A 72089-nucleotide genomic window follows, 5' to 3' on the forward strand; every position below is an offset into this window, starting at 1 on the left:
ACATGAGATAATCTTAGAACTTGAGGTTTAAAGTCAGCGAGCTTGAGGAGTTCCTGTTGTGGCTCAGCAGGTGAAGGACCTGACTTGGTTCTGTGAGGATGTGGGTTTGATCCCTGGCCTCGCTCAGTGGATTAAGGATCTAGCTTTGCCTTAAGCTGTGGTGTAGGAATTAAAAATAAATTTAAAAAATAAATAAAGTCAGGCTGCTTTAATGAGGTCCTACTGCATTGCACAGGGATGGACCATGATGGATGATAACATGAGAAAAATAATGTATATTGAAAAATAATGTATATTGATGTATGGCTGAATCTCTTTGATGTACAGCAGAAACTGGCATACCACTGTAAATCAACTATAATTTAAAAAAAAAAAAAAGTCAGGCAGCTTTAGTTGGCCTCCTGGATTGGTTATTTACTAGCTGTTTGATTTGAGGTTAATCTCCTAAACTTTATGAACTTGACTTTTCTCAACATTAAAATGGGAGCAAAAGTTTCTACTGTATAGCTCCTTTCAAATAAAATCACAGTCAGGTAATTCACATGGTATCTGGAACATTAATGTCTGAACATTGTAAATAGCAACAATAGTAATAAGATGTGCTAGATTACAACTGGAATACACTATTTTGTACGAGCAGGCCACTTCCTATCCTACCTAAGAAAAACAGTGAGAAATCTTTCAGATGTTTATTTTGCATCTGAAACATTTATCTGTTAGTAAAAAGGCGGTGTGTTTGCATGTGTGTCCTACTTGGGCCAACACACATCAACAGAGATGAGTTTCACTCTTGAATCTGCTCAGTCTTGTAATTTTCTTCTCACAAAAAAGATCTGACCTGACCACAGGGTTTCCAGTAAACCATTCACAATTAGGACCTTTTTGGACATCGTCTGTGGCTTCGTCTCCTCTCTGCTGAAGTTGAGCCTCCAGTCCTTTGGTGTGGCCCCTCGAGTGCTTTTCTCCTATGAACATCCTGCAATGAATTTACATCACAAATGGGAAAGATCACCTCTTCAAATCCAACAGCCAGAGAGGAAGGGAAATGACATCAATGGATTATTAACGTAAACAAATCAGGTTATAAAACAAGAGGTACAATATAATTTCACACTCCCTCCCCTTTTTAAAAGGATGTTCTTACATGGTTAAAACCCCTGGCAAAAACCCCTTTAGATCTTTCTTGGACACAGGCGTTTAAATAATAAATGAGTTAATGTGATATTGAGGGTTCACATATTGACAGAGCTAAAGATCGAGAACTGAGGCGGTACTCAATCCTCTCCTCCCCAGGCATCAGCTCTCGGGCTGGGAAAGGCTTGGGAAGGACCGTAAGAATACTGGCATCCCTCGATCCCCCACTGGCTGCACCTCATTTTCTCCCCTGTGGGCACTGACTGACCCTACTGTCTGGGAGACAACGCTATACCTTAACTGTAGGAAAACTTTTATTCCCTGGAAGCCAACTCATCATAAGCATGAGTTGATTGAAATTTGAGTTTTAATCTTCCTTTTGTTAGCAAGTGATAACATTAATAAGTACCATTATGTGTTTTATAAACAAATTTCAAACATTTATATTGCCTCAAACAGTAGAAATATTCATACATGTGAAAGCCAAAATGGGTGATGTTGATCAGCCATAGCTGTCTTCCCGATTCCAAGAAACAAGCGCCTCCATCACATGGCTCTGTCATCATCAACATGGAGCTGCCAAGGTGAATGGCTCATCTGTATCTGCACCAAGCTGATGGAGAGGGAAGAGCATGGAAGGGACCTTGAGAGATCCTTGTGTGCTGGACCAGAAAGTGGGACACATCTCTTTTGATCATATTCCATTGGCTAGAGGTCAGTCACATGACCACACCTAGCACAAGAGAGGCTGGGAAATGTAGGCTGTGTGTCCAGGAAAAAGAAGAAACAGATGTGTTGTGTTGCTAGTCAGTCTCCATCACAATGGGGAAGCAAGTTAACAGCAACACAATGACTACAAAACTGGAGTGTCCAGAGAACGCCCTGGAGGCTGCGGAAGTGAGGCTCAGTCTCTAATAACTACATCTCCAGTTCTGCACAAAATCCCTGTATTGAATGAAGCTCTTGGAAGGTTTTTGTCTAAGAATATTTCATCGCCACAATAGGAAAACTCTTAATAAGTAAAAACAGAGGTGTATTTGGGGGTGGGGGGAGAGTTTCAGCAAGAGTTGACAGAGAAAAAAATCATCAAAATATCCCTAATTAGTTTGAAATTCTTTTTTTTTTTTTTTTTTTTTGTCTTTTTGCCTTTTCTGGGGCCGCTCCTGTGGCGTATGGGGGTTAGGGGTCTAATTGGAGCTGTAGCCACCAGCCTATGCCAGAGCCACTGCCACACGGGATCTGAGCCGCGTCTGCAACCTACACCACAGCTCAGGGCAACGCCGGATCCTTAACCCACTGAGCAAGGTCAGGGATCAAACCCGCAACCTCATGGTTCTTAGTTGGATTCATTAACCACTGAGCCACAATGGGAACTCCTGAAATTCTAATTTACCAAAAGTTACATTCCCCATTCAATCTAGTTAATTTGAGGTTTACTCTAACCAGTTAATAAGCCAAGGCTATTCATAGTGATATTGTAGTATGAGTTATCCTAATGAATTCCTATTTACCATATAGTCCACACCAGGCTAAATAAAAGCTGAAGTAAAGAGAGGTGTTTTCTCCACCATTTGTTCACTGGACAACTACACTTGACTTTGAAAACCAGTCTCCCATGCTCTAAATGCAATGACAAAAAAATCACTCTGAGTGAAGAAACCCTAAATTCTTTGAAATGAGGTTACAACTCCCTTCAGTAATTTGGTTTATAAGAAAATACACATACTGACAAATTATCGTTAACCCCTGCAAAAAGACATCTAGTCCTTAGGGGAATTGGGGTTTATTTCAAGGGTGGGATAGAAAAGAAAGCATTCATTTTAACCAGTTTTTAAAATGGATTTCATGACTGTAAGGCTGAAAAAACTCTCTGGCAAAAAAAGCGCCTTAACCCTAATCAAAACTGAACTGAGTTTCTCGATGTGGGGTGTGCAGAGTGAAAGAAAAAGGATCATGCTCCAGTGTCATGAGTGTGCCTGGTGCCAAATACCCATACACCCTTGTCCTCTTTGGTCTCAGCCATCGTCCGAGAAATGCAAATCCTGAGGTGCAGTCTCCCTACCAGTATCACCTGATGCAGATAAAAGCAAATGACACAAATGCACTCAAACATCACTAATGGAAGTACAATCTGGAAGTAGTTTCTTGAGTTTTTATCAAGATTCAATGCATTCATATTTTGAGAACCAGTGATTGCATGTCTGACCTCATTTCAAAGGAAATACTCTTAATTTCAGGGGAAAAAAAAAAAGTCCTACACATAAGCTGTTAAAAAGCTATCTGTGACAGCAAGTGCCGACAATAGGATTGTTTCAATCAGTCTGGCATATAGGCTATTAGGAAGGCATTTGAAATTACATTTAAGCTTTGGCCCAGTGTGACTTATTACGTATTGTGGATTAGTAAGCTCGTAATTACTGATTTTTTAGCACTCTAGTGTCAAAGAAATTGTGAGCTCAGTCTCTAAGTTTAAGTAAACACATTAGTTTGTGCTCTTTGAGCAGATAGAATATTGTATTTCTATTTCTAAGTTTGGAGCATTTTAATGGCTTCACATTTGGGAATAAATTGAAATCGAATGTAGGGACCACTTTGAAAATTATGCCATTTTGCAAAACCTTGGAGACAGGCTTAAAAGATAAAGTTAAGTGAGAAAGCAGGAAAGAAAATTGCTGGTAGAGTCTGGTAACAAGACCTACTGTATAGCACAGGGAACTCTTTACCCACCATATTCTGTGATAACTTATATGGGAAAAGACTCTGAAAAAGAATGGATGTGTGTATATGTGTAACTGAATCACGACATTGTAAATCAATTATAAGTCCATAAAAGTTTTTTAAAAATGAAACAAAGGAATATTTTGAAATAGAAAAAAATTCTATTCTTTTCCTGTTTTCTTCCTCTTCCTCTCAAAGTTTCTTCAAGAAAAATTAAAATTTTCTTTGAGAAAAAAAATATGTATAAGATATACATACACATACCTGGAAAGTATTACCTCTTAGGTCTATACCATCTCATACCTCAGTTGCAACTCTCGAATTGTAACAGCTGGAGTTCCCACTGTTGCAGAGGGTTAAGAATCTGACTGCAGGGGCTGAGGTTGCTGCAGAGGCACAGGTTCCATGCCCAGCCTGAGCGCAGCAGATTAAAGGATGTGGTGTTGCCACCACTGCAGCATCGGTCACAGCTGTGATTCAGATTCAATCCCTGTCAATTTCCATATACTGTAGCTGTGGCCATTTAAAAAAATATATATTGTCATGATCTTTACATGAAGCCTCATGTTACCCAGGTGACTGCAATGCTTCCTGTGAAACTGGGTGAGCCCCATTTCCAGGAGCAGTGTGAGCGCCGGGAAGAACAGAGGTCCAAGTAGCCAATCCAGTGTCCCACGTCCATGACCACTTCCTACGGAGCTAGGATGAGAACACATCAGTGCTAAAAAGGGACCTAAGCAAGAATTCCATTCTCCCTCAACTCCCCAGCTCTCCTTCCCCCTGGAACCTAGAGATGAAGGCAGGCTGAGGAAGTATAAGGCAGCAGAAGGACTGGAAGCTGCTTTTCCCCTCCTCTTTCATTTGACAGTTCCACTGGCAAAAAGTCAAGCTATTAGAAGGCAAGCTGAGTCAGGTCTCATAGCCAGAAACCTCTTTATTGCTGAGGGCAGAATGCGGTTTTGTTTCTCTTTCGGTGATAGTGGCACTGAGCCTATCTCAGTCAGGGCCTTCTGCATCATCCTAAAATGACTTCTTTTTCTTTCTCCTGCATTTCATCATATTCTCTGCTACTAAACTTTTTAAAAAGTAGATCCTGTTAAGCTGGACGTGAAAGATCCCTTTTGCTTCCAGGCTTTTGATGGAAGAGACTTGCCTCCAAACTGTCGAGAATCTCAAGGATGCCAGGATCCCACATTAGCTTCCAAGTCCTGTCTCCTCCCCAAAATGCAGATATCGGGTTGGGCTTGAGAAGCTAGGGTGCAAACTCCCCACATCACTTAGTACAATGCTACTTCCTGAGAACCGACTAGGTGCACAGCAATTCATTAGCTGCTGGAAATATGACACTGGATACATTCCTTAAACAAATTATTCCAATAAGCTATTAATTCATCTCAACTGTCCAGGATGCTATAGGAGTGTCCACAGAGAGACATATTTCAGTCTAAGGCAGTGATTTTTCAACTACTGCCCCCTTCCCCAAGGGGATATCTTTGGTTGTCACAACTTGGAGGGAGGTGAGGACATGAATGAGAGTATTACTGACCTTGAATAGGTAAAACCTAGCCTGCTGCTAAACACTCTGCAAGGTCAATAGCTTCTAGGTTGAGAACTCCTGCTTTCAAACATGCTCCATTTCTGATTCAGGAAGTCTTGGGGAGGCCTGAAACTTTGCATTTCTCTTAAGTTCCCAGGTGATGCTGCTCTTTGCTGGACCAGGGGCCAGACTTGGAGAACTCCCGGTTCATCCTTTCAGAGGAGGCATTGCCGAGAAAGCGACAGATCAAGGTTTAGCAAGAGCTAGCTAGAGGAAAAGGGAAAGACGAGCTTTGGCAGGCAGTTTGTGCAAAAGCACAGAGGTGGGAAGTTTGGGCACGTTCAGGCAACTGAAATAAACAGTCATGGGGTTGAAAGAAGCTGGAGACGGATCCAGAGGGAAATCACGCAGGGCTACATTAGAAGTGTGGTCTTTATTCCACCTAAAGCGATGAAAAGGCATTGAAGAGATTATCTTGTTGGGGGTTAGGGAAACTTGACCAGGCAGTTGGGGTGGAGAGTAGAGGGCACAAGCTTGCAGTTTAATATAATAAAACAGACAGTCTTGAATTTCAATTCTAGTTGAGCCTCTTTACTAGCTATATGACCAAGGGCAAATTATTTAATGTCTATGAGCCTCAGTTTTCCTCATCTGTAAAATGGGACCATTCAGACCTCCTTCACTAGATTGTTGTGAGAGTGAATGAGATCATGTTCATAAAAGTGTCTGGCACACAGAAAGCCTCAATGAATGTTAATTCTCTTCCATTAAGTGTCAATGATGAAAGGACCCAGGGCTCCTCCAGAATCTAATTTGCATCTCAAAGAGCACACAGCAAAGCATGATGTCAGCAACCCCCGTCTATCCAAAGAGTGCTTGCATCACCTGTGTGTGCCAAACATATGTCAGGGCCTGGTACTGGCATGTTTAAGGGCAAATTAGGCAACTACCAACCCACACAAAAATGCTGCAAAGCTAATGCTAGGCTTGCAGATACCATCACAGAACGCAGGCCAAGGTTACCTAATTTATTGACGTTTGGGTACTTCAGAGGCTCTTTTACCATGTCCCTTATTGTTTGGTAGCCTGACAATGGGAAGGGGAATCAGTGCTTAAAACCACAATAAGTAATAATAATACTTAGCACTTAAATAACTTTTGCCATCTTCAAAGCCAATTGCAAACACTCACAAATTAAGCCTTACCCAGCCCCAGCCTTGGGAAAGAGTCAACATCTTTGTTTCTTCAACACAGCTCAGAAGATGAGACAATAGAGTTGCCCAAACTCTGGCCAGTTGGCTTCAGAATAAGCTGCTCTAGTTCAATTCAGGCATGTCTAGTGGGTCCATTCTAGAAGAAGCTGGGCATTTCTTTGGATCATGGGCAGCACAATGTTTGATGGGAAGAGCAAGTTCCACTTGACAAGAACCTTTTAAAATGATAATAGGTAAAGAAGGTAGAAGGAAATTTTTGGAGATGTGTCGTTTTATAGAATAGATTGTGATATAGTTTCACGGATTTGCCTACTTATGGTCAACCTCATGTGTACAGCTCTTTGTATGTCAATCACACTTCAGTAAAGTGACTTTGAGAAAAAAATAAGAGTCCCTTACGAATCTTTTTTTTTTTTTTTTGTCTTTTTGCCTTTTATAGGGCTGCTCCCACAGCATGTGGAGGTTCCCAGGCTAGAGGTCTAATCAGAGCTGCAGCCACCAGCCTACGCCACAGCCACAGCAACACAGGATCGGAGCCACGTCTGTGACCTACACCACAGCTCACAGCAACGCCGGATCCTTGACCCACTGAGCAAGGCCAGGGATTGAACCTACAACCTCATGGTTCCTAGTCAGATTCGTTAACCACTGAGCCACAATGGGAACTCCCGAGTCCCTTGTGAATCTAATTTTGCACAGAAGTTCCCGCCACAATCTGAATTAGACTTAATTGAAAGGTTGGCTTTTTGGCCAACAAAGGGCTGTCTTTGAATCTTCTACCATCTAACTCTGCCATCTCCCAGAAAACTGAGTGAATGTTAGGATTTTTGCATGGGTTTGATAATTATACCATTAATAATGATAATATCTCAAACTTAAGATAATGGCCCGGAAGGTCGTGTGAGGACAACGTATCAAGAGGGCCAGGAGGGTAATCAGCGCAAGCAAGTGTACTTTCATTATTGGGGTTGACGGCTCTGCCATTATACCTCTACTATTTTATTATTCTCCATAGATTTCACTTACACTCTGTCTTACAGTGTTCAAACCCGTAGTCTTGCAAAGATAAGCAGATAACATCACCTGCTGTGGAAAGGCGGACTGAGAGAGCGAAAATGGATGCATCTGAAACCACACAGCCAATCACGGGCAGAGCAGACAAGGGCCTGCCAATTGTCTTTATCACCCTCTCTTCATTTATGGTTCCTCTCCTCCCACCCCGAAGACTTCTTCGTGTTCATGAAGTTTAGCATGTTTGCCTTCTCTCCCGCTCCACAATCTAGATGCATAGTTACTGCTCTTATGTCTTTTTCCATAACTCCACAGCAACTCAAGACATTTATTAAGCTCCAAGGTCTATGGACTATTTTCAAGGCTCTTGTCCTCCAAGAAGCTTCATGCCCAGTGGAAAAGGTCAGCACCAGCTCTTAACACTGCTTCTTAGAACCAGGATTCAGGAAGGACCATTCAGAATGGCCATCGCTAGAATTCTTGTTCTGAGAAATGCCCAAACAGCCCCACTTGCACCCCTACTCTTGTCTCACCAAGGGTACGATGCTTTAGAAACAGCATCAAACAACTGCCCAAGGGTGCTCCATTGTCTCAGAGTATACGCTTCTCCTGTTAAGGTGCCTGGAAATTCCATATGCTTCTTTCAAAGTGGATGATGTTTTTTTTTTATTGTATTGCACTGATTAAGAGGGCAGGCTTTAGGGCCAGATAGACTTGGATCTAAATCCTAAAGCCTACATCAGCTCTACCTCGCACATTTACTTAACTTTGCAGACAGTGAGGCGTCTTAGAAAACAGAGATTAAATATTGTGGGGGGAGGATCTGAAGGAGAAAACATAATGGAGTGCTTGGCACAAAGCCGGGTACGTGGTGGCTCTCCACAGACAGCAGCTGTTGTCATTACTCTTACATTATGACATTATTGTTTCTACTATCACACCTCAATGTTATTTACACGAAATTGTATTAAAGCTGAATGCAAAGTTTGGGTGATGCTAATGTCTCACCTATACATAATCTGAGTGCACACTAACTGGTTATGTATGGGAGGAAAAAAAATGTAGTCCTTGAAAATAACACAACTATCCATGATATGGGTGCATAGATTAATTTTTTTTATTTTTTTATTTTTTTGCTTTTTAGGGCCACACTCACAGCATGTAGAAGTTCCCAGGCTAAGGTTCGAATCAAGCTGCAGCTGCCAGCCACAGCAATGGGGGAATCCAAGCCATATCTGCAACCTACACCATAGCTCATGGCAACGCCGGATCCCTGACCACTGAGCAAGGCCAGGGATCGAATCCGCATCCTCATGGATACCAGCCAGATTCATTTCAGCTGCACCACAGTGGGAACTTCCAATATTTTTAATCTTTGTGTTTTTTGGCAAGAATTGCAAAGCTCAGAAATAAAAAGCCAACTCGAAGGAATAGAAGTGTTGGAATCAGAGAGTGTCAATCACAGATGTGTCCCCTGTGTGATGTGGGGAAGTCAGTTCTTCAGAGACTCTATTTCCTCATTTATAAAACGGGGAAAATAAGATCAACTTCCCTGGGTTATTAAGAAGTTAATGAAATAATAGGTGGAAATTTACAAATGCTAATAAAATACCAGGAATTGGAATTTTCCTTTTCTTAAAATAGGCTTAGCTTTAGGTAAAGAGACAATGGAAAATAAGTTAATAACTATTGTATGAATACAGTTATTTGGTAGATAAACTCCTTAAAAATAGAAAATTCATGATGGGAAAAATCATGGAAGGGATGCTTGTGGGGAAAAGGTGGAAAGGAATGCATCATAATCATTTAATGCCTTTTGTGTGCCATTGAAACAGCATATTAATTATGTAGTTCTAGATCTATACAGACCTGGGTAAATCCTAGTTCTACTGTTTCTTAGCTGTGCAGTTTTAAACAGCTACTTAACCTCTCTGAGCCTCAGCTTCCTGATCTGTAAATGAGATAACCCAAATCATCTACCTCAAGGTGTTTTGGTGAAAACTTAGTGTATGAAAAGCACTTATCACTGTACCTAGCAAGAGCAGGCACTAAATACATGTTCCCTTTATTTTCACTTTTTTTTTTTTTTTTGTCTTTTTGCCATTTCTTGGGCCGCTCCTGCGGCATATGGAGGTTCCCGGGCTAGGGGTCGAATCAGAGCTGTAGCTGCCAGCCTACGCCAGAGCCACAGCAACGCAGGATCCGAGCCGCATCTGTGACCTACACCACAGCTCACGGCAACGCCGGAACCTTGACCCACTGAGCAAGGGCAGGGATCGAACCCGCAACCTCATGGTTCCTAGTCGGATTCATTAACCACTGCGCCACGACGGGAACTCCTATTTTCACTATTAGACGAAAAAGAGAAAAGTCGACCTAGTCAAAGTTCTCTATATCAATGTTTTAGGGAGGAGAATACACCTGTCTCAGGAAGAGCAGCAGTTCCAAGAGTAACATCTGAAGGTGTGAAGTTAGGTGAGAGAAGCAAGGGTATGGAATTGGAATCTTCAGTGCCTTTAGGTCAGAGAACTTCAACAAAGAAAGGAGAATCAAGGCTGGGTGCAAAATATGAGGTTAGCAGGGTGTTTTACTGTCTGAAATGTCGCTGTAGGTAGGCTAATCATATATCCCAGTCTGCGCAAGCATTACAGGTATCTTTTGATACATAACCAACCACGTAAAATTTATGGCTTAAAAGAGCATCATTTTGTTCATGCATCTGCAATCTCAGCAGGGCTCTGCAGAAAGAGAGGAAAGAAGAGGAAGGAGGGAAGGGGGAAAGATGGAAGGATGGAAGGGAGGGAGGGAGGAAGGAAGGAAAGGAAGGAAGAAAAAGGGAAGAAGGCAGAGAGGAAAGAGATGGATGACTGGTAGATGATAGATAGATAGACAGACAGACAGACATGAAATTAAAAGTTACAGAAGAGCAGAGCTGACTGGAACACAAGAAGAAATTTGGGGGAATATCCCAACCTTGGTGGCTCAAAGCAAAGAGAATTCCTCTAGGGAGCAGAGGTTGAAAAGTGACAAAGTGACCTCTGACGTCCCTTCCAGCTCTCAGATTCTGTGACCAAAGAGCAGACGCGGTGGCGATTTAACGTTCCCTTTTTCCCAAGATGGGTGGTGCATGCTTTCATCTTTTAATGTTTATGAATGCCTTTGAAAATGGAATGTGCAAGATACATACTAAGAGCTATTAATACGGTGCCCAAACAGCTCTCGCCACATGATAGTTAAGGAACAAAGCATTAGGGGTACGAGAAAGCTTGTGCGTGAGACCACACCCCAATTAAGGAAAGTTCTTTATTCTCACCCTGCCTTGAGAGAGGCAGAGTATTTCACAGAGGCCAGAGATGGAGCAGAATCAGAGACTTGTATGAGTCGAAACAAAGAACCAGGTAGCAGATTGGAGTATCATCAAGGCAGTTGTTATTTCTCCTGTTTGCTCTAAGATGTGAGCTAAGCACTATGGAAACTGTAAAAATGTCATGGATACACAGCACTATGCTGGAGGACAGCTATGCAAAGACATGGACCTGGTATCTTCTGAAGTCCATTCTCAGGAGACAGGCTTAAAGGCCAGCAGACCAGGCCCCAAAGGCAGACAACCCACCGGGACTGAGCAAGGAGAGATCTCGCTTGTAGAACACCAGGGGTAGGTCACCGTAAATTTTTGCTCAAGTGCAGAGACCATGTTTATAAAACATGTCTGTTCATGAACCCCTTAATCCCATCAAAGTCATGAAGCTTCTTCCCAGAAAAATGCACATGCAAATAAAATCTCGCATGAACTAGCTCATGAAATTCACAAATTTCCTAAAGTTCTGTCTTCCCTGGGCCCTTTTCTGTAGCTCTCATGTAGCTATAACCGTTAAGTCGTGAAATGAGCTAACTCTGAACAGACTCAAAGCAGAGGACAGATCTCCAACTCCATATTCTGGGCATCTAGCCCAGTGCCCGGCAGGCCATGCACTTAAAATAAGTGCTCGTTTAATAGATAAACATGGAATTAAAGTATTTAAAAGAACAATGAATCCTCCTCCAGCTGTACCTCTAAAGGTCTTTTTAAAATGGGCGTGCTTTGGGGGGAGGGGTGTTGTTTAATACTTCTCAGACTTTTGACCACCGTAGGCTAGCAACCCAAGAGCACATGAGCAAACAAAGGGGTCATCCACAATCATTTCAAAAACAGGGGAAGGTTGAAACATTTGCTGTCTTACCCCCAATACAGGATGCAAACTGTGTCTTGAAAAGCTCTAAGGGATTGCATGTAAATTGCATAACCCATACCTAATATGGCATCTTCTCTTCAGAAATCCCAGAAAAAAAATAGCAAAGCAGCGTGTAATTCAAGCCTTCCATCGACCTGAGCGGAACCAACCTCGGGACACTTCTTAAACTTCCGAATGTTCCTCCATCGTGAAAGAAATGGAAGTAGGTCACACTTAAACGCACCCTAGCTGTGAATGTTGCTGGGATAAAGCCCTCAACCAGACAAAAGCCTCCTGGCAACCGTTCACTGGAGGAAACAGATCCTACCCGGTCCCAATGATAAAAGTCAAGACGGCAGGAGAGAGGGAGACATAGATGAGGGGAGTCAAAGATTGAGGGTGGGCGGTCAGGAGGGATGAGGGAAGGCTTCAGAAAGTCAAGGCTTCTGCCTTCCGGCTTCCTCTCTTTGCAAAGTAGTCATTCCCCTTGAAGAGGTAAATAAAACCACACCATATGGGGATGGCATTATGCAAATGAGGAGCCGGAGAGAAGACACCTTAATAGCTACTGAGAGCCAGATACCCAGATGGCAAGCTGTGTGGTGCATCACCCCCGGGTGTCCCCACCCCCTACCCAGCACCTTTGCATGCTGCTCCAGGGCTTCAGACCTTGAGGGCTTCCAACTTCCGGCCACCTTGAAGGGGCTTTTTAGTAAAGTGCCACGAAGATAAAATTAGAAACCAGGCTTCCTTTTTTCCCCCCTCACTTTGTTAGTCACACAGAAATCAGCATCAGCTGAGAAACACCCTCCCAGTTTTCAATGACAAACACAAGAGTGGTCTAGGTTTTAGCAGCTACCTCCACTAAGCCTCTCCCACCGTGTCCACCTGCCACCCCCAAACCAAGGAAAACCAGGCCCCTCACCTCCAAAGGCTCACCAATTTTTCTGTTCCCTCTTCTTCCTAAATGAGGGACCTTGGGAAAATAACTTCAGTTCTTTGACCCACACACGTGAAATAAGAAGGAAAAGGTCTGTTCGCCACAGGCACAAGAAAAAGATGCTCAACATCTCTCATCATCAGGGAAATGCAAATCAAAACCATAATGAAATAGCACCTCACACCTGTCAGGATGTCCATCAACAAAAAGAACATAAATAAAAAATGTTGACAAGGATGTGGAGAAAACGGAACCCTCCCACACTGTTGGTGAGAATGTAAATTGGGATGGCCGCTGTGAAAAACAGTATGGAAGTGTCTCAAAAAAACTAAAAATAAACCACCATATGACCCAGCAATTCCACTCCTAGGTATGTATCTGAAAAATACTCAAAAACACTAATTGAAAAGAGACAGGCACCCCAGCATTCATGGTAGCCTCATGTACCATTGGCAAGATATGGAAGCAACTTAAGTGTCCATCAACAGAGGAAGGGATAAAGAAGGTGTGGTGTATACATGCAATGAGACACGATTCTGCCACACAAAAAAATTACATTTTGCTATTTGCAGCAACATGGATGAACTTGGAGGGTATTCATCTAAATGAAATAAGTCAGAGAAAGACAAATACTGTATGACATCATTTATATGAGGCATCTAAAAAACACAACAAACTAGTGAATATGACAAAAAAAGAAGTGGACTCACAGATAGAGAGTTACCAGTGGAGAGAGGGAAGGGGGAGGGCAAGACAGGGGGAGGGGATTCAGAGGTACAAACTATTAGGTGTAAAATAAGCTGCCAGGATATGTTGTACCACACAGGGAATCTAGCCGATAATTTGTAATAGCTACACATTGACTATAACCTTTAAAAACCATAAATCATTATATGGTACAGCTGTAACCTATGTTACTGTATAGCAACTAGACATCAACCAAAGAAAAACAATTTTTACAAAAGGTGGTCCACACCACAACATATGTGGAGTCTAAAATATGGCACAAATGATCCACCTACAATACAGAGACAAATCATGGACATGGAGGACAGACTGGGGATTGCCAGCGGGGAGAGGGGATGAGGTGGACTGACCAGGAGTTTGGGGTTGGTAGATGCAGACTATGACATTGAGAACAGATCGGGGGTGGGGTCCTGCTGTGCAGCACCGGGAACTCTGTCCAATCTCTTGGGTTAGAACACGATGAAAGATGGAAAAAAAAAATGTGTGTCTGTGGGTGTCTGGGTCACTTTGCTGTACAGCAGAAATTGAAGGAACATTGTAAATCAACTATACTTTAATAAAAAATTGTTTTAAATAAAATAAAATAAATAGAAAACATTGTCCACCTGTAAAGCACCCCTTACACCCAGGTAAGATTCGGCAGCAAGCTGGTCACCCACAACTCAGTGAAGATTGGTGAAGGCAAATCACCATGAGCCCAGTTGGTTTAAAACCCCAAATGCAGCCCCAAATATGATCTCCACAGGCAAGGACCTGCTGTACTTGTCACTCACTATGGGGGCCTGCACCCACCCTTGCTGGTGATCAAAAAATGCTGCAGACACCAGGGATGGGACTAAAAGAATCATTGATCTTCTTTCCTCAAGGCTGCTTCCTGTGTCATGTATGTTTATCAAGAAGCAAAAATAAGGGCAGACGTTTCATAAGCACTGTTTTTTTTTTTTTTTTTTTTTTGCTGGGTTTTTGGTTGCTTTTTCATAAGGGTCAAGGCTCGGTTCATTTGAATGTAATTTGCATTGGCTTTTGGGAGGCCATACTTCGGTGAGTCAAGCTGTGACGGAGGATGCTACATGACGGTACCCACAGCCTCTTCACAAAGCCTGCCTCTGACAGGTGACGTCTGCCGGAGGTCACGCTCAGCTTCCTCGAGAGTGACCACACCCAGGAGAGGCTTCTGGGTGGTGCATGGATAAATGTTAGCTTTCTGTTGTAAAGCTTAGAAATGGATTTTAAATAATTACTGATAAGAATTGATACCTGTTTTCCATTTAAACTACTAAGATGAATTTTTCTTCTGCCATAGTTCTATGTAGACTTTTTAAAATTTACTCTAAAAAATTATGAAAGGAATACTAATATGGATGGTATCCAGCTGAAGGTATTTTCATTTTGCATGTAGAGAAGCAGATATCAGAGAGGGCATTGCCCAAAGGCCCTAACAGGCTAGTGGCAGAGAAGAGAGGATTGCTGCCTCATTACCCACAACTCTTACCCCGACTGGTTTGATTCAGCACCACGTCTGTCTTCTTAACCACTTATAAACTTCACATTATCATCTTAAAAAAAAACACTCCAAACGATGAGAAAGTCCAGAAATTGTTATCAGGGGGAAAAAAGCTGAATTATTTTTGGATAAAAATAGGTACCAATACATCAACATTGCACCAGATTGCCTCAGAAATGCTCCATGAGGTCACAGTCAGATGAGTTCTAACAGTAAACACAGCCACGTTTTATTTTTCAGCCTAAGAGTTGACATTCACATGCTCCAGAGATGCCTCGGACTATCTTTCCAGGCAATCAAAATGGTCAGCAGTGATGCTTCTCCCCAAATAAGAAAGACATATGCTCAGATGAGGCAGTAGACTCCATGATTCTTATCTGCTAGTCCACCATCAGACAGCTGATTTTTCCAATTTTCCTAGAACTTCAAATTAGGAGAAACTTTTGAGTTTATATGGCTCAAACCTCTAACAAATAAAACTGAAGTTTGGGAGTTCCCATCGTGGTGCAGTGGAAATGAATCCAACTAGGAGCTATGAGGTCGAGGCTTTGGTCCTTGGCCTCGCTCAGTGGATTAAGGATCTGGCGTTGCCGTGAGCTGTGGCTCGGATCTGGCATTGCTGTGGCTGTGGCATAGGCTGGCAGCTGTAGCCCTGATACGACCCCTAGCCTGAGAACCTCCATATGCCGTGGGTGCGGCCCTAAAAAGCAAAAAAAAAAAAAAAACCTGAAGCTTGAGGATCTGAAAGAGCTGGTTTAAAACCACACCTCTGCAAACAACCAGTGGATGCCCTTAGAAAATCATGAACCTCTCTAAGGCTCGGGATTTCCCTGTGTAATATGGAGAAAATACCACCAGGTCAAACAATAACATAGACAGTCAAAGTACCTGGCACAGTATCAGGGCAAATGTAACCATTCGATACATATTGGCAATTAATATCATCATTACGATTACTGGCTTCCCAAAGGATGGCTATTTGGCCTACTTTTCAAAAATCAGTTTCATTGTTTTAATATTCATACAACAAAATATAGGCCTGTTGGTGTCACAATTGTGGATCAGTCCTAATGAACCCAACTACTATCTGTAGGACTCAGGTTCGATTCCTGGCCTCACTCAGTGGGTGAAGGATCCAGCATTGCTGTGGCTGTGGTGTAGGCCAGCAGCTGCAACTCTGATTCAACCCCTAGCCCGAGAACCTCCATATGCCACAGGTGCGGCCCCAAAAATAAAATAAAAACTTAAATAAATAAATATATACCCCTGTTAAGGACGTGGCTCGGTTTGGAGTCTTGGCAAATGTAGGCAGTCATGTAACCACCCCCACAATCATGATATGAAACATGTCTATGACCCTAGAAACTTCTTCTCCGGTCATTTAAAGTTGATTAGTCCCAGTCTCAGTCCCAGCCCCAGGCAGACACTGATCTGCTTTCCACTAATCTGGGAGGTCCTTATATTTTATTTGTCCCTGTTGCAGAGTTTTATGTAAGTGGATAACTGAAGTTTGTATTTTATGTCTGAATTCTTTCCCTCAATATATTCTGAGAGGCTTTCATGCTGTAGACATTATCAATAGTCTATCCCTTTTTATTGTGAGTGGTATTCCATTGTGGGGCTGTATTACCGTTTCTCCATTCATCTGCTAACAGGCTTCTGGGCGCTATTAAGAATAAAGCCGCTCTGAACATTTGTGTATAGGTCTTTTTGTGGGCCTGCGTTTTCAGTTCTCTTGGGTGAATACCTAGGAGTGGGATGGCAGATCGATGATGTGTGAATGTTTATAAGAAACTGCCGAAGACCTCTTCGAAGTAACTATGGTGTTTTACACTTTTGCCAGCGATGCCCAAGAGCTCTTGTCGCTCACATCCTCCTAGACACTTGATAGCGTCCGTCGTTTTCATTTCAGCCACTTTTATGAGCATCTTGGTAACTTATTATGGTTGAAGTTTGCATTTCCCCAATGACAAATTAGGGAGTGTAACTTCTCTGGTATTTATTTGCCATCGTTCTATCTTCGGTGAAGTGTCTGTTCAAAATTTCTACCCATGGAGAGGAAAAGTGGAGGTATTTTATTATTTTCATTGTATTGTAAGAGTTCTTTATATATTCTTAATAGAAGCCTTCTGCTCTAGTAATACACATATATGGAGTTCCCACTGTGGCTCAGCAGGTTAAGAACCCAACATAGTGTACATGAATATGCAGGTTCAATCCCTGGCCTCGCTCAGTGGGTTAAGGATCTGGCATTTCCACATGCTGCACAGGTCACAGATGTGGCTCGGATCCAGTATTGCTGCAGCTATGGCTATGGACGGCAGCTGCAGCATGGATTCGACTCCTAGCCTGGGAACTTCCACATGCCACAGGTGTGGCCCTGAAAAGATAGATAAATAAATAAATACACACATTCATACAGAGGCTATTTTTGTCCAGCTTGTCCACCCAGCCTATTTTAAACACGCAAATGTCTTGCTCCTCCACAACAATTAATCCTGAAATCTGATGGCTCTGTGTATTAGGCAGCCTGGCCTTATGTAGAAGAAGATTTTTTGTTTTTTTTTCCCCCAGACCAGGGACTGAATCTGAGCTGCAGCTGCAACCTTGGTTATAGCTGCAGCAACACAGGATCCTTTAACCTATTGGGCCAGGGATCAAACCCGTGCTTCTGCAGTGACCTGGGCTGCTGCAGTTGGATTCTTTTTTTTTTTTTTTTTTTTTTTTTTTTTGCTTTTTGGGGCCAACCCGAGGCACATGGAAGTTCCCAGGCTAGGGGCTGAATCTGAGCTGTAGCTGCTGGCCACAGCCACAGCTACAGCCACGCCAGATTCAAGCCGAGTCTGAGACCTACACCACAGCTCACCGCAACGCCGGATCCTTTACCCACTGAGCAAGGCCAGGGATCAAACCCACAACTTCATGGTTCCTTGTTGGATTCATTTCAGCTGCACCACAACGGGAACTTCTGCAGTTAGATTCTTAACCCACTGTGCCACAGCAGGAATTCCCAGAAAAAGACCATTTCCTTATAGAAGGATTGGCAGACAATGGGCAAGGGCCAAACCTGGCAAACAACTTCTTTGTGTGAATAAAGTTTTATTGGAACACAGCTATGCTCATGTGTTTACATATTGACCAGGTCTGCTTTTGTGCAACAAAGGCAGATTGAGTAGTTGCAACAGCGACCATGGGGCTTTCAAGGCCTAAAGTATTTACTATCAGGCCCTTGACTGAAAAGTTGGCCAACTGCTATTTTATAGCATTGGCTTCTTTCTTCTAATCCAGGTTTTGGATGATAGAAAAGAAATCTGTCACCTCCTTCAAGTACTTGAAACAACGTCTCTTTCTCCCTTCTTCTTCTTCAGGCTAAATAGGCATCTCTCAACTTTTCTTGAAACAGGTTTTCAAGCACCCATACCATACTTGCCACACTTCAGCTTGTCGGTTCCCCTTAAATAACTATGCTCAAAGCTATCACAGTCTTCCTTGTGATCAATGTGAGAAAACTGGTGATTCCTTTAACTTGGATTGTATAGGTTTTTAACAACCTCATCCTAGGGATGGTTTCAATTAGAAAGGCGATCGGTTGTAATCCCCCAGTGTTATTCTACTGAGAGAGAGCTCCCCAAGATTCTTCACTCATTCATCCATTCACTCAGCGAACATGTGAAGTGATTCCTGGGTTCAAGGCATTGCATACATGGTCATTCAAATCTAAAAACAAGATGCTTAATTCATACCTGTTCAGTTCTATGAACTCCGACTCACATTCCAGTATGTCATCTATGGCATTGGCCATTGTTAAGATTATCTGTTATTCTGCAACAAACTACTCTAAATGTAATGTGTAAATAAAACAATAATAATCTACGTGATTCATTAATATGCAATTTGGGCCAAACTCAGCAGAGAAGGCTCATTTCTGTTCTCCTGGGCATCAGCTAGCATCCTCAGGCACTTCCTTCTTCACATGGTCTCTCCAGCATGGCCAGGGCAGCCATCTCAAAGCACGTGACCAGAGTTCCCATTGTGGCTCGGTGGTAACAAACCTGACTAGTATCCATGAGGACACAGTTCGATCATTGGCTTTACTCAGTGGGTTAAGGATCTGGCATTACCATGAGGGGTGGTGTAGGTTGCAGACATGGCTCGGATCCTGCGTTGCTGTGGTTGTGGTGTAGGCTGGCAGCTGCAGCTCCGATTTGACTCTAGCCTGGGAACTTCCATATGCTACAGATGCAGCCGTAAATAAAATAAAATAAAATAAATAAAATAAGCACATGACCTAAGAGAGAGCTAGACTGAAGTTGCATGACTGTTTGTAACCCAGTCTTATAAGTGACTTAAGGTCACATCGCCCACATTTTATCTGCCAGGACAGTCATAAATTTCTGCCCCAATTCAAGCCAGGGGGAGAATTAGACTTCACCTCTTTTTTTTTTTTTTCTTGTTATTTATTTATTTATTTATTTATTTTGTCTTTTTGCTATTTCTTTGGGCCGCTCCCGCGGCATATGGAGGTTCCCAGGCTAGGGGTTGAATCGGAGCTGTAGCCACTGGCCTACGCCAGAGCCACAGCAACGCAGGATCCGAGCCGCGTCTGCAACCTACACCACAGCTCATGGCAACGCCGGATTGTTAACCCACTGAGCAAGGGCAGGGACTGAACCCGCAACCTCATGGTTCCTAGTCGGATTCGTTAACCACTGCGCCATGACGGGAACTCCGACTTCACCTCTTGATGGCATGTGAAAGAAGATGTAGACAGGTTTTTTATTTTTTTTTTTTTTTTGTCTTTTTTTTTGCTATTTCTTGGGCCGCTCCCGCGGCATATGGAGGTTCCCAGGCTAGGGGTCCAATCGGAGCTGTAGCCACCAGCCTACACCAATGCCACAGCAACTCGGGATCCGAGCCGAGTCTGCAGACTACACCACAGCTCACGGCAACGCCGGATCGTTAACCCACTGAGCAAGGGCAGGGATCGAACCTGCAACCTCATGGTTCCTAGTTGGATTCGTTAACCACTGCGCCACGAGGGGAACTCCTAGACAGGTCTTAAAACTGCTACAGCTACCATGGCTTTGATCAGAGTGATGGGTTTTGAACCATGGTTGTGCAGAGGTCTGATAATCCAGACACTGACCTGAGTTTCTCCACTACAAGGACAGAACTGTAGCATTTCCTCTCCTAACCATTTCTCTCAAAACATAAATATATATTTCCACGTACCTGTGTCCACTCTTGAGCTCAGCAGCAAAGAAGCAAAGCATTTCACTGGCCTGGGCAAAACAGACTCTTTCAAATTACTTTTCTCTGGTTTGGAATCTGTGGCCTGGAGCTCAGCCTCAGGAAGACAACCTGGACTTCTTTAAGATTAAGTTAAATTCAAAGAGGAAAATAGATGTTCCTGCTCTCCTTCAGCCTCTGAAAGATGCCATGAAACTTTGCTGATGTAACTGGATAATGGGGTTCTTTATAATAAGTAAAGCGGCCAATACTGCCGGTTCAAATACCTTCTCAGGCTGGCAGAATGGCAATGCATCAGGAGAGCATTTAAAGTAAACTGCTTTTCTTATTTTAGCTAGCATCATTTTTTTGAATGTTAAATATGAACCCTATTACATTACTCGAGAAAATGTGGATGGAGCTTTGAAGCAGACCCTGGAATTGTTAACTTGGGAGAAGCAGCGTAGGTGCCAAAAAGCCCAAGCATGTGCATTTTGAAATGAATATCGCAGCTCAGTGACATTGCTGTGTAACCCGGAGAAATCACGTAACCTCTTGGTGCCTCAGTTTCCTCATTTGTCAAGTAGGGAGAAGCTGATGATAAATGCTCACCAATGTTCAACTTTCAAGAAACACGGAGGGCAGAAATGCTTTGAGTTTAATTTCTACCCTCCGGCCCCCATCTACAAGGAAGAAGAATGAGCAAAAGGGAGCGATCATAAGACTTTGACCTAGAAATTCTGCCTCCAATAATTTCACATAACCTTTCTGAGGCTCTGTTTCCTTATCTGTAAACAGCAGACGGCCCTCCCTGTACAGCCCATATCCCAAGGCTTTGGGGCTAATCAAATGAGATAATGTATGCAAAAGAGCACTGTAACTCTTCTGCCTCTGCAGCTGTCAATGTCTGTGTTAAAAAAAAAAAAAAATAACCTGGTGAATTGATCAGGTTCTAAGGCACTAGTATTAAGAAAGTAGGAAGAAAGGGCAGGACCTTTTGCTTGGAACTGATAAAGCAACAAAGATTCAACAAAAATATCCAGAGCAGGCGATGATGAGACCACTGTACGTGTACTCTAGGAAGCAGCAGAAAGGGGAAAGGAGGAAGGGTAGGGATAACTGGTTTGGATGGAGGGCCAACTAGAGAGGGAGTGAGGGATGGTGGTTTATGGTATGAATCCCATTGCCTGGTTCTGATCCTGAATACAACACTTCTAGGCTGCAATATTCTGTGTCTTGGGTTCTTATCTGTAAAATGGGGATAATAATAGTGCCCCCCCAGTGAAGTTGTTATGAAAATTAGTTCTTAACAAGTGCTTAGAAATTGAGAGCTCCCCACCTAGTAAATGTTCAGTATATGTTATATTTATTCATTCATTTATTCCACTTGTTTAACAAGTATGTATTAAGAGTTCACTCCTTGTCAACCCCTGTTTTAGGAACTGGGCATACAGTTGTGAGCAGAACAAAATCCCTGCCCTCAAGGAGCTTGGAGTGTGTTCTAGAGCAGTTCCAGAAAAGCAATAGACAAATGATCAGTTCATGAAAAATATGATGGATAAAAGTAAGAGGGGATAAGAGATGAAGGGTTGCAATTGGCCAAGGAGACTTCCTTTTTTCTGCCATATGTTGATCATGTAGCAAGGGACAGTGGGCAGCCCAGGTACCCCTCAGGAAGGGGGTGCTCATTCTGCCTACTCTCAGGATCTCTGGCTGCTGCTCCAAGACCCAGGCAAATAGAGCTTTCATCTCATGTCCTTTCTCAGAAGGCTGCCTGAATCTATGACTGGTCACGGTGGAAGTACCAAACCCCACCACTAGTCCTCACTGGGACAACTCAGAAGGGTCATCCCAGCTCCCTGTGGGATTGCTGGAGGTCTCCACTGAAACTGCATCATGGTCCAGCTTCTTCCTCCGTCCAATCCTGCATCCCTCCCCATCACAGACTTTTCTGAGCTCACTCCCCAATTTGCCTCCTCCACACAAACCTCACTCTTTCCCAGGAATCTGACCTATAACAAAAGCCAAATAACTTGCACAATATCTTTCAGCAAAAAGTGGTGGAGTGAGGATTTACTCCTGGGGGTGCCTGCATATGCAGTTTGGAGCCTCTTCTGTTGTTATCAGCAGTAGCACATTCCAGTCTGCTCCAGTCAGCAAGGCAGCAGGAAACTTGAATTTCTTGGAATTTCTGAGCAACCCAGAGCATGAGGATGGATGTGTCACTGGAAAAGAAAAGGAGAGAGAGGTTAATTTCAAGAGAAATTACATTCTCCCCATAGAAACACGATGTTGATAAAAATGCACCACAACATTTTGTAAACAAATTTTAATATTTTAGAATTTGATTTATTTTTTACTACAAATTCTTGGTGCTTTTGTAATAAAGGTATAATGGTTTGGTTTTTTGGTTTTTTTGGCCATGCCTGCAGCATGCAGAACTTCCCAGGCCAGGGATTGAACCTGTGCTGCAGCAGCAACCAGAGCCCCAGAAGTGTCAACACTAGATCCTTAACCTGTTGAGTGATGAGGCAGCTCCTAACGGTTTATTTTATATAAAATTTTAAAAATAAACCTCTTTCCAGAGTTTCCGTCTTGGCTCAGTGGTTAACGAATCCTACTAGGAACTAGGTTGTGGGTTCGATCCCTGGCCTCGATCAGTGGGTTAAGAATCTGGGGTTTCCCTGAGCTGTTGTGTAGATCACAGATGCGGCTCAGATCCCGTGTTGCTGTGGCTGTGGCGTAGGCCAGCGGCTATAGCTCTGATCAGACCCCTAGCCTGGGAACCTCCATACGCCATGGGTGCAGCCCTAGAAAAAGACAAAAAAATAAAAATAAAAATAAACCTCTTTCCAAATAAGTTCTCCTTTAGTTTGGTTTTCTATCAAGTCTGTTTTTCTATATTTTAGGATGTCATTTATAGCTTGGGATAAAGTAATTTTGGGGGAGCCCCCAAAAGTGATTTTACTCCTAATCTCAGCCATGCACATATTTTTATATCTGGATGTCTTTTTTTTTTTTTTTTTTTTTTTTTTTTTTTTTCAGGGCCATACCTATGGCAAATGGAAGTTCCCAGGCTATGGGAAAAATTGGAACTGCAGCTGCCAGTCTACACCACAGCCACAGCAATGCCAGATCCGAGCCACATCTGTAACCTATGCCATAACTTACAGCAATGCCACATCCTTAACCCACTGAGTGAGGCCAGGGATCAAACCCACATCCTCATGGATACTAGTCAGGTTCCTTACCACTGAGCCACAAGGAAACTCCAGATATCTGGATGTCATGAAGGATTCCTACCTTTGACTCCAGCCTGGATCCCATAGTAGGTCCAGAAGCTGGAAGTATGGTAAATAGACACCACAGAGTGAGGAAAGGAATACAGAAATTCTTTAGGTGTTGGAAGGAATCAGGGAGACAAAAGAATATTAGAGTGGATATAGTGAAATCTTATGCAGAACCAAAACAAGAACGTGAAGAAAACACCAAATTCACCTAATTTTTGTAATTCAGAACAGTTGCAAAAAGGAAAAGTTAATGTAAAGTATATCAGTTTGAAAACTGCATTCTTATAACCCTTCTCTATAGAAAGGGATATTAGGTTTTAAAGGTGTATACACAGAGATTTACAAGAAGTAAGTGACATCCCAAATTTACATTTGTGAGTTGAGAGAGAGTACTTCAATCCTGATTGGGGCATCCCAATGCTATGCCCTAAAGTAGCAAGAATTCATTCTATGGTCATTGGAAACACAACTCAACTCAGGAAACAAGTTCCAGTTCTTTCATTGTCCTACTCTTCCTGCCCGAGATGCAACATTGTAACCCTTGTTAAATTTGAGCCAGGCAAGTAGATTCTTTGAGTTTATCTGCAAGCCTGTGTAAAATTATTACCCTCCCTGGATATACAGTTTTTCCCTTTATCTGAGATTTTACTCTTGTCTATCTCAGTTTTCCATGACTAACCTTGGTCCAAAAAAATTAAATGAAAAATTCGAGAACTAAACAATCCATAAGTTTTAAATTGTGCATCATTCTGGGTAGCATAATGAAATCTCAGGTCATCCTGCTCCATCCTGCCTGGAATCCCCAGCCAACACCATCCTCCACTCCTGACATCCAACCATGGGCAGCATCATGGTTCAACCAGAGCCACCTAAGCAGATGATTCTCTTCTGAAGCATCGTCAGAAGGTCAATAAGAGCCTAACCCTATGTCGTAATGCCTATTTCATTCACGTCACCTCGTCTCATCATTGGCATTTTATCTTCTCACAATAAGAAGGGTGAATACAGTCCAGTAAGATATTTTGAGAGAGAAGAGAGGCCACATTCACAGAACTTTCATTACAATATATTGTTATAGCTTTTCTATTTTATTTTTAGTTATTTTTGTTAATCTCTTACTGTGCGCAATTGATAAAGTAAACATTATCATAGGTGTGTGTATAGAAAAACATGGCATATATGGGGTTGGCATTATTCATGTTTCAGGCATCTACTGGGGGTCTTGGAATGAATCCTTCGTGGGTAAGCACGGGGAGGCTACTGCATGTGTAAAGACTAAAAATTCTTCTGCTCTCCCAGAATCCTATAGACCTCCACTTTGGCATTTACATCAGTGCATGAACTCTGCATTATCAGAGCTGACATAGAAAACGTTACAGAATTTTTGTTCCATAGTCACCATCAGACAAGTTTTAGCTTCCCCCAGAGCCAACAAAAATAAGGACACATTGGTTCTGAGTTAGGAATGATTAAAAAAGAGGCTAAATAATATCTCCACTAAATATTAATGACTCTGAATTTTACTGATGCAGGGTTGGCCTCTTTCCATTTTAGAATCTGGTATGACCTTTGTAAAGGCTCTGAGTAAGTGTTACCTAATCTCTAACTGAGGTTGATAAGAATTCAACAGAATCCTATCAGGTGGAAATATGAATCATGATAGTGAAATATTATTTTTATTTTCTGTAGTCTTTGAGTAGTGCGTTTTTAAGCATTTAGTCTCTCCAAGTCTCAGCTTCCCCATCTGTTAAATGGGAATATCAATAGTAGTTCACTTATTATGCTGGGCAGATGCAACCACTTATATTATATATTATATATTATATAATATTATATATATTCTAATATATACCCTTATATATTGGCTATTTGCTGCTGAATGAAAAAAAATGCTAATCATGTTCCCTGCCCACCTCCCCATACTCAACAGACTTTGGGGATTTCCCGTTGCCCTGGGCAACCACCTGAGCTTGGTCCTCCAGGCCTTTCCTGACCTGACCTAACCCCTACCTCTCCAGCCTCCACAGCCCAACCTGCCTTCTCACTACAGTCAGAGATGCAATATTCATAAGACCCTTTACTGACTTTCATTTTGCTTTGCTCTACTCAGTCACTTCCTCTGACTGAACACCCCTTGCCTTAGCCTCGGTCCACCTGGTGAAATCAAGTTCACAATTTAAAATTGAAACTTTCACTGCCCCTCTCTGGCCAGGCCCAGAGCTCTTTGGAACTTTGTGCATACCACCAACCAAGACCAAAATTTTCTGGCCATCCAAGGTTACCCCAGGGGTTAGCAGAACTATGATCCAGCAGCTCAGGTCTCCTGGCTCCCCCACTCTTTTCCCATAGATGCTTTTATGGAAAAATACAAAATTATTCTAGGAATTATGGGAGACTCTGCTGAACGCCCAAGACCCTTATTCCATGTTTCACACAGATAATCTACCCAGTCATTCTAATAAAATTGTGGAAATGCAATTGACCAGATCCTATGACTCACTTGCTGCTGATTCTGTCTCCTCAGATAAGGCAAAAGGAGCTGGGTACAGAGCTTATCCAGATAATAAACAAGAACAGAAAATAACTCAAGGGCTGTTATTCCATCAAGGGGCTCTGATAGTGACAGAAACTCCCAAAGAAGAGCTTCTGTGGTCCCAGGAAAGATTATTAGTTCCTACAACATTTGGCTTTGATTCTGACATTGACAAGACTTGCCAGATAAGGCCATTGGCTGCAGTAACAGATTGGGTTTGGGCAGCAAAGCCATGCACCAATGAAGGATGCACTTTATGTCAATGAAAGCAAATGAATCCCATGGCGCCTTGAAGCCACAACCTCGAAATAGAATTTCATGTCCTCCAATTAGAAAACACTCCTGTATGCTAAAACTGAAACACTCTGGGAGTTCCTGTTGTGGCCTAGTGGTAACGAACCTGACTAGTATCCATGAGGATGTGGATTCGATCCCTGCCCTTGCTCGGAGGGTTAAGGATCTGGTGTTGCCATGAGCTGTGATGTAGGTCACAGACACAGCTCAGATCCCGCATTGCTGTGGCTAGGGTATAGCCAGCCGTACAGCTCCAATTCAACCCCTAGCCTGGGAAATCTCATATGCTATGGGTGTGGACCTATAAAGACAAAAACAAAAACCAAAAAACCCTGAAACACTCCAGGATTCATATAAGTCACAGAGAGAGAGAGATTTTGCTTTTCTGTCCAAGTGCCCATAAATTCTCACCAGGTGGGGAGGATCTGTAGGCAAAAGGGAAGTAGAAACAAAATGATGACTCTGCTTCAGAATAATCACACGGAGCCTTTTGCATAACATGGTAAAACAATTACATTGATAGATCCTCACAAAATCCATAAATGTCCGCAAGTAAGCACAAATGTCCTCACTGCACACAGAAGAAAAACTAGGCTTAGGGATTGTGAATGAATTTCCCAAAGTCGTGCAAAGGAGAGACTCGGGGCTAGAAACAATAATCTCCAGCCTGACATTTTTTCTACTCCACTAAACAGCCTCTCTACCCTGGGGGCTTTCATGCACCATCAAATAGAGAAAGAGAAAATCAAACCAGAGAGCGGCTATAAAAGAAAATGGAGAGTTCTACATTCCAAAGATGCTGGATGTTTGCGAAGCTATCAGGTGATAGTAATAACTCTTCATAGATATTATTGTTCACAATAACGCCGGTCTGGGCTTTCCTATCTATGTGCTTGGTCTTCGCTCTCTATGGAATGTGTTTTACTAGGAAGAGAATATAATAGATATCTGAGAGTTCATGGGATTTGGCTTTAGACAACATGGGTCCAAACACCAGCTCTGCTATTAACTAGCCATGTCACTGATGACACGTTCAGTTCATTGTCTTGAGTCTGAATTTCCTTATCATGAAAACAGGGATGATAATATATTCATCACAGAACCAGGGTAGGAAGTAAACAAAACAAAACTGAAAGGTGCTTAATAGGTATACCTGGTACATAGTAAGTCCAAAAATGTCTGAATCTAGAGAAGCAACTCTTAAGCATGTCTCAGGTGCTAACAGTGAACAAGTCTCTCATAAGTTCCTTTTAAGAGTGGCTTCATGCAGTGCGGCCCCACTAGGGCACTGCTTGCTCTTTGCTCAACATCTCACACTTTGGGAAGATACATGGTCATGGTTAAGGAATCAAATCACTGTCTTCAGATCGCTGCCATTGGGCCAAGAATTAAGTTAGCCTTTTTTATCTATCAGCAAAAGGGAAATTCCTTCTTTTCTTTATTACTAAAGTTGCTGACTTCTTCATTCGCATGAAACATGTCTTAAGCATCTGAAATAAATCCAAATACTGGGAAAGCCTTAGATGTCGGTTAAAAATTTTTGAGCACCTGCTAAATGCCAGCTTCTCTGTAAAGCACTTCCACCCACGTGGGCACATCTGAGCCTTGCAAACATCCCTACAAGAAGGTTCTAGGAAGATAAAATTCTCTCCATTTTACAAGTTAGGAAACAGAAGCTCTGAGTTGCCCAAGGTCACACAGTACCTATGGTAGCTGAGCCAGGGTTCCAACTCTAATGTTCCTCCCCTTTCCTTATCAAGGGCTCACTGCCATATGCCTCCCAAGTCCCCATCAAAGTTAATATCCAACAGAAGTACCCAAAGTGAGCGGGGACAGCTGGGAGTGGGAGAGACCGCCACCACTGACTCACAGCCAGGGGCATCCCTGTCAGACCTTCATGCCTCTTCACTTGTGAGGTAGGACAGTACCTTACTTGGTTTAGATTTAAGTCACTATCAAATTACTAAGTAGCCTGATTCATTTCTGAATCTCACATGTGTAGTGTGTTTCCCAGAAAGCCATTTGGAAGAGCAGCATTTCTTTAAATTGGCTTATTATTATTTTACTACAAGAAAAAAATCTTCTTTTTCATGTTTGCCCAATATTTAGGGAGTGAATGCCATGTACCTGGCATCCTGCTAGGGGGCCAGAGAAACCCATCAGACATATTCCATCTCTGCCTTCATGGAGCTGACAGTCTATTGGAAGAGAAAGACTACTACGAAACACTTAATTGTAAAAGTGATTATGTTCTTGCCTCCTTTGTCAAAGATTAATTGACCATAGGTGTCTGGGTTTATTTCTGGGTTCTCTCTTCTGTTCCATTGGTCTGTATGTCTGTTTTGGTACCAGTACCACACTGTCTTGATGACTGTGGCTTTGTAATATTGCCTGAAGTCTGGGAGAGTTATGCCTCCTGCTTGGTTTTTGTTCCTCAGGATTGCTTCGGAAATTCTGGGTCTTTTGTGGTTCCATATAAATTTTTGGATTGTTTGTTCTAGTTCTGTGAAAAATGTCATGGGTAATTTGATAAGGACAGCATTGAATATGTAGATTGCTTTGGATAGTATGGCCATTTTTACAATATTAATTTTTCCAACCCAGGAGCATGGAATATCTTTCCATTTCTTTACATTTTCTTTAATTTCCCTTAATCTTTGACAAAGGAGGCAAGAACATAAAATGGAAAAAAGACAGTCTTTTCAGCAAGTATCACTGGGAAACCTGGACAGCTGCATGCAAAGCAATGAAACTAGAACACACCCTCACACCATGCACCAAAATAAACTCAAAATGGTTTAAAGACTTAAATATAAGACAAGATACCATCAAACTCCTGGAAGAGAACATGGGCAAAACATTCTCTGACATCAACCTCATCAATATTTTCTCAGGTCAGTCTCCCTAAGCAACAGACATAAAAGCAAAAATAAACCAAATGGACCTAATCAAATTGACAACTTTTGCACAGCAAAGGAAACCAAAAAGAAAACAAAAAGACAACTTACAGAATGGGAGGAAATAGTTTCAAATAATGCAACTGACAAGGGCTTATTCTCTAGAATATACAAGCAACTTATACAACTCAACAGCAAAAAAGCCAACAACCCAATGGAAAAAATGGACAAAAGACCTGAATAGACATTTCTCCAAGGAAGATATACAGATGGCCAACAAGCAGAGGAAAAAATGCTCAAACTCCCTGATTATTAGAGAAATGCAAATCAAAACTGCCATGAGATACCACCTCACACCATTCAGAATGGCTGTCATTAATAAGTCCACAAACAACAAATGCGGGAGGGGAGGTGGAGAAAAGGGAACCTTCCTGCACTGCTGGTGGGAACGTAAGCTGATACAACCACTAGGGAGATCAGTATGGAGGTACCTTAGACATCCATACATAGAACTACCTTATGACTCAGCAATCCCACTCTTGGCATATATCCAGACAAAACTTTCCTTAAAAAAGACACATGCACCCGAATGTTCATTGCCACACTATTCGCATAGCCGAGACATGGAAACAACCTAAATGTCCATCAACAGATGGTTGGATTAGGAAGATGTGGTATATACATACAATGGAATACTACTCAGCCATAAAAAAGAATGACATAATGCCATTTGCAGCAACATGGATGGAATGAGGACTCTCATACTGAATGAAGTAAGTCAGAAAGAGAAAGACAAATACCATATGATATCACTTATATCTGGAATCTAATATAAGGCACAAATGAATCTTTACAAAGAAAAGAAAATCATGGACTTGGATAATAGACTTGTGATTGCCAAGGGGGAGGGGGAGGGAGTGGAGTGGATTGGGAGCTTGGGGTTAATGGATGAAAACTATTGCCTTTGGAATGGATTAGCAATGAATCCTGCTGTGTACACTGGGAACTATGTCTGGTCACTTATGATGGAGCATGATAATGTGAGAACATATAATGTGTACATGTATGTGTGACTGGGTCACCATGCTGTACAGTAGGAAAAAAATTGTATTGGGGAAATAATTTAAAAATTAAATTAAAATAAAGAGCCAAAAATAAAGTGATTATATAAACAAATTCCAATGACTGCCCAACAGGAGATGTTTAGAATGCAGTGAGAGGGTTGTCAAGAAACTTACCCTAATCTGGGGGTCAAGGAGGGCTTCCCAAGGAAAGTGATGTTTAAAGAGAAAGCAGAAGGATGAGTACAAGTTAGCCAATTGAATGTGTGATGATACCCCTGGCAAAGGAAACAACACAAAGTCATGGGGTCAATAAGGAACCACGAGTTGTTTGGGGAACTGAAAGAAGACCATGGTGACTAAAGCATAGAGACCTAAAGTGGAAGGATATGAAAACTGGGCCAACAGGACAGCATGGTTTTCAAAAGACTAATTGGTCATGGCTTCAGTCATTGTGAACACATGTGTTCAGCCCAACACACATGCCAGTTGGCGTACCAGAGAGTGTTAGAAGTTAGACCCAAACAGATACGAGTTCAGCTGATTCACTTTTTTCTTCTCTTCCACCTTCGATTCTTCTTGTTGATGATCTTACTTTATAAGTGTGAAAGGAGACACAGAGACAAAAAATTTCCTAAGAAACTATAGGTGTTCCAAGGGTTCCAAACTTCCAGCTGTAAGATGAATGAGTTCTGAAAGTGTAGTATTACAGCGCGATGACTATAGTTAACAGTACCATACTCTTTACTTGGAAGGCATAAGAGATCCTGAAAGTCCTCCCCACAAAATAAAAGGTGAATACGTGAGATGATGGAGTGTTTATGAACCTTACCGAAATAATCATTTCACAATGTACTCACGTAATAAATCATTACCTTGTGATGATTTACGCAATCTTATTTGTCAATTAACATGACTTAACATCTCAGTGATATAAACTTACACAATGCTATATGTCAATTACATCTCGATGAAACTGAAAAGGGAAATAAAACTCAAAAATAGTGAAAAAAAAACTACGTTTTGCACAGCCTCATGGTATGTCTCTAAGGGAACATGGTATGACTATAAGCAAAGTAATGCATTTCAAGAGTTGTTCCTTTATTCTGCAAATCAAGAGTATTTAATCATTTCAGAGCACTTACAGGATTAAATGGGGCAATGTACATAAATCTTCTGAGTGCAGTGACTGGCACAAATAATTATGTACCAAACGCCACCTTCTTTCCTATCCAGGTGAGATAAGAAACAGGAAAGGTGCACTGGTTAGGTGTGGTTAACTGCTGTAACAAACAAATTATATGCACAATGGCTCAATCATGCTAGGAATTTACTTTTTGCTCACTCACGTCTAAAGTGGGTATTCCGAGCTGGTGACCAGTCCCGACCCTTCTATCCCCCTCAACATGTTCTTCTGCATCTAGTTGGCAGAAAGGGAGTACTCGTGTGGCTCAGCAGAAACGAACCCAACTATTTATCCATGACGATGCAATTTCTATCTCTGGCCTTGCTCAGTGGGTTAAGGACCCAGCATCGCCATGAGCTCAGTGTAGGTCACAGATGCGGCTCAAATCCGCGTTGCTGTGGCTGTGGTATAGGTCAACAGCTGCAGCTCTGATTGACTCCCAGACTGGGAACTTGCATATACCGCAGGTGTGGCCCTAAAAAGAAAAAAAAAAAAAAAGTAGGCAGAAAGGACAAAACGTGGAGGAGTGTTGCATGGACCCTGTGCCTGGTCACCCTGAACCATAGGAAAGAGCCCAGCAGAGTACCTGGGAAGGATTGGGAAGAGATGTAAATGACTAGCTAGTGGTCTTGGCCACCACACCAAGATGAGAGGGAGCTCTTTGTTATTAGATCAGCCAAGGTAAATCAACGTACCTGCACACAGGTATCACACACCACCTTTCTGCAACACTTCCTTGAAGTCTAGATTAGTGTGCCAATGGCAATGAGTAAGCCCATGATCTTCTTCCCAATCCGGAAGTCCCTAAGACCACGTTAGTAGCCTGACTCGTCCCTCTCCTTTATCTTTATCACAACCAATCAGCAGAGTTTTGGTTTCCTCTCCTAAAATATGTGAAAACCCTTCCTCCTCCTGTGATGACCTCCACTGCCCTTGTCTTTGCTCTGCTGCATGGTAGCAACAGTGTTCTCACCTCCCCTTTAGCCAGACTGGCTCCCATCTACCCACCCCAACTTCTATATCCAGTCCCTTCATCCCCAGGGCCACCCAAGGGCTGGTGCTCAAATGCCAGCCCCAATGCAGTCCTCTGTAGTGCATCGCAGCCTGCAGGATAAAGTCCAAACCCCTTCATTTGACAGTAAATGAAAGTACAGGAACTAATGCTGGCTCCAACACAGACTCATCTTCCTGAGTCCTGTCTTGTACCTGCCTCTCCAGCAACGCCAAATTATTTACGGTGTCCTGCACACAGCCACCAGGCTGTTTCTCTCCTTTGGGTCCCTGGGCTCCGGTTGACCTTCTACCAGCATTCACATCTTTGAAGTCCATCGCAGACATCCCTAACTCCTGGAAGACCCCAGTGACCTTCGGCTTGCTCCTCTGTGTCTCAAACTACCCTGCTTATGTATTTCTCACTGAACCATCACAGTGAGAGTGTTTATTTGTCTTTCATCCATCCATCCCACCATCCCTGAATCTCCCAGTGGGTAGACAATTTTGAGAGCATCGAATACCATTCTAAGGGCTCAGAGGGTAATCCTGACATTAAGAGGATTTGCTGAGGATCTTTGATGAAGGGAATGATACAGGTAGGCCACATTTTAAGAAGATAAATCTCAGGGGAGACCATAAGTTAGATTATGGGAAGGACTAACTGATGGAGGAGAACTAGCATGGATGGGAGGAGAGACGAGGGTAGAAATTGCTCTCCAGCCAGGGCCTCAAGATTTGGGTCCCAGGTCTGCCAGACGTTATCAGTGTAACTTTGAGCATAGCACCTCTCAGAGTCTTGTTTTATTTATGAACAAAATGGAAATAATAAATCATTCTGAAACTGCCTCACCAGGTCAATGTGAGGACATTGCAAAACAATGAATGCTGCAGTGCTTTATACATTCCAGCAAAATTATGAGGACTTAAAGTCCAAGAAAGTCCAGAATGAGACAATCTCCGCGTGTCCTCAAAGTCAAGTTGGAGCCCCTTCCGGAAGTTATATGAGTCCCAGGACTTCCCAATATTTCCACGTGGGATGTGAAGCTAACATTCTCCCCAGGGGCCTGTCACCTGTGAACTGACTTCCCGTATCTGAAGGGCTGTCACGCAAAGGAACAGGATTAATGCCATCGAGCTGTGTGATGGTTACCAGGAGACAAATACTGACTCAACAGAAGGAAAAACTTCCAAACCGTCAGACCTGCCCAAAGGCTGCCTCGGTGTGGGAGTGCAGGTGGACCCTGAACCACTTGAGGGTGTCATAAGGTCAAAGGTGAGAGACCCTGGCTGCAGACTCCATGCATCAGTAAGGATTGGGCTGGTTGGCTTCCAAGCTTCCTTCCAATTCTAAAGCTCCTTTGTCTGCTGCTCTTGAGTATACACTCTATATTCCTGCATGTTGCTCAAATTGTCAGTTTACGGGGGTTCCTGTCATGGCTCAGAGGTTAACAAACCTGACTAGAATCCATGAGGATGCAAGTTCGATCCCTGGCCTGGCTCAGTGGGCTAAGGATCCAGTGTTGCTGTGAGCTGTGAAGTAGGTCGCAGATGCAGCGCAGATCTGACGTTGCTGTGGCTGTGGTGTAGGCTGGCAGCTATGACTCCTTTTGGACTCCTAACCTGGAACCCTCCATATGCCATGGGTGTAGCCCTAAAAAGGCCAAAAAATGCCTTACAGAATGCCCCAATTCAAAACCATCCAGCTTCTCTACATTTAACTGGGAATTTATCATCTTGGTGTGGTCACTCTCTATCTCCTATAGCGAACCATTACCCTGGAACTTTAGATCTATCATCTCATATAACCTGTACATGAAATCTGTATGTGTGTACATTAGGATGCACTGTCCCTGGACAACATGACAAGACGACAGGGGCTTTGAGATCTGCTCAAAATGGGAGTTTATAGTGTCCGAGGCAGAATTTCAATCCAGTTCTGCCCAGCTGCTAAGCCCTTGCTCTCTCCACGTAGCACTCAGCTTCATTTCACAGCAGGGCCTTCTCTGATATATGCTTCTATCACCGAGATGCTTGAGATGGGGGTCTGTCTTGGTCATTCATTCACAGTCCACTTTCTCTGATGAGAACAATGCACGGAGGTCTACGGACCACTCCAGAAACCCTGAATTTAAAGGTAGCTGCACTCTCCACCACAGTATGCCCAACTCATAGACTTCCCAGCCTCAGAAATCTCCCAGTCCCTCTTTTCGAGAAAAATGTCCTTCTTAGTCTCAGATGCTATTACAGAAAAAACATCAACAAGTCTCCCAGGCCCTCTATTCTAGACCTTATATTTTTTCCTGTGTTGACAACTTTAATACATGTCCACACTTCCTTTTATGGGGAAAGGTAAGACTCTGATGCTAATCAGAGCACCAGGGTAGGAAATGCCACATTCCTCCATGTAAATATTTGACTAAGCTTTCTCCGGGCCATGTATCATTGGGCTGAGGCCCTAGAAAAACTTCAGGTCCACAGATCTTCAGGTGAGATATGTTGGCAAAGAATTATGAGAGGCCTTGTTTAAGAGCTAAGGCCAGAGTAATGTATTTCTGGAAGGTGGTGGGGTGGGGAGGTGGGTGGCGTTGCCTACTCTACGTGACCAAAAGCTCTTCTGAAGCCAAGAACGGAGGCTGGGTCTACAGTTGTGTTCGCTCCTTTGGTCAACGAATCCCTGAAAAGGGGGACTGTTTGGATGACTGTTCCTGACATGGCACAGCAGAAACAAATGCGACTAGTACACATGAGAAGCAGATTCCACCCCTGGCTTCGCTCAGTGGGTCCAGGACCTCCTTTGCCATGAGCTATGGTGTAGGTCACAGACGCGGCTCAGATCCCGAGTTGCCGTGGTGTAGGCTGGCAGCTGCAGCTCCGATTTGACCCCTAGCCTGGGAACCTCCATAGCCAAGGTGCAGCCCTAAAAAGACTGAAATAATAAATAAATAAATAAATAAATAAATAAATAAATAAGAAATGGTTGCAGCTACATAGCTAACATCTATGGAAGTGAAAAATCAGAAATCGACCAGAAGGTCAATAAGGAATTACATTCATCAATGCAACCGGCAAACAATAATAAAAGCATTGATAATCATAGCTAGCATGTATTGATTGCTGACAATGTGCCACTATCACCATAGGTTCTTTTCATTTAATCCTCACAACAGGCTCTTACAGTCTCCTAAGGTATTTGCTACCCCATTCTACAAAGAGGCAGAGAGGTTGAATAAATGGGCCAGAGTTGCACAGTAAGCAAGCCTGTGATTGGAGCAGAAAACTATGCACACCTTGAAAATTCTATTATAAATGAGTATTTGTTGACTTAAAAATAGGTTCATGAGGAGTTCCTCTTGTGGCGCAGTGGTTAACGAATCCGACTAGGAGCCATGAGGTTGCGGGATCGATCCCTGGCCTTGCTCAGTGGGTTAAGGATCCGGCGTTGCTGTGAGCTGAGGTGTAGGTTGCAGACGCGGCTTGGATCCCACGTTGCTGTGGCTCTGGCGTATGCCGGCGGCTAGAGCTCCGATTCGACCCCTAGCCTGGGAACCTCCATGTGCCGGGGGAGCAGTCCAAGAAATGGCAAAAAATAAAAATTAAAAAAATCAAAAATAAATACAAATAGATTCATGAAATTAAAGGGAAAGGAGAAGTTCCCAAATTGTGTGATTTCTTTCTTTTTTTAATTATAAGGAATGAAAAACCACATGGTACCCATTAAAATGGTTACCATTCGAAAACACACACACAAAACAGAAAATAGTACGTGTTGATGAAGAGATAGAGATATTGGAACTGTTGGTAGGAAGGTTAAATGGTGCAGCTTCTGTGAAAAACAGAATAGGGATTACTGAGAAACACAGTTATGATAAATGATATTAATATGAATATAATTTAAAATATATATAATTATACTTTTTTGAGCTTTATACATGGAAACTATAAATTGTTGCTGCAATCATTTTTTATATTTGAGACCAGATGCATCGGTCCTAAAGCATGAAAACATGGCCATCAACCTGCTGCCTATCTAAACGGAGGCTCTGGGCCATAGTCTGTTTTTGACATTATGGAAGTAGGTGTTGATCCTTCTGCACTCTGCTCTGAAGACCACACCTTCCACACCTGGTTCTCAGAGGCCAAGCTCTTCTATTGTAACTATTCCAAAAAAGGCTTTCCTAGTCTTTCTTCTTTAAATTTTTTATTACACTTGATTTACCATGTTCCTACTCGTTCTTAGGATCCCGTGCTTTTGATGTCCCACTTTTTTTTCCAGTGGCCAAGCAATCCTGAAGTGCGTCTTATGCAGCCTTCATGGAAAGAAACGCTCCTGCTGCAGTTTGGGGTTCCTCGCACAGCTGTTGTGAACCAGCCCACTCCTGGGTATATACCCAAAAGAATTGAAAGCAGGATCTCAAAGGGGCCTTTTCCACCTCTGTTCCTAGCAACACTCTTCACAGGCACTAACAGGAGAAGCAACCCTCATAACATCCGTGGGGGGGTGAAGCGGCCTAAACATGCAATAAAAGGGTATGCAGCCTTAGGAAGAAAGGAAATCCAGACACATGCCATATGGATGAAGCTTGAGGACATCGTGCTCAATGAAATAAGCCAGTCCCAAGAAGATAACTGCGGTATGAGTCCATTTACACGAGGCATCTAAGTAGTGAAATTCACAGGGACAGAAAGCTGAGGGGTAGTTGCCAGAGCCTGGGAGGGGGAGGCACAGAGAGGGATGGTGCCGCGGGTACGGAGTTTCAGTTTTGCAGAATGAAAAGCTTTCTGGAGATTGGTTGTGCAACGCCCTAACGCTATTGCACTGGACAACTAAAAATGGTTAAAACGGGGGTGAAAAAGGAAAAAAAAAAGAAAAGAAAAGGAGAAAGAGAAAAATGTAATTACAGTATACTTGGGAGGTTCCAAGAGGCTATTTGCCACTGAGTGGATAGTGAGATTTGCATTGGGCCATAGTTTTACAGATAAATATATCTACTTTTTGCTTATCTAAGTTTTCTATTTTTCCATAAGGAATGTTTGTTGTACTTGTAATAAGATTTCCTTAAATTACCTTTAGAACAAGAGAAAAGCAGTGACGGAGAGTGAAAGCTGGAGTGCAGGGAAAGGACTCAGGTGTGTGTAGAGAAACAGCAAGAACCATGACTTTTTTTTTTTTTCCCCCCCGAGCCACACCTGAGGCATATGAAAGTTCCCAGGCTAGGAACTGAATTGGAGCTACAGCTGCCGGCCTGCACCACAGCCACAGCAACACAGGATCTGAGATGCATCTGTGACCTACACCACAGCTCATGGCAACAATGGGTCCTTAACCCACTGAGCGACCCCGGGGATGGAACCTACATCCTCATGGATACTAGTTGGGTTCTTAATTGGTTGAGCCACAGTGGGAACTCCAAGAACCATGGCTTCTGTGGGAATCAACCAAGCAGGTTCTGTGCACTCTTCAAACTAGGCCCATATGCTCAAGTGCTCAGCCTTTGTGAGCAAAGGACTTGCAAGGAGGCTGAATAACCAGAAACAGGGGGTCTTCCTCCATTAAAGAGCATGGATGGCAGGATTTCCTGTCGTGGTGGAGCAGTAACGAACCCGACTAATATCTACAAGGATGCAGGTTCGATGCCTGGGGTCACTCAGTGGGTTAAGGATCCGGCATTGCCGTGAACTGTGGGGTAGATCAAAGATGCATCTTAGATCCTGCGTTGCTGTGGCTGTGGTGTAGGCCCGCAGCTGTAGTTCCAATTCAACCCTTAGCCTGGTGGGAGCTTCCATGTGCGTGGGTGCGGCCCTAAAAAGACAGGGGAAAAAAAAATAAAAAACATGGATGGCAGGCAGCGGGAGTCAGAATTGCAATTCTGAGCAAAAATATACATTGTCTGGTGAGTCCCAAGGAGGATCTTGTCATAGACCTACAGGCCCTGATCCTGGAAGTGGGGCCGTCATGGTGAAGGAGACTTGTGGATGGGAACAAGTCCTGTGTTTGGCCCACTACCAATTAAGATGCAGAATCTGAACCTCAGAGCATAAAGTGACCTTTGAAACCAGTCCGCGCAAATGCCTCACTCCAGACAAAATCAGGGCCCAGGCAAGTGCGTGACTGGCTTAGAGGGACACAGCCAGTTTTGTTGATTCCAGTGGATTATGACCCAGTGGCTTACCCTGGACTACGACCCAGTCATCCTGAACAGGCCCGCTCCATCCGCCCCTCATCCGTCAATCCACACACACATTGTTCGTTCTTCCACTCTTCACTCATATCCACTCAACACTGAATCCACACCAGGCCTGGAAGGAGGCATTTTCCATCTTTATACCCCCCACCATGCTCCACTCAGAGGTTATTTATAGAGGTTGTGCAATATCGTAGAAATATCAGAGGCAAGGTTTTGCTTTGCTGCATTTTCATTTCTCTTCCTCATTGCTGTGTCTACGTTATTGCTCATTCTTTGCTTGACTCTACAATAGTCACTTCATAAATACCCCCAACCTCCTCCACGAATTTAATCTTGGAGACAGACTGTTGTGGGCTCAAAATGTCCTATATGAGCCCTATCCCTTAAGGAGGCTTCTGTATTCAAGGATTTGCAGCATTTGTGTCGACCAAGCCTTATTTTCAGAGTCCTTATGGAGGTGGCGTGGAGACAGGCTGGTTGCCTTAAGTTAGACATTGTAAAATCTGTTAGAAGTTCAGTTCCACAGCCAGACAGAGCTGTGTTCAAATCCTGGGTCCACCACTTTTAGAAACACGACTTTAGGCCATCATTTAACCTCTCCGTGCCTCAATTTCCTCTTCTATGAGGATTATGACACCTGCTTCATACGTGTATCATAAAGCATGAACAGCTCTTATTAACAGGAGTTGAATAAACGTTCATGTCTTCTTCCATCTATACAATTTGTCCAGGTTTTGAAACGCTCAAGCCAGCTATGTCTTTTCTCCAGGCAAAACCCTAAGGTTAAGGAAAAGAGTAAATGAGGGCAGCGCATTCTTTAGATTAAGAGAAGGAAGTATTTCAGCCATGCCGTGTTAGTTCAGGGCAAAAGTTAGCAAACTGCTGCCTCTGGGCCAAATCTGTCCTGCTCTCTGATTTGGTAAATAAAGTTTGACTAGAATACATTTACGTTCATTTATTTTGATATTATCTATGGCAACTTTCTCTACTTAAAGTGGGCTAGTAGAACAGAGATTGTGTGGCCCACAAACCAAAAATGTTCACTCTCAACTTCTTTACAGAAAAAGTGGTGTGGCTCCTGTATTAGGGTATATGTGGTATTTTCATCAGATGCTGGTGCCCAATGACACCTGTCAGTTTCCTCTCCACATCTCCAAGGTGAAGTGGTGTAAAACAGCAAGAACTGCTGAAAAAGGAGGCCCTTATGTTCTAAAGCAGTCTAGGGATCATCTTTTGCCAAATTCCTTCCACTTTTCTTTTTGCTATTGAGTGGGGTCAAAACCAGAATAATGTGGTTGTCAAGTGGCAGGCGGTTGGGAAACTTATTGGTTTTCCACTGGTAGATAAATTTGTTATATCCTATGAAGAAAAAAGGCCAACACTCTAAGAGGCCAATAACTTCGAGTCGCAGTGTTATCTGAGCGGTTAACCCTGTGATTCTGAAATGACTCATAGAATTCTGTGAATATACTACTACTGATTTCATTGGTTTAGATCCCTATTCTACTTCATAGCAGTCTGCTAATTCTACAAGAGCTGTTGAAAACTTCCATGCCAGAGTTAGCTGCAGAAACTCTTCATCTGTCCTTACAATATTTTTTTCTTTTTAGAGCCACACCCTTGGCATATGGAGGTTCCCAGGCTAGGGGTAGAATCAGAGGTGTGGCTGCCAGCCTACACCACAGCCACAGCAATGCAGGACCCAAGCTGCACTGGTGACCTACACTGCAGCTCATGGCAATGCCGGATCTTTAACCCACTGAGTGGGGCCAGAGATCGAACCTGCATCCTCATGGATATTAACTGGGTTCATTACCGCTGAGCCACGACGAGAACTCCTGCACAATTTTTTTAAAAGAGCTTTTGGTTTTCTCTCAGCAGCTGAAGACACTGGAAGTTTCTGCTTTATTCCACAGTCCATGGACTCAGCCTCTGAGCTATTGATTTGGGCAGTGACAGGCAAAGCTGCTGAAAGACTTCCAGAAACAGAGTGTTGAATTTGGTCTGGGTGTTTCCAAGTTTGAAAAGGAAAACGGGAGGTTTTCTGGGTATTTCAAGGGAAAAGGGACTTAATACAGGGAATCAGATCCTTAAAGAGTTGCAGGGTGAGTTAGTGTCATGTCAGCAGGGGAATCTTCAAGGGCTGGAATCCAGGAAGTTGCTACCTCTCGAATCCAGGAAGTACTGGTGGGGTAGTTAATTCTCAAAAGAAGGAGGAGGAGGAGGTCCCTGGCAACATCCACATTACTGACACTTACTCCCTGACAGCTGCTACAGAGAAAAAGAACTTGTCCTTCGCCTTGGCCTTCAAAGCATCACACTGGCACCTCTTCTTTGCAGGATCTAACCCTGAGCCCTGCTGGCACAAGTCTAGAGCATGTCATCCCCGGCTGGCTTCTCCCATGCTGGGGAGGATGTAGAAGGAAGGAAGGGAAAAAGTGGCATTGATATTAAATAACTCAGTTTGTGGGGAGATTCTGGAAGACTTCCTAGAGAACGTGATGGCAGAGACTGGGTTTTGAAAGACCAAGGTTGGCCAAGCCCTGGCCTTGGTCAATGATTCATCAAAGGAGTTTCCCTTTCTAGGCTGCAAGAGCCTGAATTAGGGAAGTACCCCCTTCCCAAGAAGTGCTCATCTTTTGCAACCAAATGAAGAGCTCACTATACATAGCTTGCATTTCTCACCATTCTGTGTTCAAAATGGATACCTGCAAGCCACTTTTCCTTTCCGGAGAAAGAAAGTTCTGAGGATGGTCATTAAATCAAACAGGAGTAGCCATCCTCATTGGAAATGATAAGTGGGGAAGGATCCCTCTCAACGTATTTCAGAGGCAGGTTGGAGTTGCGGTGCAAAGGGAGAGAAGATGGGCGGACAAGAGTGGGCATCAGGACAAGGCACAGAGTGAGATCTTAGCATCTCTACCTTGATGTTATCCTCCATCTCCCCAGGCTAGCCCCTTACTAACCTTCCCAGAGACACACCAGAACCCTCCAGATAACCAGCCCATTCAGTAGCTCACTTTTCTTTCTTCCCTCCATGTTTAGCTTGACGGCTACATTGCAGGGCTGGGAAGGTAATGGAGCAGCATCAGCTGAGCCCCTACTGGTCCTCTTGCTACATTAGATGGTTTCTGCACAGCTTCTGGTTCTCAGAAACAACACAGAGATGGAACCAGCCCAACCCCTGCCAGGCAGAGCTAGCCCAAGCCTGATGCTGCAGGTTCTTCAGGGCTTCGGCGGGGTCACTTGCCTGCCTGTGGCTACTTCAGTCTCTGTCCAGGATTTCCTGGGATTCCCAGCATCTGCCTGGACTAGGGGGAAATGGGAGACAAGGGGGGGGTAGTCCAGTTTATGAGGCGGGGAAATGTTTCCTGAAGGAAAGCAAGAGGGCACCATGTGCTGGAGTGGACATAGATCATCCTCAAGCCAGATCCACCTACCCCATCGTTACTGTGAATCCTTCCAGCTTGTGTCATCAGGCTGTACGTTCAGTCATAGCTTTCTATCTCATCTATGGTTTTAGCAAGAAAAGCTAAATGGCTCTGCTGCTGGAGCTACCAGCCAGCTACCATTTTGAACCCAAAGTCAGCAGGCGGTTGACTTTGAACTTTTCCCATTCCCATGCAACTGTTATTTCAAAGCGTCAAAAAATCATACATCCTAAAACTGAAATCCATGGTGGCCTGTCCTGCTCTCTTCTACACAGTCTGGTTGAAAACTTGTTCACAGAGCCAGAGAAAAAAAAGGTGACAGAGTGTTAACATAGTTTGGATGCCTTTATTTTCTTCTGTAAATGTTCTTCACAGAATCTTTCAAACTGTAAGTTTAGTTTTCACTCAACAGCTCAGCCTCTGCAGGCTGTCCCCACCGCGGGCTCTCCCCTGCTCTGTTGAGTGCCCCAGGCCAGGTCTGTGAAGTCCCATTTCTCATAGCCAGTCAGACAGCCTACAGAAGGAGGCTCTGTCTCACTTCAAGGCCCACATGGTTCTTTCTGGGTGGGGTGGCTGAGCTGAAACCCAGAGTTTAGGGCCTGTTCTTTGAGAAGGGGGTTAGAGTACTTGGTTACCTGTTGTATAAAATAGCTCCCTTAGGAAAGACCTCCCTGAAATCCTGACATCTAAGCCAAGCCCCAGGGGGTCTAAGGAGCCATGTGGTTGGTTATCTGGGACAGAGTGTTCTAGGCAGGGGGAACCACTGCTGGGAACATCTTGAGGAAGATGTGAGCCTGGCATACTTGATGCTCAGCAAGGAGATCATCGTGGTTTAACCCAAGGGAGCCAAAGTATAGGAGGGTGGTACCCAGAGCCATCACACTGAGGGCCAGGGAGCACTGGAGGAGCTTGGCTTTGAACGAAAGGGATGGGAGCCATGGGAGAATTTGGAGCAGCAGAGTGACACGCTATGACAAATAATGTTAAACAAGCATGATCACACTCGCAATGAAAACTGCAATACTGGTGAGCCACAGAGGACTCAGCAGAAACAGCAAGAGCCCCCAGGGATCAGTTTTTTCTATTGCTGGGATGCTGGAATGAACAGGAGCCAAATGGCGAGTGGTGGGCCCCTATACAGGACAATTTGTGGGATTTTAGAAGGAAATCCATGTAAGGTCCACCAGCAGCTGGAGCTGAGCTCTCCCCTCACTCCTTTTATCCTCAGATTCCAGAGCAGTGTTCAAAAAGAAATATCCTGCCCAATCAATTTAACTAAAAGTAACAAGACAAGACTTTCCGATCAAAGATGGAGCCAAAAGGAAGAATACTCTCTTTTCCACATTGGATCAGAGCAAAGAGAAGGCCTGGGCAGAGCTCTCCATACCAAGTGTGAGAAGAAAGGGTGGAAAATGACATTTCAAATATGCAAGCATTCTAGAATATACAAAGGGAAGGGAAATACAATCTGCAAAAGACAATAAAATACTCAGTATGGAGTCATTTATACAAAATGCACAAGCAAGGTGCTGAAACAACATGCCAGAAAGAAAAGGCAGACTACCAGTTTAAGGAAATAATTAAGGTCCAAAGCCATATCCTTACGGATCAAATCAATAAATGTAAACCAGCAGAGAAAAGTTCAAATAATGACCAAAAGAAAAGGCTTTAGAACGTCACAGTGCATGGAAAAAGATAAATGAGTAAATCAATTGGAGAGGATGATAAATAAAGACTTCACAGTTGGCACACATAAAAATCATTTCTATTTCTCAAAGAGAGCAACCAACAAATGGAAGAGTGTTTCTGAGATGTTGTTTCGTACATATTTGTGGTATTAGAAAAAATACTAAACCCAAAAATCGTAAGAAGTTAATATATTAGAAAAAACAATGCAATTTACAAGGAAGCTCTGGACTTCTCCTGATCAACATTATCAGTAGGGGAAGAATACATCCAGACAGAAAAAAAGGGAGTAAGGTGGCATCCAGCTGGCCTAATACTCCTCCACAACAATGTTCTTCCAGAGGAAATTAGATTAATATCAGAGCTCCCATTGTGGCTCAGTGGTAACGAACCCAACTAGTATCCACAAGGATGTGGGTTCCATCCCTGGCCTCACTCAGTGGGTTAAGGATTCGGTGTTGCAGTGAGCTTTGGTGCAGGTCACAGACATGGTTCAGATCCCATGTTGCTGTGGCTGTGGTGTAGAAAGATAGAAAGGAAGGAGAGAAGGAAGGAAGGGAATCAGATTAATGTCCACAAAGCCCTGAATAAAGGATTATGTAACTCAAGAATTCTGAACCTGAAGACATCATGAAACAAAAGAATTCAGGAACTACATGAGCCCTATTTTGGAAAATACACTGGAAGATTAATTGCAAGATGAATTTATTAACACACACCTCTAGAGTGAAGAAGTTATGGTTAAAAGAGCTAGCTATGAAGATGACATTCATTTAAATAAGGTTAAACAACAGTGTAACAGCAAAATTTTTGATTGCTGAACAGTACGTGTTAATCATTTTAAGTTTCAAATTATAAAAGTAACAAAAATTAGGGCAAAGGAAAGAGATAGAAGAAAGTATCCTTTTAAAATTTTTAAATTTTAAATTTTTATTGAAATATATTTGACATACAATATTATTTGTTACAGGTGTACAATACAGTGATTCATAATTTTAAAGGTCATGCTCCATTTATAGGTTTTTGTCTTTGTTTTTGTTTTTAGGGCCCCATTTGCGACATATGGAAGTTCCCAGAGTAGGGGTTAAATCGGAGCTACAGCTGCCAGCCTACGCCACAATCACAGCAACTCAGATCCAAGCCGTGTCCAAGCCATGTCTGCGACCTAGACCACAGCTCACGGCAACACAAGATCCCCACCCCACTGAGAGAGGCCAGGGATCAAACCTGCATCTTCATGGATACTAGTTGGATTCATTTCTGCTGTGCCACAAAGGGAACTCCCTCCATTTATAGTTATTATAAAATATCAGCTATATTCCTTATGTTGTACAATATATCCTTGTAGCTTATTTTACACCTAAGAGTTTGTACTTTTTAATTCCCTTCCCCTATCTTGCCCCTCCCCCTTCTCTCTCCCCTTCGGTGGTAACCCCTCGTTTGCTCTCTACCTCTGTGTCTGCTTCTTTTTTGTTATATTTACTAGTTTGTTGTATTAGATTCCACACAAAAATGATATCATACAGTAGTTGTATTTCTCCGACTTTTTTCACTTAGCATAATGCCCTCCAAGTCCACCTCTGTTGTGGCCAAAGCAAAATTTCATTCTTTTTTATGGCTGAATCATATTCTATTGTCTATATACATACCACATTTTCTTTATCCCTTCATCTGTTATGGACATTTAGGTTGTTTCTATATCTTGGCAGTTGTAAATAGTGCTGCTATAAAAATCTGAGTGCATGTATATTTTTGGATTTGCATTTTGGGGATTTTTTGTATATACATTCAGGAGTGGAATTTCTGGATCATATGGTAGTTCTATTTTTAATGGGAGAAAGTATTTGCAAATTATATGACCAATAAGGGGTTAATATCCAAAATACATAAACAGCTCATACAACTCAATACAAAAAAATAAACAATCCACTTTAAAATATGGGCAGAAGAGCTGAATAGACATTTTTCCAAAGAGGACATGCAGATGGCCAACAAGCACAAGAAAAGATGTTCAGCATCACTAACTATCAGGGCAATGAAAATCAAAATCACAATAAGATATCACCTTACACCTGCCAGAATGGCCATCATCAAAAAGAACACAAATAACAAATGTTGGTGAGGATGTGGAGAAAAGGGAACCCTTGTACCCTGTTGGTTGGAATGTAACTTGGTGCAGCCTCTGTAGAAAATAGCATGGAGATTTCTTTAAAAAAAAATCCTTCATCTTTTATAGTAGGCAGTTATTTTTAATTAGTATTGCCTGGAAAATGAAAAGATGTAAATTAAAAGAAAAAAAAGTAAAATAACTTATTAGATTTCATCAAGTTTTTACTTAACCTGACTTAGAGAGATGCTTGAAGAAATACTGCCACTGGCAGTGGAGTGAAAACATGATCAAAAAGTCAGCAATTCCTTCAGTTTCACTTCAGTTTTTTCCTTTGGTTACATTCAAGTGAAATTATGTAATGTGTTATCTTAAAAAGCATGTCCAAGATGATCTGTAATTAGTTAGCTACCTAAATAGCTTTCCAACCTTCCAACATATCCATCTATGCCCAGAGATATCTGGAATTATGTCCTCCAGAGTTAATGTTGGTTATTTCTTCCTGGTCGAATTTTGAAGTGATTGCTGATTTCTTCTACATATTTGGAAAAAAAAAAGAGTTCCTAAAATTATTTTATTAAGAGCATTTATCATTTAATAAGAAAGGATATTTTAAAATATATATTGACTTGTTATATAGTAATTAATCATTACTGGATGGTGTTCTGGAATCAGACTTATTACACAATATAATTGATGTGTTGAGGGCTTGCTATGTGCCACGTGCTCTGTAAATGGGCTTTATCTAAACATTGTCATTTGTTTTAAACCTCACCATTTTACGAGCATGTTCCCATTTTAAAGATGAGGAAGTTAAAGCTCATATATATTAAGTGATGATGTCACACACACTTTGGATCAGCCAAGAGGGAGTTCAAATCGATGTTCTTAATTCCAAGTCCATTCATCCCTTCATCAGTTTTGTCCCACTCTGTCCCATATATTATATACGCTCCATGATGGCACAATCCTAGACTTCCTCCTGATGACAAAGTTAAGCATTCCCTCTTTAGATGGCTGGAGAAAGGGCATAAGAAAGATTTTATAAAAGAAAAATTCAGAGACCCTGAGTCATAAACCACCCTGAAATGATGTCTCTCTTTAGCTTTCCTTGTATCTTCTTTTTGAAGATGATGTGGTTACTGATTTTACATATACTTTGCAGATTTATTTCATTTAAAAATAAAATATACTGAAATGGAAACCAGAGTGTGTATTTAGGGTTCTTTCAGGTACACATGGATGCTTTGTGTACTTTCTGTATGTGGCTAGGGGTTAATAGAGGCAAACTATTGCATTTGGAGTGGATAGGAATGAGGTCCTGCTATATAGCACAGGGAACTACATCCAATCACTTGTGATGGAACATGATGGAGGCTAATGTGAGAAAAAAAATGTATGTATATATGTATAACTGGGTCACTTTGCTGTACAGAATTGAATTGTTCTGAATTGACAGAACATTGTAAATCAACTATAGTAAAAAAATTTTAATAAAAAAATTTAAAAAGAATTTTTAAGACTGTTAGCAAGATTTATGAATTTGTTTCCCTCAACAAATTAAATTTGATCTGTGATAAATAGAAAACAGATGATTAAACATATTTATATAAATATATGTAGGATTGTGTAGTGTTTACCTATTGCAATATATATCAAATACCCCCAAAACTAATACTTAAAACAGTAAACATTTATTTATCCCACAGACACTGGGTCAGAATCCAGGTACAGCTTAGCTGGCTGCCTCTGGCTCTCTCTCTCACAAAGCCAGAATCAGAGTGTTGAGCAAGGTAGCCTCCCCATATAATCAACCAGGGGGGAATTGCTTCCAAACTCACCTATCTGGCTATTGGCCAGTCTCAGGTCTTTGCTGACTATTGATCCAAGTCACCAGTTACTTAATCACTGATATGCTCAAGATATAGCAGTTTGCTTCTCCTCCAGTGAAGGATCTCAGAGAGAGAAAGACACAGAGAGAGAGAGACCCAAGATGAAAGCCGCAATCTTTTTATAACCTAATCTCAGAACCTGGGTTCAATTGCTTCTGCTTTATTCTATTCATTAGAAGTGAATTACTAAACCCAAACCTCACTCAAGGGAAGGAAATTACACAAGGGTGTGAATAGCCTGAGACAGGGGTCATTGGGAAGCATGCTAGAGGCTGCCTATGACATAAAGGGACTGAAAAACCATGGACCAAAATGTTAGCAGTAGTTACCTCTAGTAGCATATGGGAATTATGGCTGTTCTTAGTATTATTTTTATTGTTCCTCTTCTAAATTATCAACGATAAAGAGGGAGAAATGGTTGACATCACGTGCTCTCTATTTAAGTCCTGCTTCTGTCATTCACCCTCTGAATAAGACACTGCCTTACTACGACTCAGTGCTTAGGGAGTGCCTACTTACGTTCATCGTGCAGATCGATATGACCTGTATGAAAAACACAAGTAGCACATTGTAAGAGCTTATTAAATATGGGTGTTCATCACTGATGAATATGTAATTTTTGAAATATGAAAAAGGTGAGTCAAAGCTATAGTAATACAGAAAAAAATTTATCCCGTGTATGGGCTTACACTTATTTTCATTATCAGAAGAGGGATAAAAACACATAAAGCACAGGCAAAGTGAGAGCAAATAATATAAGCATGTGCTAAATTGTGTAACTTGGACCACAAATAAAGGCGTTATGAATAAAGAGAATATGGAGGATGGAGCAATTATGGGGAGGAATGCATTTCAGAGGAGGCAGGGCAGGCTGGGGTGAGGGCAAAGGGCAAGATTAGAGGATTTGAAATTCTGGTCACTTCCTCATTTACCGAGTGTCTCTTCCATGCCAACCACTGCAGTTGCAGTGTTGAATAAGACAGAATGATTGCCTTCAGAAAACTCACAGTATAGAAGGCAAGGATATCAATCTTTCAAAATATTTGGTGACTTCAGAGGTAAGCATTTAATCAACAGCTATATATTGAGCAACTACTATGTGCGGGTGTTACCAGAGATGCAGAAACCACTGCCTCAAGGAGATCTTGCATCAATTAGGAGACAGATAATTAAGGCAATCTCAAGACAGTGTAACAAAAGCTAAAGTGAGTACAGAATCTTTTTTAAAGAGATTGCCTGAGATGGAAGAGCAGAGGAGTGGTTAATGGAGGAAGGTCACATATAAGCTGAGACTACATTAACCAAGCCAAGGGTTAAAAGAGAGAGAGTTCTGGGAGTTCCCATTGTGGCTCAGCAGGAACAAACCCGACTAAAATCCATGAGGATAAGGGTTTGATCCCTGGCCTCACTCAGTGGGTTAAGGATCTGGTGTTGCCGTGAGCTGTGCTGTAGGAGGCAGACTCAGCTCAGATCCAGTGTTGCTCTGGCTATTGTGTAGGCCAGCAGCTGCAGCTCCAATTCAACCCCTAGCCTGGGAACTTCCACATTGCTGCAAATACAGCCCTAAAATTCAAAAAAAAAAGTAAGAGAGAGATCAAGAGAGAGTGTTAAAGGAACATCTGAAGTGCAGGGTGCTATGACAGTGCAGAAAAAGATGACATAACTGAGAGACAACAGGCTAGAGGGTTTAGGCAGGTGAATCAAGGCCAGATTATGGAGCATTCAAAACTACAGACAAGGAGTTCCCTGGCAGCTCAGTGGGTTAAGGATCCAGTGCTGTCACTGCTATGGCTTGGATTACTACTGTGGCAGAACTTTGAACTGTGGCAGTTCTCTGGCATGGGAACTCCCATGTGCTATGGGTGCAGCAAAAAAAAAAAAAAAAGAGAGAGAGTGAGAGAGAGAAACTGCAGACACCAGGAAATAGAATACATGCTTAAAATTTGCAGAAAGCAATGACATAGTGGAGGGTCTCTTTAAGGTTGAACCTGTGCTTCCCTCAGAGGAAGTGTGGCCAAGTGGTGAACTCAGCATCCAAGTAGGAGGTGACCTTGACATCAGAGGTTCGGTTCACCTGGAGTCATCCTCTCCCGGTAACTCCATTAAATTCCAATGATATCTGGGCTGGAAATGCATTGTAACTCATTCTAAGAGCTGCAGAACCACTTTATGCTTGTAGAAACAGTTAGTCTCATGTGTCACAGACAGCGTCCCAAAGAATGAGAGAAACCACTCTCAAAACAACGGAAAATCCTCCAGGACTCAATCACGGTCTTCAATGGGGGAAGAGCCTGTAAAAGCAGAATAGAGCCAGAAACTGGAGTTATTATTCCCCCACCATCCTGGGACAACCCTCTGATTTTACTGTTCTAGAGTGACTTTAAACTAATCCCTTAATCTTTTTGACCCAGGTTTTGTACCTGTAACAGAAAATAACCTCTACTTCAAAGGACTCCTGAAGGGATAAAATGAGATTATTTCTATGAAAGAACAAAGAATTATCCAATTGTACGTGAATTTTACTACTATTCTTTTTTTAATTTATTTTTGTTCTTATAGTTGGTTTACAGCGTTCTATCAATTTTTACTGTACAGCAAAGTGACCCAGTCACACACACACACACACACACACACACACACACACACATATACATGTTCTTTTTCTCACATTATCCTATTATTATTAGATAGAGAAGGAAGTATAATTCTTTTTTTTTTTTTTTGTCTTTTTGCTATTTCTTTGGGGCCGCTCCCATGGCATATGGAGGTTCCCAGGCTAGGGGTCGAATCGGAGCTGTGGCCACCAGCCTACGCCAGGGCCACAGCAACGCGGGATCCGAGCCGCGTCTGCAACCTACACCACAGCTCACGGCAACGCCGGATCCTTAACCCACTGAGCAAGGGCGGGGGCCGAACCCACAACCTCATGGTTCCTAGTCGGATTCGTTAACCACTGCGCCACGACGGGAACTCCAGGAAGTATAATTCTTAATGCTTGGACTCTGGAGTTCAAGCTTGGGTTCAAATCCCAGTCTTGCCATCACTAACTCTATGATCCCAGGCAAGTTACTTAACTTCTCTGTGTCTCCAATTCCTTATTCATAAAATGGAAAAAATAATAGTAGCCACTTTGGAGGAATTTTAAGAGACAAAAATGGTTAATTCATGTAAAATGCTAAATCAATGCAGGCACATGATGAACTCCCAATGAATATCAGCTAGTAGTAGTAGTTGTTGTTCTTATTGTTATTGTATTGTAATAGTCAACAGTTGTTACAGTTGTAACAGTATTAGCAGCAGTGGTATTTCTGGACTCTGTGACCCTGATTTTTATAAGATACTGATGGGGGTAGAAAAATAACATATTCATACAAATGAGATTTAATTAGCACCTCAATGTAAGTTCGTGTATTTTGTGTCTTTCTAATCTTATAGCAAGGTTGCAGCATTATTTCCAGACTAAATTTGAAGAAATAGACTTGAAGGAGTTACATGAATTTCTTATGATCACACACCCAGAAAAGGCTATGTAAGGAGCTGGCCTCAAGACTCCCGGTGTTAAATTCAGTGTACTTTCTGATAAGCTAAGCTATCTCTCCGTGCTCGTTATGGCACCCTTTAAAAATAATCATTTTGAGTCATCTCAGCAGGGATTTCCTTTAGGTTGAGCTAAAATCAAACTGTATGGTATTAGCAAGTCTTGCTGTTCTTTGTAAAAAGCTTTTGTCTTTTCTGGTGCTGTCTTTCAGCTTTCTCTTCCAAGAAGAAATATTCAATTAACCATTAGCTTATGTTGCAAACATTTGTTCTTAAATGCACTCATTCATTCTTGTAGGTGATTAAGGATGATGGGTATATAAATATACAAGTACATAAATGACAAGCCAAACCATGTACATATGGTAATTTAATTTTGAGATGAGTACCGTGTTTATGCATTTCTATCAGGCTGCCTACTTTTGATGAATGTGCAATTTCTTACCCACCATTTTATCACTGCCAATATTTAAGTAAATATTCCAAGTGAGGTACTAGAGAAAACCATCTATGCCATCCAGATAATTTGCAGCTGGGAAAAATAAGCAATGGGGTCCTTTTCAGAGTCTAAGTCTGGTAAATTGACGCTCCCTGCTTCATTGATGTTGCATGTTTAGCAGGTGTCCAGTGATTTGGAATGTGCCACTGGGTGAAACAACCTTGCTCCTAGATGGACATATAAGATTTAGGATAAAGTTCAACCATTTGACTGAAAATTGCCTAGAATATTTCAGACATTATCACAGACCATGGAATTTTAGGGTTATTAAAGGAGAGAGAAGGGGTATCCAATCCAGCTAAGTGAGATCAACCATGGATAAAAGAAGAGGAAGGACATTCCAGAGTAGGAACTGGATGAAAAACATAGGCTGGTTCTGTGTAGGAGCTCATAGGAAGTTTGGCGTTGCTGAAGACAAAATGTCAGTGATGAAGTTGAGTTAGGCAAAGGTCAGGCTGTAGAGGTTTTTCATGCCACACAGAGGGCTGTGGACTTTACCCTGAGGCCATGGAAGGTTTCAGGCAAGGGGCAGCATGGCCCATGTACATTTCAGGTAAGTCACACCGGTGGAAACATGGAGAGGAGTGGGCAGCCTGGTGACATTTCAACAGTGGGCTGGAACTCCCAGCATCCCTTGGTCTTTACTCACTGTTGAGAGTGGTCTGAAGATTTCCAAACATCACTCTCCAACCTCCACAGCAGGGAGGCTTGGAGAAAAACTCCAGGAAGTTAGGAACATTCTGGGCTGTCAAATTCAAAGCTTAAAAATCATCCCTGACCATGAGGAAAGTTGAAATGTGATCAGGTTTCAGAGAGCTCAGTGCTAAGCAATGAGAGTGCATCAGATATGACATGAAACCAGAATTGAGGCTCTGGGCACCTATACACCCTCCTAGGCTTCATTGCATCCCTCAGGGTGTTGGCTAGAGCTGAGCTTTTGTACAACTGTGGGTTTTGCAAACCTGAGCTCACACATTTCCTTTCCTAAAGCTATCTCCTCCCCAGACCTCATGCTGCAACTTCACCCCTCTATGAACCTCTGGGGTCTCAGGTTTGAAGTAAAACTGAAAGTTCCAAAAGAACCACAAGAGCCCTGTTCTCCCCAGACTCCTCCTGCCCAAGTGTGCCCTCTTCCTTTATGGCATGTCTATTTAACAGATGTTGGATTGACTCTGATTCCAGACATTGTACTGGAAGAACATTATGGTTGGAGTCCAGGTGCTTGGTTTTGATTCTGCTTCTGCAGCTTTCTGACTATCTGACCTTCCAATCCATTCAACACATTGAGCCTCAATGTTCCCATCTGCAAAATAAGAAATTAGCTTGATAATGCCTGAGGGAGCTTTGAGCTCTCTCATGTTCTGTGATTGTAACATCGTGTTCCTGATTGTTGTCCTGGATGGTGAGGAGAAATACATGAAACAAGCCCCAATCCCACTGTCACCATCATGACATAGCCATGACATTGATAATAGGCAGATATTCATAGGATGTTGTAGGCAAATAATTATGACATGGAACACTCTTCAATTGTATTGTCAAGGGAAAATAAGAGGCTACAAAGAGTAAAGTGAAATCTCATTTTTGTAAAATAAGTAAACACATAGAAAAAATATCCAAAGGATAATCTCATGGTCAACTCCAGTCATGAGATTTTCTATATTTTGTTGGTGCACTTGTTTATTTTTATGATTTTTTTACAAAGAAGGTACATTATTTTTGCAATCATAAAATAATCAGAGTACTCTCTGGAAAGTCATGGATCTCTTGACCATTCATATTAGGACTTAATGAAGACTTTGCAGATGACATGACATTTAATCTGAAATGTAATCATCACATAGAAGCAATTAATTTCTCAGCAACCCCTCCATCCATCCATTTTCTAGTTCTTTTCTCCTGAATATATGGTATGGTTTCTCCATGAGTAAGCACATACTTTCCCCACTAGAGTATACACTACTTGAAGGCAAAAGGCAATTCTCCTGGTTCTCCTTTATCTCAAAAAACACCAAGGATTTGCCCCAAGAATATTCAGAGTAAATAAATTTGCACTTATGATGGGATTTTGTTGAAGGAAGAGATGTTGATATATACTCTGCTGATGTTCACACAAAAACCCTCCATCTCTGGTTTCTCAGTGGTTGGTGCCCTAGTTTCCCAAAATTCTAAGGTTATGAGTTTACTTCCTGCATTATTCAGCTTCATTGTCTTTTTCTGTGGCTTGGAGCAAAGTTCCAACAAGCTATGGCAGTCATTGCACTGGGAAAACTGAGTAGAGGCAGAAAAATAAACAGCAAAGTACAAGCGACCTGAGATGTGAGTGGATGGTTGTATTCTACACAGTATCGTGGAGCTATTGCTGTAGAGCAACAAGATAGAAGGAATAGAGGGAAGAGAAAGGAAGGGAGAAGCTCCACTTCTTAGATCTAGGCTAAAACAAGATGAAATCAAACTCAGGAGAAGAGCAGTCATATGCTGCATTGCATCTCTTTAAATACCATCTACCTATATACATGCCCAAAGTATGTCTCCAGCTCACACCCATCTCCCAAACCCCAGACTAGTATACTCAACTCTTAAGTTCATATGCCCATTTGGATACCAAATCAACCTCTCAAACTCGACATGTCCTAAACCAAATTCCTGATTTTCCCTACCCAAGCTTAGACGATTTGCAGCTTCCCTGTCTCAGTAGCTGACCATCTTATCTTTCCAGTCACTAAGGCTAACACCTAGGAATAGGAGTCATCTATGCTATCTCTCCTACCCTCCTTTCAGCTTGTCAGGAAATACTCTTGGCTCTGTCATCAGAAAGTACTAAAATTCAGCCACTTCTCACCAACCCATCTCTACCACTCCGGTCCCAACCACCATTATCTTTCACCTGCATTACCACAGTAACCTCCTAAATTTCCCCTCCTTCCTTAACCCCCTATAGTCTATTCTAAGCACAGCAGCTAAAGTGATCGTCTTAAGACATACATTATTTGTTCCTCTTATGCCCTGCTCAAAATGTTACACTGGCTCTCCATTTAACTCGAATAAGTCAAAGGGTTTTGAAGACAATGGTCCATAGACCTGAGGTAATATGGCCTCCATTACTTTTCTTGTCTCATCTCAATCACTCATCTTTTACCACATGGCTCTCTTTCTCGCTCCTACACAATTATCCACTGCTTACTATTCATGGTTTTTATATACATTTTATCTAACTGCTGAGTAAAATGAATAGGCAATCTTTAAAGTCACATATTTGCCTAGTAGGTAGCAAATTGCTTCTGTGTAGAATATTTCATTAACTCCTCACAATAGTGTTGTGAACTAAGTGTAATTTTTCCCTTTTTATAGGTAATAAATCTGAGCTCAGAGAGGTTAAGCAACTTTCCAAGAGTCACATGGTTAGTAATTGGTACAATTGTATTCAAATACAGGTCTGTTTCACCCTAGCAGGTGAAAAGAAGACTTAAGCTTGGTTGATTCCTACTAGATTAAGGTCCTTGATTTATAATCTTACTTAATCCCCTTAATCTATCATCCTCTCTCCTTCCATTATATCCTATTTCATTATGTAAGTTGTCTTATGCATAGCAGATGATCAAAAAATATTGGTAAGCATCATCCTCCTCATCCTTATCCTCATCATCCTTATCCTCATCATCATTGTGACACTACAAAGCCTATCATTTGAGTCCTTGCTTCAGTCATCATGGGTCATGTTCTTTTTATTTCTTCATTCATGCACTAAAGAAAGAGACTTATGGGTAGTAACCCTGGACACATGTATTCAGTAGGCAATAATTGTCTGTGTTTCTTTTTCTCCTTTCTAAAAATTGCTACCTATTTGTTCCCACACTCTATGACCATGCCCAAAGAGATGCTCGGTTCATTGAACTCCTACCTAATTCCCTTTCCAATAGCAAAGCAGTTATTCACTCGCCAATTGTCTGTTTTCAAGGGACCTCTCTTTTGTAAAAGTCAATGTGGTCTAACTCATCATTATCCCCTAAATGGTTCACTTATATCCTTGGATATAATTTCTTTTATCCTTTTCAGAAAGTGTTCAAAGCTTGTCCAGTTATCTAGCCGACAAGAATTTGTTTAGTGACTAACACAGACCAGCCCCGATTTAGGAATTGGGAAGAGACATTGGCCTTCTGATGATATAACAATGGACAAAAATAAGAGCCATGGTAATTTTAGTCTATACCCAAGATTTAAATATCTGGTATTTACCTAGGAGGTCAATCTCCATTTTACAGGTATTAAAATTGAATCCCAAAATTTTTAGGCATTTAGATTTTTTATACTAATTATTTTTATCCCAAGAGGATTTACATTTTTAAAAGTTTGTGTATCCATCTTTAAAAACACTATTTTAAAGTGATTTTAATGTTTCACAGTTTTGTTCATTGAAGATGCCAGTTTGGGCTTCTAATTAGCATGAGGTTGTATCACTACACTAAATTGATTTCATTCCAGCACAATTAGAAAAACTTGACATTTTGCTGAGCCTGTGCATTACTAATAAGGCTAAATATATTTTCTTCTATTATAATCTCTGCACTTTGTGTGTGTGTGCATGTCAATTACTGCAGAATCAGGGAGAACAATTTAAGAAAACCTGGAAAATGGGAGAATAATAATGCCAATATCAAAAACAGGACCATAGGTCTTTTAGTTCATCCATATCTCTTCACTTAGTGTTCATTCAACAACCATTCCTTGAGCCTCATCTGTGCTCTGGTTACTCTGATGTCTACATTGATACAAAGAGTTACAGATGCTCTCAGAGAAGAAGGGGCTGAGAAGAGTAGGCTTTTGAGCAGCAAACCATTCAAAGCTGTTGGACTAAGTGGAGGAGTAGGGAGCAGAAGAATGGAGGAGGTAGGGAGGAATCCGTTTTTATGAATTTAATTATAAAATAAATAATTAAATAATTATAAATAATTTTGTTATGTCTTCCCCTTTAATTATGGTTCAAATTTCTTTAGAATCAACATGTATAGTTTATTCAACTCGCCCTCATCAGTAGATATTTGAATTATTTGCTGTCTTACATGCTTAAAAATAATATGTATTGTCTTCATTTATTACATAAATACTTATTGATCATCTACTAAGTGTAAGACACAATTCTGCCATGTGGGGTTAGGAAGTTGATGCAGGTAGAAATTCTGCTTGCAAGAAGTTTTCAGTCTAGAAGAATATAGCAAGATCTTAAATAGATACATTTATGCAATAAGAGGAAATGCACCAGTGCTACAAGGGATGTCCAGATACACTTCTAGAACAAATGATTCTATTAGGCTGTAATTCAGGGTTAGTGAATCAAAACAGAGATATTAAGTGAGAATAGTTAGGGCAAATCATGGAAGGTCTTGAACTTCAAGTTAGAGAGCCGGACTGCTTTCAGTGATTGATAGGTTACCATACATTGAGCATCATAGAATAACAGTCATAAGATCACAGACCCACAAAGGTAATGTTTAAGTAAATCATGATATGTACAAATAGTAGAATACTGTGTAGCCATTAAAATAAGTGGCAGAGGAATAACAAATTGCTTGAAAAGCTTTATAATATAATTTCCACAGAAGAGTCAAATCATAAAGCCAATTTATCCATGATGCCAATTTTATACCAGAAATAAAATACAGAAAAAAGCTGGAAAGATAAGCTCACCAATTTCCTCCTGCTTATTTCAGAGTATAAAAATTATGAATGATTTTATGTTCTTTGTGCTTTGCTTTCTTTTCTCCATTTTTGCATTGAGCACTTAATCCATCCCTAATTTTTCAGTATTTGTTTTTGGGTTTTTTTTGGACGTAACGGTTTGCGGAATGTCCTTGTACATAAATATTTGTATGTGTATCCATCAATTTATGTTAAGTGGAATTTAGGATCAAGAGGTATGCCCATTGAACATATGTTAGTTTGGTATTTGCATTTTTAACTTAAAAAATTAAAAAGCATGATCTCTGGAGCCAGACTCCTTATGTTTGAACGTGACCTCCACCACTTCCTAGAGGGTAATCTCCAGCAAGTTGTATGAATTTTCTGTTCCTCATTTCACTCTTTTTAAAATGAGGATATTAATTGTACCCTCCTCATGGGGTTGTCGGGAAGATTAGATAGATTAATTCCATAAAGGCTTCCAGCAATACCCAGCATATGGTGAGTGCCTAAGAAATCTTAGAACTCATGGATTTTTAATTTTGTGAAAATAATGACGTTTTCTTATTTTGCTTTTTTTTTTTTTTTTTTTTGGTCACTTAATCTTTTCTATTAGGACAGTACCACACACCTTCCAAAGAATCTTTTACTCTCAAAATTTCTTCCTATTAGCACGTTAGAAAATGATTTTTAAGGATAATCCCCAGGTCATAGCATAAGCACCATTTGTTTTTCTGCCTTGGATATGAAACTGTATTTTTTTGAAATATTCTCTCAATGATCCAACCACTGGTCACAATATATTCTGGCCTGGAAGTTAGTTAGGAAGCAGTTCTACAGAGTCAAAATCAATTTTGGAAGAACACTGGGATCCCTAAAGGATTTCAAGCTTCACTTTTCAAGGGACTATTACAGCTTGAACAAGCATTTGTTCCCAACATTTCCCTCTGGGGCCTTACTGAGCTATCAGATGAAAGCAGGAAAAGGGGTCTTTTCCATAAAGTAGAAGATGCTCCTGCCAGAAGCAATTACTTATCACGGAAGAAAGAATCCTTTAAAATGTGGGGGTTTTGTAGAACATAATCCTATCACATAAAATGTTCTGTTAAACAAAGTCTTACTTGCAGCATGAGCTTCGTTTAGAATTCAGAGTATTCTAGACACCAGTACGAGAAATGAGCCTTTTCAGAATCCTTTGCTTTTCCCTCCCTATGTATCTGTAACTGATCGAAGGGGGGGGGAGTGTGATTCACAGGAAAGAACTGAGGATGGCAATCAGGATACCTGGTGTTTAGACTTGCTCTGCTACTAGTTACCTGGATAAGCTTGCACTAGTAGTTACAGTATAACTTCTCTGAATTTCATTTTCTATCTGTAGAAATGAGGCATAGAATCAGCTGATGTCCAAATTCCTTTTGGTCCACATTCTCACATGCCTTTCCTTCTTTTGTCATTTCCTTCTAGACTTGGCTCTGAGTGAGGAATGCGTTAAATATTAAAACAGAATTCCCCTTAGCACTTAGAGGAGAGGGTGAAAACTCATGTGCTCTCATTTTCTTCCTTAACATGCAACCTATATTTATAGGAACCTATCAGGTGTCAGATGCTGTTATGTGTTGGGGACACATTATGCATAAAATAGTAACAGTCTTAAGGTTTTTTCCTCTTTTCTTTCTAGGGCCACCTGTGACATATGGAAGTTCCCAGGTTAAGGGTCGAATCTGAGCTGCAGCTGCCTGCCTACATCACAGCCACAGCAACTCTGGATCCAAGCTGTATCTTCAACCTAAACCACAGCTCAGGGCAAAGCTGGATCCTTAACTCACTGAGGGAGGCTGGGGATTGAACCCTCATCCTCATGGATACTAGTCAGGTTCTTAACCCACTAAGCCACAACAGGAACTCTAAGTTTTTTGTAGTTATGGTAGCTCAGACAATTAAGCAAAGGATGACAATGAAGTTTGATGGGTGCTCTAACTTCAAGGATAGGCAGTTTGCAGAGAAGATTCTAATTGTACCGATGCATCAGTTTCTTCAGTAAACCTCCCTGGCCTTTCCCAGATTTTTTTTTTTTTTTTTGTCTTTTTAGGGTCACACCCAAGGAATATGGAAGTTCCCAGGCTAGGAGTCTAATTGGAGCTACAGTTGCCGGCACACCACAGCCACAGCAACGCCAGATCCTGTGCAAGGCCAGGGATCCTGAGCAAGGCCAGGGATCGAACCCACAACTTCATGGTTCCCAGTCAGATTCATTTCTGCTGTACCATGACGGAACGCCCCTTTCTCAGATTCTTGAGTCCAGACTAAGGAGCTGTTCCTCCTCCAGCCTCCCACGACACCCTGTGCTCATTGCCAGCTGATCCCTTAGTATATTGCTGGGAAAAGTTGTGTGCATACGTGTCTACCCCAGCAGACTGCAAGGACCTCAGGAAGCAAAACTCTTTTAATTTCACTTCACACGCTCTCCTACTTTAGCACAAAACACAGTTCTCCATACCTAGTCGGGGCCAGAAAATGTTTGTTGATAAGAAATAAGAAGTAGCCCTTGAGAGAAGAATTGACAGGTAGTGGGACTTGGGATCTAAATAGAGTCCAATCAGTCCAGGAGTCAAGGTCTTTCTCTAGCCAATATAGTACTGTCTTACATAGAAAATGTCCAAATAGAAGTAATTCTTTGATTATCTTCATTCTCATGCAGAGATTTCTCTTACTGACTATTCATCTGTAATTCCCTCCTTTGAGAAGCGGGATCTGGGAGCACTGACGCCGCAAAAGATGATCTTAGCAAAGCTCTATGTCTTCTCTGCAAGAAGGTGAATACACTTGGACGCAGAATAAACTTGGTATTTCTTCTGGCTTTTTGTGTTCAATATTAGGGTCTTATCAGCAATGGTTCTTAAATCACATTTCAGGGTGCATTTTTCTAATAAACTCAGTAGAAGTCCAAAATGAATGAAAGTAATCTAGCACAAGTCCAAAGCACTGGCACCACCACGCTGTTGTCTGAAAGCCAACAAGCAGCATCTGATTAAGTCCTGGGATATCCCCGGGGTCAGACATCTTTTGTCAGCTTAAACCAGAGAGGAGCTGGCCTGTTGTCTGGGGATCTGTAGGTGAGTTTCCAGCTAACACCTCCGCTTTCTCCATTACCTGGTCCTGATCTATCTTTCCTCCGTTTTCTTCTTTAGCTCCTCCTTGCTCTTGCTAAGCTGGGGATCTTTGTTCTCTCTGGAAGCCCAGTTCTCATCCGCCTCTTGTCTTCACACAGAATGAACTCCAGTACCAGTGCTCTTCCACTTCCCCAACTGTCTTCATTTATTCAAATCTTTGTCATTTTCAAGGTCCAAATCACAGACCAAATGCTCCCAAGTGTCTTTTCTGATTGCTCCAGCTGAATATAGCTTTCCCTTCCTCTCTGAGCTTTATATGGAACCCTCTATTTATGCATATTCCTCTTATAGCTTCCTGCCTGGTGTTCCAGGAATGCATGGGCTGGCCTTATCTTCCCCGCTAGCTGCCGACTCACTGCAGAATGATTCATTGCAATATTCCCAGCACCCAGTATGCAGAGGATGCCCAGCACATCTGAGACTGTAACTGGTCCTCCCACTCTTGGATTTCTCACTCTTCAAAAGAATAGATGAATCTAGAATGTGAAAGAAGTGAGGGAAACTGAAAGAATTGATGACTACAGAATTTTCGCACATTGCATCCTTGGTTCACTCTGGTTTTGCACCCAAGATAGGCTGATCTTTGCATAGAAAGCGTTCAGTTCCAAGGAAGCAGTGTGAAAAAGCATAAAAATGCAAGAAAGCATTGACACTCCTGTAAACTGTGGAATGACTTGAATGCAGAGTCCACGGTGGGAGAAGAGCTATAACTGGACAGGTGGAAAAATCTTCAAGTGGTAGGGACATTCACCTGCCAAGTGAAGGGACTGAACTTGATCCCTTGGCCATTAAGGAGAGCCCTAGCCAAGGATGTTAAGCATGTGTGTTTCTGAAAGATGACCCTGAATGTGGCTTGAATAAAGAGAGAAAGGGGCAGGGTGACCAGCTAAGGGAAAGTTCATTGCGATTCATTGTCTATACAATTTATTTTGATTCACCCTAGAATGAAACAAGGACAAACGGTAAATTAGTAGAACATGCAAACACCTTTTTTACAATTAAGAAAACCTGCAAAAAACAGATGAGCTTACTGTACATGGAAGCCTTCAATAAAACCAAGGCAACACACATATGTAAGATATGCATTTCCCCAGGCTAAGAGAAGAAGGCAGCTTCAAATTAAGCACTGTTTCCAGGCACATCAAATTTATTCCTTTTATTTGCACAGTGATTTACACCTATTTTTATGTGAAACATCCATTGTTCCCCAGGAAACAATGGGAGCAACAGAGGCTGTCTGAGCTGAAGGAGAGGAGCATCCACAGCTCATTCAATTCAAAAAAGTAGTTTAAAATTTCAAAACATTTTTTAATGGCTTAACTCTTCACACTAACATGTCTCAGGGTAAATTTCGATTCTTTTCTGTCCTGGGATTAATGGCGAACCCAAAGTAAATAACTAGGCTTCACTGAAGAAGATATTTCCCTTCATCTTAGTTCCTTTTTTCTTCTGTTTTGGATATTCTGCTTTCTTGTGGCTGCCATTTTGAGAGTTCTAAAAATAATATGTAAAGAGAGCTGATAAGTGGAGAGAAATCCGAGGTGAAGAAGGAACTCAAGAGTCGGTACCTTGAATTGTATTTTTCTTCCCTCTTGACTGGGCAAAATACTTGATGAAGATCCACACGGCAGGCATTCTTGTTCCGGGTCTGTTGCGAATTCTCTCCAACCCATGTCCCCGTCTGATAAATGGGGGTAAACGATAATAACAGCTCACCTTTGGAATGCATTGCTCTCTGCTCTATCTCGGAGGCCAGCAAGTGTATTTCATAGACCAAATCATCACGTCCAGCATGCCCCTTGTCTTTGTATAGCCAAGAACAAAGAATGATATTTATGTATTAAATGATGGGGGGAAAAAATCAAAATAATGATGATATTTTGTGACATGTGAAAATGACATGAAATCTAATTTTGATGTTGGTGAATAAAACTGTATTAACATATAGACAACAATTCCTACACCTGTGGTCTACAGTATGTTCCACATTGTCTCAGATCAGGTAAAAATTTTGCTGTAACAAAAATACCATAGACAGGTGACTTAAACAACAGAAATGTATTTCTCACAGTTCTGGAAGCCAGGAAGGTCAAGGTGCTGGCAGATTCAGTGTCTGGGGAGAAACCTCTTCCTGGTTCATATACAGCTATCGTCTCCCTGGGTCTCCACATGGTGAAGAGCAGAGGAGATCTAGTCTTTGTTTTCTTATAGGGACACTAATTCCATGATGTGGGCCCCACCTCATGATGTCATCTAAACCTAATTACCTCCTGGAGGCCCCACCTCCAAATGCCATCACATTTGGGGTTTAGGGTTTCAACATAATGAGGGGTGGAGGGAGGTGAATATGTGGGGCGTAACACACCACAATAGCCGAGTGTAGGATCTGCAACAGAGACCATGGGACCTGCCAAAGTTAGTGCATTTATTCTCAGATCCTCTACAGAAAAGATTTGCTGACCCCCACTCTATGCTTCCAACAGCCCTAAACGTGAGTTCTCCTGTTATCTCATTTTACAGGTGATGAGACTGGGGCCCAGAGAATAATTTCGCTAGTTAACTGTTACACAGCTAGGAAGTAGACTCGGAATCTACAGCACCCAGGCTGTCAGACCCCAGAAGTTCTTTTCTCCTACTCTGTATAATGCTGCCTTCCCAGTATTCAGTGTTACTCCTCAAAGACATCCTTCTAAACCCACTGAATGAGTTTGATGAAGTCCCATGGCCTCTGGGAAGTCTCTCCATACCACCAGCTTCTACTATTTTTTTTCTCTTGCCAAATTTCGCTATCACTGTTGGTTTCATTCTTGTTGGCTCACCCCCTGCAATCACTGTGTTCTTCTTCCAATAGGATGTGAAAGTCTTTGAGTACAGATAAAGTGCCTTTATTCTTACACCACTGCCATTGGCCCAGTAATGACGTGTGATAGGAGCTCAAAAAAAAAAAAAAAAAAGCGTTAATTGAACAAATGCGACTTAATAGGTAAATGTGACTCTTCTCTCCCTTACTGAAGTAAGGTCAGTTACTAGAGGGACTAAAACCTTGGCTTCCTAGGTTCCTCCCCAAAGAGAAGAGAGCAATGCTAGTTCCCAGTCGTTCCACTGTTAGAGTTTCCTTGCACGGACTGAAAATTAAACTAAGTGTGTTATCACCCTCTTTTATTGACAAAGGTGTTTGACCCAACCCACTGAGAGGAACGGCCTGCTTTGGGGCTATTTGCCATTTCTGGGTATTCTTCTCAGCCCATCTTTACTATTACTAGCTGGGTCATTTCACCTGTCATTGCAAGAGTCTTTATTGACCTCAGCATCATCTACAGAATCAAGGCCAAGTTCCTCAGCTTGGCATTCAGAATCCTCAGGGTTTTGAACCCAAGCAACTTTCCAGCTATATCTTTCTCCCCCCACACCCTAAATTTCTCAACATTCCTCAAACATCTATCCTCATCCTAGGACCGTGCCTTTTACCATGCTGTTCCTCCCCTCATATCTCCATCCATACACATCTTCAAATGTCAAATGCCGTGTTGAAATGCCACTACTTCAAGGACCAGGAATATGCCTCACTCATCTCAACTTATCTTACCGTGCTTAACCCAGCAGCTGCACAAAGTAAGTGCTCAGAATTGGCTTATCTTCCACTAGATTCCAAAGTTTTATCCATCTACCTGTTCTCACCTGGATCCTTTGTGACTAGATAGGGGTAGGGACATCCATGAGGGCAGGGAAAGAGCAAAGATTTCTTTGTCTTCATCCTCATGCTCCTTCACTCATTCATGCAGCATTTATGAAGCACCTACAATGTGCCAGGCACCATGTTGAAAAGTTTGTGATCATTATTATCCTATCATTTATATTCCTGTGTGGCAGATACTCTTACTGGCTTCATTAGGTAAAAAGGGAAACCTGGACTTGGAGCGGGGGTACAATTTGCCTAGGGTCACACAGCTAATTTGTGTCTGATCATAAAGCAAAACCTATGGTCTTTCCATTATACATCACCCCCCCCCCCCCAAGACAAAGGCCCTGACACCAAGGAGTTCAAAATGAGTCACAAAAGTTTGCATTTAAGAGAATATTAGATTTCAAGGATGCAGATAAGGGATGGTCGATTTGTCTCAGTTTCATCTCTGCTCCCCTCTTTTCCTTTCTCCCAGAAATGCTCCCAGCACAGCTGCTTGGGTTCTTACCCATCTAATTAATCTCTTGTATCCTCCAAAGCCCAGGCAGGGTGCCACCTCCGAGAAGCCACTTTCACACCCCATTCCCAGGGGAAGTTAATTTTTCTGCCTCCCCATTTCCTCTGTACCTTCCACATATAGCTGTTGCCTTGTCAAGTTGTACCTTAAGTCTGTATCTACAGCACTGAGCCCTTGAGGGCAGCAAACATGATTCACTCATCCTTCCAGTCCCAAGACCTAGCACAGTAAGATGCCATTCAAACAGTGCTTGTCGGATTGAGCTCACTGACCCAGGCTCTCTCCCCTGGGCATGATTCTTCATCAGAAGTATCCCACACACTCTCTGTTTTATCTAGCTAGGGCAATGGCTTTGACTCACTCAAATATTCAGTAGCTTTACTCAGTAAGTACTTAGTTGTCACTCTGTGTCTTCTCTTTGCCGTCAGAGACGCTGTCTCCTTTAGTCATTGGCTCTGCCACTTTCTAGGACCTTGGAATTTCTGCTGGATCCTCTGCCTCCCACCAACAGGCAAAGGATGGGAGAGAACATGAGAATTTCCTGGCAAGGACAGCGGGTCTGAAAGTAACATTCGCCATTTATGCCCATTGTCTCCTGGCTGTCACTCGGTACACCGTCACACTTACCTATAAAGAAGGCAGGCCATTTCACCCAGTGGTATGCTGAGAAGGACGTGGAGGAGGTTTGGGGAGCATCTGGCTAGTCTCTGCCATGACCCCCATCAACACAACTTATTTTTCTATGGGAAAAACAGCCTATTTTCTGTTGAAAGGATGCAACTACCACTCAAACATCTAATAGACAATCATTTTCTGTGACTCTAGGATGCCAAAGCCTAGTGCCATTCCTCAGTGGACACGCAAGCAGAAGCCCATGGATGACATTTCTCAAGAATGCTGTGTGTTCAGCAAATCTTGCAGACGCTTCCCGTGCCTCCCTCTCATTCATCTGTGAATTACCTCCTTCTATCAGACATCTTTTTCAATGATCTGCTTTTTCTCCAAACCCTTTTGGATAGCTGGGTCCATTCTGGTCAGACTTGACGGCAGAGAGGCAAACCGACCTCAGTGACCTTTCCCCTCTAAAGGAGGGAGGGATGTGTAAAGAGGCAGAAAACCTGTGAAACCCAACAGAGTAAATCATCATTCATTGAGAAGGAAAAACAAAGGAAGTCCATGCAGCTTATTCACACACAGGATTTTTTTTTAAATTGTCAAATGAGGAACTCTACAAACCTGGGTGGGGCTTTCAACATGATTGGTTTGGCTGAAACAGAGGGGGAAGTGAAAGTCAAGGGACAGAGAGGAACGTTGACTTGGGGTGCAAAACCTACACTATCACAAACGTTTCGCTTTGTTTTTCAAACTCCTTGAGTTCTGTGTTTCAAAGAGAAACCCTCTGAGATTGGATAGAGTTTCCCATGCTATCCAGCAAGACCTCATTGCTTATCCATTCTAAATATAATAGTTGGCATCTACCAACCCCAAATATATATGCATGACTGGGTCACTGTGCTGTGCAGCAGAAATGGACACAACACTGTAAATCAACTATATTTTAATAAAGAGGGAGAAACCCTCTGACAATTTGATGGATGGCCATGAAAATGTACCCACTCAGGTCTTCTGTGATGGGAAGCACAGTGGACCAAATGCCCTAGCTACTGGGTCCACTAATGCTACTGGGTCCACTAATTCACACCAAGGCCACACCTCCCACAGGCTGCTCCCTGCCAATGACTAAGGATGTCAAGGGGACTCGCCTGGGCCATTTTTGCAGGACAGGGAACTGCTCTATGGGCAGTTCTGGTTCCCACTTGGTAAGCCAAATACTAGATTTTAGAAATGCGCTCCAGTTTGAGACTCCTTTGAGACCCGAATCCTCCTTCTGCCTCTCCTTTCACAGATGTGAGACCTGCATTAGGGTCCAAAGACACTCCTGTCTCCTACTTCCTCCTTCTCTTCCTTCACAGGTGTTTCCTAAAAAATCTCTTGGGCATTTCATCCTGTCTAGTGTGTGCTTCTCAAAACCCCAGCTTCCACATGAGTGCATTTGGACTTCCAGGTGATTAAGTCAGAGATTTTTTTTTTTTTTCTTTTTTGGCTGCCCTGTGGCACATGGAGTTCCCAGACCAGGGATCAGATCCAATCAGCATTTGCAACCTATACCACAGCTGTGGCAAGACTGAATCCGTTAACCCACTGTGCCAGATGGGGAATCGAACCTGCAGGCTGGTGCTCCAGAGATGCTGCTGATCCCATTGTGCCACAGCAGGAACTCCAAGATATATTTTTTTTAATATCTCCTTTTACCTTTGGTTTGAATTTTATCAAGAATGTTGGAAAGAACGGATCACAGAGTGACAAGTGTTCTCATAGTCCTTAACCCAAGAAATTTCTGGCATCCGAAGGAACTCTCCTCTCAGATGATAGTGAGTACCCGTAACAATAATGACCTCAGTAAAAATCACTTTATCTTTACTCCGCAGAAAAATTATAGGAGTGGGTACTAAATTCTCACGTACGAGCTCAGGGGTTCTAGAATGGTGAGGAGGCTTTCTGAAGTGACGGCGGTTACTAGACAGCATGGTTAACACCACCATCGCCCAGCCCCCGACTTTCTGCGTCCTCTGTGCTGTCACATTACATAACTCCAGCTCTCACACCCAACTGCAGGACAGAATCAGCTCAGGCGACCTGACGTGACCATTTTGAGTGACATGATTAGTCAATTCAACGTAAAGAATTTCATTTTCACAAATCAAATAGACGTCATTTCCATGGGCATTTTTTTTTTTTTTAGCCACCCTTAGCTGACTGGTCAGAGTCATGTTCAGCAACTTGAAAGGCCCCATCAAGTTCTCGATAATTTCAGTGCCCGGTACCATGCCAAGAATACAAACATATTCTTGGCCTCATCATTGTTGGACTGACGTTGGAATGTCCCGAATGGCAAAATCTATTTTTCAAATATGACAACTGCAGCTGTCTTTGTCAAAGTCGCTCATTCCAACGGCAGAAGGAAGACCATGACCTGCCGGCAAAGCAGTTACAGAGAGTATTTACTGCACCCTTACTTTGTTGTAAGCACTCTGCCAGAACCACCCTCAATTATCGCCCCATTTTGCAAATGAGAAAATTGAGGCTTGGAGATATTAAGCAACTTACCCAGTGTGTCACAGCTAATACGTGATAGAGATCGGATTCAACCCAGATTAGACAATCACTCTGTCAGTCTACCTCCTTCCCAAGATACTCCAGAATGGAGCATAAAAGTCCCCATTTTGGCTCAACAGTGGAGGTAAACAAGACGGAAATCATGCATCATCTGGGATAATCACTTACTTAAAAAAGTATTTTCTAGTGCTTCTTTCAAACTGGATGAACAAAGTGATACCTAGGAAGGGTGTTTAGACATTTTGAGCTATGAGCTAAGTGAAAGAGGTTTATAATTATCTCATTAATGCTTGATAACGAAGGCTTCCAGGGTGCTTGGGTGATTTCAAACCATTTCTCTGCAATATATTCTGCAGATCTCTGTTATTTTGTTGACATTCTAACAGAAGAGCTGAGAAAGCCTTAGGAAACTGCCCAGAGAGAAGATGAAAGGAACAAATTATCTTGATTTCCCACTTTGCTGAGAAAGGTCTTGGTCACGCCTGTGCATGCAGGCCATCAGAGCACCATCAGCCTCACCCACCCTGTCTTCTCTTTGCCCACATTGATCAACCCACACCCAAGGCTGGAAATGGACAGTGTGATAGGTCGTATTCACTTCTTTCCTTTTTACCAAACTTAGGAAGACTCATCTTCAGACAGGAAGGACAGTATTAGGACTACCTATGCCAGACTCAGAGAAATGAGGAAACTGAAAGCATAAACGAGACAGGACCATCTAGTCATAATTTAGTCATCTGTTATTTTATTCACTCCTCAGCAAATATATATCGAGTCTGTTTTCAGTCAGCCATTAGATTAGGAACTATAAAAACGTACATGTTCTCTAGCCATGAGAAGGAAGGAGAGATGCCCGAAGATACCCACGGCCATGTGCCTCTCCGTGTTCCTTGGATGAATTGTGATTCTTCTCAGCCAGTCATCGTTACTGAACCCACTTTGCCAGAGATTGGTTTGGGGCTGGATATATGATGCACTTCTGGTCAATGGTGCATAAAGAAGTTTGCAAGAGGCCTTCTTTGAAACATTCCCCTTGCTAATACAAAGAGCCCTTTTGCCACCTGCTCTCTTCTTTTCTCATCTGAGATGTTTAAGAGGACATGGTGCTCAGAGTTTCTGCTATGGCATGGTGGTTTAAGAATTTGACTGCAGGGTTTCGGGTCACTTCAGAGGCTCGGATTCAAACCCTACCCCAGTGCAGTGGGTTAAGGATCCAGCATTGCCACAGCTGTGGCATAGGTCAAAGCTGCAGCTCATATTCGATCCCTGGCCTGGGAACTTCTGTATGCTGCATATGCGGCCATTGAAAAAAAAAAAAGACATGTGATGCTTGAAGCTAAGGCAGCCATACTGCAACCATGAGGAGAGTCACTGCCAAAACTCGAAGGCTGGCAGAACAGGAAGGTATGCAGAGCACAGGTCCTCCATGATATCCAAAGGTGATGTGCCTGTGATCCACTCAGATGGATGTGTCATGTTTTATACATAATTATAATAAAGAAACATGAAAGCCTGTAGCATCCATTCCTTCCAGCTCTATTTTGTACCAGGTGATGGACAAAGTGTTGTTCACAGTATCTTCTCTCATCGGCACAATAGAGCCAAGACGATGCTCTCAGGAGCAAAATAGGGCAGCCCACACCAGCTGCAGTTTACAGTCTCTGGCCTCCCTTCCCCTCCTTCTGTTAACAGTGCCTCAGTTTTTCTACGGGGAACCACATCCCGTGTAGCTCTGGTTCCTGGTGTCCTGGCCCCCCGCCCACATACCAGACACTTAATAAGTCTTAAAAAATTACTAATATTCTCTCTAAAGTCATGTTCTCTTGACCCCATTTTATATATATATGTATATATAATACATGCACACATACACAAACACACACATACATGTATACAGTCTACTCTCTTCCCAAGACTTGACCAGATTTAAAACAAAAACAACAAAAACTAGACCATCTTTTTAAGATCTTTTCTAGGAAACCACTTATTCTAAATAGACTTACCTTATAACTAAGGTTCTACTTGGAAGACAAGTAAATGACAAATTCCCCCCAGAGATGCTCTCTGGAGGTAAGGAGAGAAGGTACATCAGTACCAGGGAAAACGGACTTAGAGGGAAAATATGGGGGTGGGATCTCACCACTGACACTTGTTAAAGAAATATTATAAACAAATGCAAGCTCTGAGACCACAGAGTTCCTGAAAGTACACTGTCAGGAAAATACTGCATGTCTTTAACACTGGGAAGAAATGAAGGGATAAGCTTTGCCTAGAAAGTTCAAAAGTACTTGCAATCTGTTAATTGGCTGGCTAACTACACACTTTTGGATTCAGGCTGTATAGTGTAGAGGTGGTCAAACTACAGCCCTAGGGCCAGTTTGGCTCGTCACCTGTTTTTATAAATATGGGGGGGGGTTGTTTGGGGCTTTTTGTTTGTTTGTTTGTTGGGTCTTTTTAGGGCTGCACCTGCAATATATGGAAGTTATGGGGTCAAATCAGAGTTGTAGCTGCTGGCCTACACCACAGCCACAGCCACAGCAATGCCAGATCCTAATTCCCCAAGTGGGGCCTGAGATTGAACCCGCATCCTCATGGATACTAGTTAGGTTCGCTACCACTGAGCCACAATGGGAACTCCCTGGAAATGTGGTTTTGTTGGTGCACAGCCAAGGCCACTTGTTTAGATATTGTCTGTGGCAGTTTTCACACGGCAGTGGCAGAGTTGAGTCTTTGTGACAGAGATTCTTTGTCCTGGAAAACCTAACGTATTTACTCTCTGGCCCTTTACAGAAAAAGACGGCGGGCTGCAGGTCTAGTATAACAACATCCACAATTATTATCGGTTAGTGCGTATCTGGATTTATTACCGCATTTAGGTCTCAGAACCTCTGAAATAGGTACCCAGTCTCATTTCCCCAAAAAGGAAGGGGAATGAAGCTTAGAGGCCTTTAGTAACCTACCAAGGCCACACAGACAAAAGCAAGGACTCAAGCCCAGATGTGCATTCATTTGCTGATATTGGATGATCAACTCTTACATGCTGGGCATATGCGACGTGCAGAAAACACAGTGGTTAAAAACACGGCAGAAGCTTTGCCTCGTGGAACTTACAGAGCATGTTGGTGAACAGACAATCCTCAAACGTATCTATTATATATGATTACCAGTTGTGCAAGAAAAGCTGTGAGAAAAAAGTCTAGGGTATGAGAGAGAGAAAAAGGAGGGTCGAGGGTAGGTAGGAAGGAGGGGTCACTTAAGCTGGCTTTCCAAAACAGCAGAGACTACAGTAAAGCTTACGTGCAAAGGCTTTTTTTGGGAGGTGCGGTCTAGGGCAGCAAGAGACAAGGAAAAGGGGAGGAGAGGCAAGGAACAAAGGAAAGCAGATGCAGGTGATGTTCACAAAGCTGGCACTGGCCTCGCCAGGAAACGCAGCCAATGGCTCAGACAATGGATCATCTGGGGAAACTGACTTGGAGAGCTTGTTCAGGAAGGGGTGGGGGAGCGAGACTTACCTGCTGGTGTCTTCCCATCCCTCGTCTTCCCTGAGGAAGGCTGAGACAGCTGGAGTGTTAGGAGGCCAGGAGATACTCAGGAGGCCAAGAAAGTCACCACAGCTCAAAAGATCAGCAGAGGCTGAGAAAATCTAGAAGACCCACAAAGTGGGGCAGTCAGGGGCCAAGGTCAGGGAGCCTGTCTGAGGAAGGGACGTTCCCACTTGGAACTTGAGAAATGAAGTGAATGAAGGGGAGAAAATGTTATTCAGGGAGTTCCTGTTGTGGCTCAGCCGAAACAAATCTGACAGGATCCATGAGGACGCAGGTTCGATCCCTGACCTCGCTCATTGGGTTAAGGATCTGGCGTTGCAGTGAGCTGTGGTGTAGGTCACAGATGTGGCTCAGATCCCAAGCCACTGTGGCTGTGGCATAGGCTCGCAGTTGCAGTTCCAGTTTGACCCCTAGCCTGGGAATTTCCATATGCCTTAGGTGCGGCCCTAAAAAGACCAAAAAAAAAAAAAAAAAAAAAAAAAAAAA

The sequence above is a fragment of the Sus scrofa genome, chromosome 4 (genome assembly GCF_000003025.6).
Source record: "Sus scrofa isolate TJ Tabasco breed Duroc chromosome 4, Sscrofa11.1, whole genome shotgun sequence".
Classification (NCBI taxonomy): domain Eukaryota; kingdom Metazoa; phylum Chordata; class Mammalia; order Artiodactyla; family Suidae; genus Sus; species Sus scrofa.